The sequence below is a fragment of the Electrophorus electricus genome, chromosome 1, assembly GCF_013358815.1.
Source record: "Electrophorus electricus isolate fEleEle1 chromosome 1, fEleEle1.pri, whole genome shotgun sequence".
NCBI lineage: Eukaryota > Metazoa > Chordata > Actinopteri > Gymnotiformes > Gymnotidae > Electrophorus > Electrophorus electricus.
The window spans coordinates 26647166-26708113 of NC_049535.1; the positions used below are offsets into that span (position 1 = coordinate 26647166).

Here is a 60948-nt window from a genome sequence, read left to right on the forward strand (position 1 = left end):
ATGAAGACTAATTTTTTCATGTTTAATGTTGCATATTAAATATTAGAATTACATTTTCATCTGTAGTATCTGTAGTCGAGTTTTCTGATGGCAGATATTAATGAAATAAAGCTGTGAAGCAAAGACCCAGCTGCATGAAGCAGTTTAGAAAGAATTTTCATCTGGTGACTGCAAAAACAATTTCAAAGCTAGCCAACCTGATCCAAGTTTCTGCTTCTCAAATCAGTAAAGGACTCTGCTTTCTTGGCCTACTGCTTTTCTCAGACTGACTGCACTACATCTGGAGTGCCTCCTGTCTGAATGCTAGGACCTGTTGGCCTCCACACCAGGAGTGGGTGGGCTGGGGCGTACTGTGCTGAATTTGGGGAGACTTCACAAGCTGTGTTAATTTTTTTTTTTTTAATGCTGACACCCCCCCCCCTCCCCAATCATAAACACAGATTGTGCAGGGAAGCAGAAGAGACAGGCCTGAGTCACTGCAGCATAGCCAGGCCTCCAAAACAGACAGACAAACCGATAAACAACAATGTCAGCCTGGTCTAACATCATGGTCTAACATCATGTGGCCTGCACATTTTGCCATCTGGTAGACTCCCTCATCTATGCACCATCCTTACAGGTCTAGGGCTTTGTTTTTAAATGCAAAAGACTTTAAAAGGAGGTATATGTTCCCTCTCAGTACAGGGCAGGGTGAAGCTGCATGTGATGGAAGAACACAGGCTGGTGGCTAAACAGGTGCAGCTCACTGCTGCCAGGACCTGCTGACCAAGCCCACAAGTCAGTCAGACAAACCTCACTGGACACCACGCACTAACAACCAGCTATACTCTTCAGTGGGTGGGGGGTAGTATTAAATTAAGCTGAAGGAGACTGAGGGAGAGAAGGAGACAAAAAAAAGTGGGTAGTGTGTAGGGGGCTAAAAAAGTAGGACACAACACACCACAGCAATGAGTACAGCTGGGACACTTGAGTCGATGAGCAGGTTAAATATAGATGGAGAGCTGAGTCTGACCCTCAACCCCCCTCCCCCTCAACACAAGCACACGACCACCCACCAAGTGCACCCAACACATCCCCTAATGTCCCAAGCACCTTTTCAACAACTCCCATTGCATTGTGCATCTCCTTTCAGGGCTTCTTATTGGCTGACTAGCCACTGTCACTCTCTTACCCTGCCCCCCATCACTTCCATTTGTGTTAATTCCACAATGGTCGCCTCCCCTGACCAAGCATGGCCTGTAAACTGCTTATCCCAGCTGTGAATAACACTGGGGGGACAAGGGCACAAACAAGATTGCTCAGTAAATTTAAGTGCCAGCACAGTGTTAATATATTAACACAACAAGCTGGTGAGCATAATTTAAAGCTACATGGCAAAAAAATGCAGCCAGGCTACGCAGCACTAGGTACAGCAATTGTAGAAGGTCAAAACACTGCATCATGTCATGGCTGAATATGGTTGTGATGTGTGCCTTTGGCCTGCACAGTGCTTGCGGGGGCCTGTGGAAGCGTGCGGGAGAGGTGCGTTTGAAGGGCATCTTGTGGCGGGAGAAGCTATGTTAAGGCTCGGTGCATCGTGTGGAGCGTGATGTCACGTGCCCGTCACAATCACAAACACATCCACAATAGCAACACTTCCATCTTTAGACTGGAGCCTCCTGGGAGAAACATATCACAGAGGACTAGCACAGAGAGAGATCCACCAAAGGGAACAGGGGAACGCTCCCTCTCCCCTTCTCTCCCCCGCTCTATGTCCATGCCTGACGCACAACCAGGGTCAATGTTGACACTCTGTAACAGATGTCTTACCTAAAGATCAAGGTCCAACACCCACACACAGCCCTGACCCACACACACACTCATCAAAACACAAAACATGTGCACATGTACAAGCAAACAACACCCCTGAGAGAGAGAGCACGAGAGAGGGAACAAGAGAGAGAGAACATGAGAGAGAGAGCAGGAGACTATCAGGGCATGGCAACATCCGCTAGTTTACCTGAGCTGAGGGCACAGCCTTCACAAATAACACACATTACAAGGAGATGTTTATTAAACCCTAGCGTCTGACAGAGACTACATTCATGCTTAGCAGCAAAACCTGAAATTATGATTAGGACACCATCCAAAAAGGAGACAGAGAGACCATGGAGTAATGACTGTGGTTATAGGCCTGCATGAATGAATACACACACACATCCGAGCGCCTTAGTGACATAGAGCAGCTGGCTGGCTTACGTAAGCATGGTCTCCTAAGCCATGTAGGGCAGGCTGAGTGAGAGAACGAGTAGGACCCTCCCTCTCCCTGTCTCTCTGCCCCATGTGCGTGGGTGACCTGGGCTTCACTCGCATCTTTCTGTTTGAGAAATCCACCAGTTAATCCTGTCATCACACACACACACACTTGTGGAGAGTCATCACAGGAGCTGTTATAATGCATACTATTTGGTGAACAGTATAGTATATAATGTATGTAATGCGTGTGTGTGTGTGTATATATATATATATATTTGAGAGTGTATTTGAGAGTGTATTTATGAGAGTGTGGAATGCGCGAGTGTGACGTCAGTAGAGCAGATGCATTTGGACACTGCAGCTGCCTCATCAGCCAGTCACCTGGGGGGAGGGGGAGTTATCTCTGTGATGCAATTTCACGAAAGGTATTTCTACAGCCTCTGTAGGGTGTAAAAGTAATCTAGCACTGCCACCTTGTGACAAGTAAATGAACATATAACCAATCCAACTTATTTCAATATTTTCAGTGTCATTTTTCCTCACTGATGATAATATTACAGAGATGATATTCCACACTGCTGCTGAGAATGGCTCATTAAAAGGAGTCTGAAATTCATAAGAATCTGGCTTGCTTAATAATGTGCTGATGAGTTGATAGTTAAGAGGATGATGAGGTTCTGTTCCAAATGATTTTGCATTTCTTTGAAAGCTGTGGAGAACAGACACTGTTAAAGCTCCTTGTCACTGACATGGCTATATTATCAAAGAAGAACCATCACTACAAACACACACACACACACACACACACACACACACACACACACACACAGAATGTGAACTTACAAGGCTAACAAGACTTATCGTAACACAGTGAAACGCCGGTGGTGTTTAATAAGATCTGAAAATAAAATCTTTTAAATATCAAGTGCTAATATTGCTAATTTTTTTTTTCAGCTGTCACTCAACTTTATTACAAATACAAAAGCATTATAAGGTCTTGTAAGAAAGTACTAGCCACAAAGTAGTAAAAAAGTAGTTCAAAAGACCACCATAAGCTTTTAATTCCCCATGAAATTGAGTTTAATAGATTGTTAAAAATAAGGCTATGATGTTGTTATAGCAAACATCGAACAGGAAAAACCACAGTAAATGACAAACTGTGATAACCACAGCATATCCTGTGAGATTTAAGGGACCATAAAGCAACCACTCATATGAACACACACACATTCGTTTACAGCTAGTGGAGCTTCACACACACACCCACACACACACCCACCCACACCCACACCCACACCCACACACACACACCCACCCAAAAAGGTGGCATTAAACAGGGGTTTAAACAAATACACTGCAATTTTCTTTTAAAAAACATGCATAGCTTAGTACAATGGATGTGTTGATATCCAAATGATCCACACAGGTTATTCTGTAAACTCTACCCAGGATGTTACATGTAGCAACCAGCATTAATGCAATTCATTCACAATTTCTGCATGAACACTCCACATAAATTGGTTTTGAGTGTGTTTGACATTACACAAGTTATGTCAAACTAATATAATTTTCATGTACAAAGTTACATTCTGAACCACAAAGTTCATTATGAAAAATAAATACTGAAATGGCAATACCAACAATATGAATATTCCCTTTCTATATTGGAATATATATTTAAAAAAACACAACCTGCAAGCCCGTTATTATTTTGTTTTTGTTGTGTTTTTTTTTTTTCAAAATACAAAAAATAAGGAGAAACAATGGCCTCTTCCACATTCCTTTTATCAAACACTACCAACAGTGTCTTGGAGACAACAAAAAAAATGCACAGAAAGAAGAACATACTGACTGGTTTTCATATCCCCGACCATATATGTAAACACTCAGAGACAAAAACGGATGAACAGAGTCCCTTGCATTTACAAACAAATGTGTGGTGTGACACTCATTGATTTGGATAAAATCCCAGTTAAAAAAAAAAACAACATTGCTAGATTGAGGCCTGTTTTGATAACTGATTTTGTTAAGAGAATGTTGCAAAATGTGGCAAAAATGTGCCTTGATGAGATGCAAGTCAGTGTATCTAAGCTGTTAAGCATTTGTTGTTTGTTTTAGAGTTTGTCCTTTGGTAACAGGGTAGTCTCTTTTGGGAAACATGAATACAGTGTCACATGTCGGGTTTAGAATTGGCATGAATGAACCTTGGTTACTTTTTTTTAAAGTGCCAGCAAGCTCTAGCATAAAAGGCGCTAACACAGTAGGCAGAATCTAGAGCTAGGGCCTTAAAAAAAAAAACACACACTGCACTCCTTCATGCATCCTCTCGTACATGGACACACTTAATTTAACAAACACACACTCATACACACACACACCCACACACAATGCCTTTAAGGTGCTAGGACAACACATACAAGACCCATGCCACAGAGACAGCAAATACAGCTTTCTGACGCTCTAGAAACGCCTACAGCACGATGTAACGGTCACAGTGCGCATAACCTATAGCTCCACAAGGAGGCCTTCTCTGTCTTGCACACCAAAACCTAATAATAAAAACAACAAACAAAATCCCACCTGCAGTATAAATCCCTTATATACTATAATGCATGTTATTATACTTGGTAATGGTGTAAACTAAAAGCACTTGTATCCATCATGGATTCCTATATTTCAATACTCTAGAACTAGAGTAGGGTCTTCTGGACTTGCCTTCTGGAAAGCCCAAACATAATGACTGTAGGATGTTTAGTCTCAGATGGATTCCTCTTCCTTTAAATGTTCTTCTACTATCTCTCCTCTTTACAGATTCCTTTTTAACTTTTAAACTAATTCCAGATTCATAAAAAATAGTAAAAGTCAAAGAAAGCAGAAATATCAAAGTAACACTATGTGGTATTCTGTAAGTATTATGATAATATTGGTAAGTATAATAATACTAATTTGTGGGGAAAAAAATGAAATAAATTAAACTGTAACAGAGGCCCAAGTAGGGTTACTTGAGGGGTGGAGCTCACTGATTAACCTGAGGCAGTGATTGGACAGTCACTCATCACCGAAAGCAACCTGCCAGACGATGATGTGGCTGCGCTCGGTTTTGGCGGGAGTGCCCTGCAGCTTGACTGTGGGCTCCAGAGGCTCTTCTTCCTCACCTGCTCCTCCTGCCTCTTCATCACCTTAGACAAGACAGACCAGAAACCTCTGTTCTCAAAAGAGTGCACCACAGGCTACAAATGCAAACTAGTGTAGTTTGGGAGCATTTTTAAATACTGGTCATTTTATGAGATACATTTTGTCACTGCATCTCATTACTCTAAAAGCTGCCTGACTGAACTGGGGTCTGCAGAGATAACACGGACTACCACCTGTCTGCTAAGCTTTGCTTTGGGGAGGACTGTAGAGCTCGTACCCCTCCTGAAGTCGATGTAGCCCTCCCCTCCACTCATGACCAGCATGAACTTAGACTGCTGGTCCTGTGAGGGGCTGTCAGGAGGAAGAGAGTCTGAGTCTGGGCTCATGCTGTTGGGTCCTGTTGCTGGGGGAACAGCTTGACCTGATGATGGACACACACACACACACACACACACACACATGCAAACGCACATTCAGACCAGATTTTGTGAGATAATGATCTTAGTACCATGACGATGCTAAAAAAAGAAAATCTTAAAAAGAAAATCTGTCAAACTCTCAAGACTCACATCCTATGGATATGCTTTGTGGTAGTATTCGTAGGTTTGTTCAGGGTTTTGTGTATATAAATATATATGCTTATATATAGTGAATTGAATATATATATAAAGGATACCTGGTAGCGCAGCGAAGAACTTGACAGCGTCTCTGTGACCGTGGAAGCAGAGCTGGGCGTGAGCCATGGAGCAGAAGGGAACGTAAGAACCTGACGCCACACCATCCGTGCTCTCCTCCCCGTACACACGCACCGCACCACCGGGCCGGCTGGCTATCACCCCCACACTCCTATTGGCTGTGGCCCACAGGGAAGACAGAGCGCATCTTCACCTTGAGCTGTGTAGTGCAACAAGGGCGCAGGGAACATTCTGTGCTCTGTAGTCAGTCGCATTAGTACGATGGTGTGTCTTAGTGCAACCAGAGCGAGATGAGCAGACTGACTGCTTAGACTTGAAGGAAAACACCTGCCATTGAGATGGGGTGAATGTTAAAAAGTTAAAAGTACACAAAACCTAGCTACTGAGTGAACACTCACAACAGTAAGACAGAGGGAGGGATAAAAGAAGAAAGAAAGCAAAAATGAGAGTGAGAATCAGAGACAGAGAGAATAAGAAATAAAGAAGTGAAACGGAGGGACAGAGAAAATAACTAAAGTACTATCTAGGTGTCGAAGAAGGCAACCAAGATGCAGCAGTAAGCAAGCACTTGCGTAACGCAGCAGGGCGGAACGAAGAAGGCAGCTTAACGGGCATGTGGCACTATTCCCACTCACCCCTCAGCCTGAGGAGCCCATGCTGCAGACCCACAGCTATGGAGAAAGGAGCCCAGAGGCAAGTGAGAGAAGAGGTCAGGGGATGAGGGTGCTGGTGGGTTCTGAGGGCCTGTCTGGATTTACTCCTGTTTAACATGTGGACCAGAAACCCTGCTAACATGCAACCCTTCTTTTGTGCTAATGTATTAGCAGACTCACACTCTGATAGGGGGATGGAGATGATGACGCCGTTTCCTGTCCCCACCCACAAGCGGTTACAGGACACCATGAGAGCTGTGATCCTCACGAAGGAAAAGCCCAGTTTACCTGTGCCTGTCAATCAGACAGAAGAAACCTCAGTGACTTCAGAAAAAGCCTGACTAAGTATAATGCTAATACAGAAACTATTCTGAAGCTACAGAGCAAGTGATACTGTTCCATTGTGAACAGATCCAGCAGATCATGACATTGACATTGTCAACAGATGCAGCAGACAATATTGTGTGATTATGTGTGAGTATTTCAGGGCAACAAATTAAGCCATACACTACATCAACACTTTGAAAGTCATTAGGTGAGTTTCTTTCCTACAGGTTCTAGCATGAGGCATGCTGGAGGTAAAACCCCTCCTCACCTAGCATCTTGCTCACATATGGCTCAATGTCCACATCTTGGAGGTGCTGGAAAGTGTGGGCATGGAAGAGGCGGAGTGTGGAGTCCAGCCGGATGGAGACCCAGATCCCATCTCCCACCCAGGCCAGCTGACGTACCTGGCTCTCCTTCCGTGGGTGTGCATCAAATGATTTCTACACACATGCGCACACCACACACATAGATATCTTTCAGTCCGTTTTTACCAGTTACTAGCCATGACTAACATCAGTTCAACAGCACAGTTTATTGCATCTTTTAAGATGTCTGATTCAACTCAGTTAATTAATTAAGTGCTTATTTAAAGTACACTATAGTGGACAACAAGAAATGATCCCATGCTAATGACCAGCTGCATACTTCAGAAAGCCTGACAGTAGTGTCTTCTAATCTATTGCAGTACATCAAAAGTACAAGCAAGGAAGGGACATTTTTCTGGTTTAGTAGAGCTAACTATATGTTAAATTAGAGAAAGGACTATGAACCTCGATCGTCATAGCTTTGGGCTGGATGACGTAGATCTTGTTCCGGTAGCCACACCACACTTTGTCATGCACCACCGTCATGCAGCGGATTGAGTGGTGGGGACGACCCAAGTCCAGCAGGTGGTAGTTGGTTAAATCCCACTGGCTGTCTAAGAAGCAGGAAAGGGAAATGCTAATTTTGGGAAGAGCGGGTGGTAGGCGTGATGTCAGGGTTGTCGAAGAGGAGCGTCTTACCTAGGCCTCTGTGGAAGATGGCTAGGGTTCCGTCTGCCAAAGCCACCAGCACTCGCCCTTTCACGTGGCTATGGAAAGACACATAAAAGTTGGTTGTGATCTACATCTGCCTGAAAGTTGGTGGCTGAAAGTCAAAGCCTGTGTTCTTTCCCAGCACAGGATCAAATGTGAACACAGCATGCAGGGTAAAATTAAAAACAGCACAGAACAGATATGACACAATTGTTCTATATTCAGTTACAAATGACATGACATCCAAGGGAAATCTTTCAAATCTTCAGAGCTGGGAACTCTAACTGAGAACTCAGAACTGAGAGCTCAAGCTGAGAACTCGCCCTTGCCCTGACTCAGACAGTAAAAGGAGTCCTCCCATTGTTCTGCTTACACGATGTTCAGGATGGAATCCTTCAGCTTGACTGCATGCAGGCACTTCCTCCACCGGGCCATGGACGAGTGCACGTACAGACTGTGGGTGCGTGGAGAAAGAGACAGAGGCCTCATCAACAAGTCCTGGGACACGGGCTCCCATCAGAGCCAGAGTGCATGTTGCCACACCAAAACAGGTGTGTAATGATGGCAGGAGAAACCAGCTGAACATGTTGTTGGGACATTTCTGTAGAAATAACATCTCATATGCCAATCCTGCTGGTGGTAATGGCACCTGGGGACAGGATGGCATTTGTAAATGCATGTGGGTCTCACCAGCCATTCTGAGCTCCCAGCCACATTGTTGGCAGGGTGCTGCTCGTCCGCTGGCTTTCTTCCCTGGCTTGGTCCGGCTCACTGCTCAGAGGTGCCACCCCGTCTATCCCCTGCCCCGACTCCCTGGAAACACATCCCAGCAGGACATGCACCCCATCAGGACACACACCCAAACACATCCCAATCATCTTATGAAGGAATGCAACAAGTTAACAGTGACAAAGGATGAACATGAGGTTGAAATTAGCCTGACATTAGCCTTAGACAACTTGGAACCTTTAATTTGTTATTATTTAGTGTTATCAGTTATTCAGCAGGGTCTGAATGTGAGCCCTGAATCTAAGCAGCACACAATTTCATTGTTTTGTTTTCAGCGATATGTACAAAAGAGAGAGCTAGTGAAAATGACTTCAGGGCTACTCTTTCCTTCTCCTTCTGCTCACCTGGCACTGTGTGTGGGGCTGGAGGACTCAGTGGGCTGGGCTCCCAGTGGGTCTGTGAAGACGTGCTCCGTGTAAATGCCAGGCTGACTAGCATCTGTGCCCGGGCCCTCCTCCTCTTCCTCCGTAGCCTCAGTGGCCTCCTCCGCAGTGGGAATCCCATCCTCATTGGGGCTCGGTTCCCTAGACAACTCCACTACACACATCCAAGCTTTACTGTACCACCTGAGATGGGAAGCGCTTATATTCACATTAGTTTCATGCAATTCATTAGAGTTCTTAGCCAAGTGCAAATTCACCAGAGGAGTAAGAAGCCCATATTACAGTCTAATGGTGGCTAAGCACCAGTCAGGAGCACACATGCGCGCACCTGCACCTGCACCTGCACATGCACACGCGCACGCGCGCGCACGCACACGCACACGCACACGCGCGCGCGCGCACGCACGCACACACACACACACACACACACACACACACACACACACACACACACACACACACACACACACACACACACACACACACACACACAGACACTTATGAACTTGAGTGTCAATGTCTAATTCATCTTCCTATTCAGGCCACTTGGAAATAGCAAAGGCTAGCTTATTTAACATATAAAAAACAGGTTTTACCTCTACCCCTGACAGGACTAAGCTCTGCTAGAAGCTCATTTGTCCCTGTGCTACCATATCCCGCCCCTTCTGCTGTGCAGCCGACTGCTGAAATGCCGCTCAGAGCTCCCTCGCTGCCTTGTGAGCTGTTACTGGCTACACTGCCTGTCAAAGAGCCTTCGAGCCCTGTCTCTGAGTCTTGAGGGATCTCTTCTCCAGCAGGGTAGTCTGTCTCCAGGACACCTAAAAAATCCACATGAATATTAAATAGTTTTTGTTTTTAATCACCTTTCATTGATTTTATTTGACATCATCAGTGATTGCAAATTACCAGAGTCTGATAGTCCAAAAATTAAAACATAGACAGAGGTCATTCTTTTCAGTTCACTTCAAATCTAGAACCATACAGTGAAGCTGAAATATTCTAATTCCTTCTACTGTCATGGGGGTCTATGTTTGTGTTTCTGTGTGTGTGTGCGCCCGCGTGTGTGAGAGTGTTTGTGTGCATGTGTGTATAATATGTATGGGATATGTGTGCATGTGTATGCATGTGTGTGCACATGTCTGTGTGTGGCTGACCTGGTACGCTGGCAATGCAGAGTACATGCGAGTTGCAGACATAGAAGCTGTCCAGCAGCTCAGACGGCTGTGTCGCATCCAGGATCAGGACTTTGGTGGAGGAGTGGGAGCTGGTGCAAATCCAAACCCGGCTAGACATCTCCACCTGCACCACCTCTCTCTCCTGCTCCTCAAACACCACACCAAACACCACACATGCATAAGTACATGTTTATACAATCAAAAGAGTAAATTGTCACGCATGAGTAGTATAGTATATGCATTTGCTTTTTGGGTGATCTCTTGGGTCATTTTCAAAAATAGGCTCTCTTGAAGTGTCTGTTTTACACATGTTACACTATAGCCAAAAGCTGCTCCTCACCCTGTTCTCCTCAGGCCACAGGACCTAGCGGGTGTTCCAGACATTTTTAAGTGTTCAGGACAATTTTGCCCACCTCGCAGCCTGGCCCACAGGAGTTGCTCACCTTGGGCTCCTGCTCTTGCTGGTCTAGGCTGCTCTGAGATCCTTTGCCCTGTCGGGAGCTCTCACTCTCTGGCCCTGTGGCATCAACTCCGGTGGCCGAGCCCTCTTCCTGCAGCCTGCCGCCCGAAAGGTTCACTCCAGCCGCACACCACAGCTAGAAAGAGGACACGGCCGAACCACTTAGACTTCAGCTCTGCAGACATGCTAACAGGTCATTCATGATGACACAATGCTGATCACTTAGGTTAGGCAATTCCATGAGCTTGTACAAGACCAAAAGAAGTCAATGATTATATTATTATCTCATTATAGATTACATAAGTTTTATAATAACCATGTGTGTTCTTTTACAAAACTTGTCGTGAAACCCCTGGTAACTGAACCCAAGGAGCTGACCTTCATGGAAACATCTTTCTGCTCCAGGGGTCTCAGGTAGACAGGCACAGGCAGGTTCTTCATCTTACTCTCTGCTTGCCCTCCATTTACTATCTGTGTACAGTAATGGGACAAGGGCTTTAAGAGGAGTCTGATCAAGTCTGTATCATGTGGACATCGTAGATAACCTGGTCACCAGACCTTCATCACTAACACCAGAATTTTCACATCAGCCTCTGAAATGCAACCCTGGTTTCTCTCACTGAACATGCAGTGGGTTGATTACCACAGCAACCCAACAGTCTGTCTGATCTATCAGATCTATCAAATATTCTCTGTCTGACAGAAGCAGTTTGCCTGTGTCAGCAGCGTCTTGCCTTGTATTTGCTGGGCAGGCTCCAGCCGTGAGCTGTCATGCGCCCATCCTCCTTCTGCATGTGGGCCTTGACCTGCCTGTACTGAGCCTTCTTCTGCTCCATACGGGATGGGGAGCTGCATGGGTCTACACTGTAACACACACACACACACACACACACACACACACACACACACACACACACACACACACACACACACACACAATCACAGTCCAAAGGTGTTCTACAGCATACAGTAGTGTAAAGGATGCCTTCAGCCAAATGTAGCCTGAGCGTGAGCGGGAGCTCATAAGGCGGCTGCTGAGATGCCTACTCTTCTCGGAGGAAGTCGAAGGCCTTGGATCTCTCGGTAGGGAACTGGGAGAAAGTACTGCTCTTCCTCATGGTGCTGGGAGGGTTGTACTTCACGCCAGAGGGGGGGGCCTTCGCTGTATTTCCCGAAGAAGAGGAGCTGAACAGGCGGCTGAAGCTGTGTCAGAACACAGAGAGGAGTTATGAGGAAGGGGGGGGGGGGGGGGGGGTGCAGGACCCACCCACCCACCAACTACACACATATACATACACACAGACACATACACAGACCCCCAGCCACCAAATACAAATTTACACAAACACCACATTGAACTGAAATCAAATTAGGAAACCTCACTGCTTGGTGTACAGTGACAAACCTTGTAGAAGGCACAGAGGATGAGGGGGTAAAAAGTGCTATAATAAATAAAATATATTATGCATAGTAAGAGTTAGGTCCACTAGAGTACACCATGAGTACCAATGAACCCTGCAGAGTAAAGTACAGTAATGGGATAACCAGGGAAGTGTCACTGGCAGGGTCAACACAGGGTTCATGAACTGGGGGCAACTTTAACACTGAAGAAAGGTAAGAGAGTCAGAGAAACGTTCATATTATTTTTCTTAAGTTTGAACTTAGGATAAAAGCGGATCAGCTGACATACAGCCAAGTTACCTACATACTGAAGACCATAAACATGTCACAAAAGATGAAAAAATGAAGAATAATAATATAGATAATATGTTGACAAACAACCATCAGGTGATCATTAGGTGGCCACATGGATGGTCGCTGGTGTTCAAGTGCTGGTGCTTACAATTGCCAGATACTGGATTTCTTCTTCTCAGCAAGAGCAGGGTTTTCCCTCGAAGCTCTGTGGACAACAAGACAACAGGACAAGCCATCCTGACTAACCAGAGCAAAGGGAACACGAACAGCTCCTCTGTCTGCTCTGAGGCAGAAAGCCTTATTTCAGAGCCTGAGAGCAATCACTTGTCCTAGTTTGCTGGCCATTTTCTAGCACTGACATCAGAGAAGAGCTTCAGCAGATGACAATAAGATTCACTGCAAGGACACAAACAAAGTTTCTAATACAGCAAGAAGCTCAAATTGCCAAATAGCAGTTTTAATTTCGCTTCAGTTTAAAATCCAATAGTTGTGGGTATTTGTCTTTCATAGTCTTGGTTTTAGTAAGAAGAAATGTCAAGACAACTGAAGCGACACAGGCTAAAGATCCTACAATGTGGTAAATTATACTGTAACACTAAGAAATAGATGCTGTGGCAAAGGCCCATGCTGTATCACTAAAAAGTACATGGTTTGGTTCTTTGTAACAGAATGGCAAGCGTATTCTCAGTGATACAGTGAGGTGTTTACCTAAGCATTTCTGTCCACCGGACGGCCTCCTGCAGCTCCATTAGCCTCTCTTTATACTGGTTCCTCTCCATCAGCACACGCGCCATCTCCACCCGAGTGAACCGACGCCTCTGAGCCGTGGGCACGTCACTCTGCCGATGAGTCACATGCACTTTCATGGCATCTACACACACTAATCTTGAGCAGTCTCTAGGAACAAGCCAACCTACTGCACAGGGCTACGAATAGAGTCAGTCTAAACCACACAGTGTTTTGGAGCAATGGGCACTCACCTCATCTTCATCTTTGTTCTTCTGCTTGACCTCGTCCATTTCAACTCTAAGTCTATTCAACATAATGTGTTGGTAGCAGTCAGTCGATAGAGACAGAAGTAACTATGTTTCTGAGTATAATATTATAAATAATTTATAATATGAGAGTATATTATTGTAATAATTATGAGAAAAATGTAATCACAAAGAGTCAACTATTTCCAGTCAACTAAAAGCATTTACTTCAAACTCAAACATTAAAAAATAAGGAAACGTGTCTATTATGGCTCAGTAGTGAGTCATGCTTCCAGACATGCTGTTTGAACACATGTTGTAAGGCAGGGAGATGATTTGAATGAGTGCCTGAAAACTCATAGGCAGAAACAAATGAAGACACACTTCTTGAACTCCTCCTCCAGCTCCTTGTTCCTGTCCTCTAGTTTGGCTTTGGCCTGCAGGACTGCATGCAGCTCTCCCTGGAGGACCTCCTTCTCAGAGCTGAGCTCATCCACACGCACGATCAGGTCGTTCTTCACTACGTTCAATGCATTTCTATATGTGCACGCACACGCACACACACGCACACTCTGTCCATTTCAAGACAAACTGACAAAAGATATCTTCATCTGGTCTAAAAACATGAATCACTGTTTCAATCGTTGCCATAGTTTTTTTTCAATTAGCATGGCCACTGAACTGATTCAAAACTTTAGTGAAAAGTAAAAAGTAAGAGAAGTTTAATAATATGAATTTCTCTGCACAGTGTACTTACTTTGTTTCCAGCAACTGTGTATTTTCTAGAATGAGATTTTCCACTTCCCGGCCCATGCCTGCAGAAAATGACGCAGAGGTACATTTAGAAGTACAATAAACAAATGACTCCTGATGCTCTGCAAATAATACCAAGTCTGCTCCTTTATTTGGGAGGTGGTTAGAGCCTCATGAGACCCTCACTTTAGACTAAGATGGGGTAGGGCAGGGTGTGAAAATCACACTACTAAGCCAAATACACACACACACTCAGATATATCTATGAAGGTAGACAAATGACAAGTACGAAACCATTCACTTGAGCATGACAGAATAGGGAGAGTGACACAGGCAGTAAGACGCTGGATGGGAGAGCAGATGAGATGTCTTACCAAGCAAACTCATGTCTGCAAACGCATGCAGTCCATGTAAGGCAGAGAGAACAGGATGGAGGAGGGTAGTCTTTGAGTAAATGACACAGACACGTCAAACAGACTGGATTTCAACAAGCATAGAAAAGCAGTGTCCCTCCAACCCCCTGGACCCCACTATACTGCAGCATGGACATCATGTGACAGATCTATGAAATGCTATTCCAACCTTAAGAAATTGTTTGCAAAAAAGCTATTAAATATTTAGGAAGAAGGAAATCAATATGTGAAAAAGGAAGGAATGTCTAGATGTCATGAGGACTGCATTGTCAAGCAGATGAACATAGACAGACAGGAAGCTGGAGACAAACAGGAAAAGACAGCAGGAAGAGAACGATATATACACACCAGAGTATTCCACTGGGATAGAGGACAAAAGCCAGAGAGCAGGAGGATACAGCATGGAGAGAGAGTTCAGTTAGTTTTACAATGCTTCACCCACACACAGTGCAGGGAGTGCCCCCACTTTAACACATAAGGACTTTAAATGACTCAGCTGGACAAAGAAATCACAGAATGCCAACCCAGTCGCCATAAAAGCATCCCTTTTTCTACAATATTTCACTGTTCATTTGTGGAAAACACTTGAATAACTCATTGACCAGTCACTAAAAATGGTGCTGTAACTTCATAGCCATTATTTCTCACTCTCAGCTCATAGAAACAAGTGGAAAAACTTTCACTCAATATGATATTTTTATTATTGCAGTATGCTGATGATAACTGCAGCCTCAGTTGGTTAAAGCTGACTAAGAACTTTGACTATCTGGCTAGCATGTGGATCCTGTCTAGAGAAAGGGTTTGCTACCAATCCACCTCCCCCGTGACTCTCTTGACTGTAGTGAAACACTACTCCTTGATGACAGGAGCTTTTATCATGATATACACTGCAAGAGGGGAAATGTTGTCTTTTTTTACATGTGGTCAGGAGAGGAGAAGGGAGTGATTGTCTAGACTTTTGGTCATAAAGAACAGACTCCTACCCAGCAGATCGGCCCCTTCATCCACATCACCAATGAGGCCAGTGCCTGCAGAGGAGAGCTCCTCGAACAGTGAGTCCGTGTTCCGGTTAAATGCCATGTTCTCAATGCCTTTATTCGGTGTGCTGGAACCCATTACAAAAAGCATTTTACAGTGCAGTCCATGTGAAACAGTGTGCTCCCTAATATGACTGATTGTTTCTGGGTGTTCCTCCATAAAACACTGGTGAAGAAAGAGTTCATAAGCTCTCATTTGCAACACAAATTTATTTAATTCTAACTTGTTTATAATACCTGGAACCTTTATAGCCGCCTAGGTGCAGCTGGAGCTCTGGAGTAGACTCGATAATAGCTTGCACATCTGACTTCTCCTCATTGTCCAACAAACCTGCACCAAGCAGATTAGACACAGTATGCAACATTAACCTGCAGCAACAGTGCCAACCTCAGCTCCCAAAGCAAAATGGCAGTGCAGGGACTCACCCACAGAGACGGTGCAGGTGCCAGGTGTGGCCTGCACCTCAGTGCTCCTGCTGACACCATCTCCGTCCTCACACTGGGAGTCCAGGGCCAGGTCAGAGGCCGTGGTGGACATGGGTGTGGCAGATACAGAACCCGACAGCTCATCCTGCAGAAAGGACCAAGTACATGTGATCTCCGAAGGGTCAGAGAGGAGAGGTTAAGCAAACTTAAAAGGCACTATGCAAACTATGCAAGCTTAAAGGCACTGGCCCTGCCCTTCTGGCCATACAAACTGAGGTGGAAAAGATTCTATTTCATTATTACACATTGCTAAACCAGAATAGCCACTCACATCAAGAAGCAATAGAGCAACACATGACACACCACAGGAACACAGCTGCGACACAAATGCCAAAACTGAATGAATAATATAGCCCCAAACAACATAGCACATCAAAACAACACATCTGTATCTGCTAAAAACTTGCAAAATAAAATCACTTTGCTACTTTCACACATGGACCAGCCCACAAACAAAGCCAACTGGCTGCTATTGTGAATGGATGGCAAAATAACTTTAGCACACACACCTCTAAAAAATGCAGAAATAAATGTTAGAATTACACCAGCTGTGGTGAATTAGTATCAAAGTACTAAATATAACTACGGTACACATATATAAGATCATTATGATTGCTAATACTAGTAATACTGATCTATTTAAATGAGAGAAATGTTAATGAATAATGAAGGAAATCTAAGGCACTGTGCAACTGAAATGCCATGCAATGAAAGTCAGTAAAATACTATGAACAAGCTGTATGCAACCACATTCTTATTAATCTGCAATCGCCTGAGATTTTCAGTGGACAGGTGATTATTTTTATGGGTGATTATGTCTATTTGAAACCTGTCCCATGGGTCTGATCCCACCCACACACTTGTGAGTGGTTGCATGCAGCGGGGCGTGTAGGTGAGGTCACAGTGTGGGGATGGGAGTGGGTGTGGGCGTGGGCACGGCTGCGACGGTGACCTGGACCACACCCCTTCTGCCGTTCCAGAGCCAGCTACCTTGAAGTCATCCACCAGTGAGTTCTCCCAAGCCTCCTGCATGTGCTTACCGCCACTTTTCTGCAGCGGGTCAGCCGCCTCCAGCTGCTCGGGTGGGGAAGAGAGTTTGAAGTGAAGCAGGTGGTCTGTCTGCGCTTTGCCAGAGTGCCCTTCACTGGCGCAACCTTGATGCATGCAGCACCGCCTGTGGGTGCGTGGAATGAAGCGTGCTCCACAGAGTGGCCTCAATAGGTCATGAGGCCAATCAACATGCATATTAAAGCATTCTAAGCTCCTGGCAGGCGCCCATATAGAAGTACCCAGGCTAAAGCTTACAGCTCACATCCTCTTACAGCAATCCATGTGAAGAAAAAAATTAAAAACTTTTGAGGCATGATATTTTGGAAAACTGCTTTGCACAGGTCTTCTGTATGGAGGCATAAATGGATTTTTATTCAGGCATTAATACAGCTCAAACACATATAAAAGCCAGTGAGAGTGAGTGTTTCATGGTTTGAAATGCTTACATTTCAACTATTTCATTATGTTTCTTTCCTCACTTTACTCCTGTGAGTAAGCACATTCTCTGGGTGCATAATGCACTTATGGTAATACAACTCTAAATGTATTAAACTAGCAGCATCGAAATGTTCAATTTACATATTCTAATCAGTTTGTCAGAGAGCTAAATCTACTGTCAAAACTAGAGGTCTTTTTCCCAGTAAAACCCAGGCCTGTGTGTCATTATGGTTATATGGAAGAAAATTCGACGAACACTTAGATAGGCTGAAATCTGTCGGCTGTGATGAACCTTCACTGATATCAATGCTTCGGCCTCTCGGTCTGTCTGTCTCAGTACTGTCTTATGTTGCCATGGGAGCCCACACATTGGAGCAGGCCAATTGTCTCTCTCTCTCTCTCTCTCTCTCTCTCTCTCTAGCCAGGCCCGTCGCCCTCATTCAACAGAATGAAAACATTTTTTGGACATAAACTGTAACGACCATGACATACTTTAACCTCTCAGTAAATGCAGTGCCAATTCAAACAGTGGCCACACTTCAAGCATTTCTAAATATGCAAAGCATCAAGCCAATGAATATTCCATCTCTGATTCCCTATTCTGGATAAATGTATAGGACTGATTTGCGTCAGCTAGCTGTGCACATGCTGCTACAGCAGAAACGTGTGTAAGAGCAGGATTAGTTTGAAGGGGAAATCTAAAAGAGGGAGTAGTAATTCTGTCATTCTGACCAAGGCGCTGCTGGAACATCAGACACAAGGCCAGTCTCCACCTCCCCTGCTTCTTCTTCAAAGCCACACCACTACAAAGGCCAGGCGCTGAGCTCTGAGCAGAGCAGCCCCAGACATATGCCAGTGCAGCAGCATACGTGCGTTACCCATTTTGAATGTTGCTGTTCACATGTCATTTTTGTCATCTTCAATATAGCAGTCTGGACTCATGATGACTACCATTCAGGAACACATCATTTGTATTGCCTTTAAAATAACGGTCTGGACTCATGATCAATGCCATTCCAGAGTTCTTTCTTATTGGTTTATGGCTTGGTTCATTGCCCAGATAGACTTCTAACATACTGCTGACTGGTTATATACAATTATGAGCTGGTGTGTAATTGGCACACTGATCCAGCTTCGTGGTTCTGTGCAGGCTGAGTTACCTTGAGACTGGTGTTGGAGCGTGGCTGGCTAAGGTCATTAAATCTCCAGCCTTCTGTCCCGGGAGTCTCAGCTCGACCCAGGATATCTGGGGTGAGGGAGTTACTCCCACCACCGCCAGACATGGGGAATATTCCCAGAGATAGGGGCCGCTCTTTCCTGGGATAGAAATGTAGACAGACAGGTACAAAGGAAAGCAGGCACACAGACAGAGAAATCAACAGTCAGATAGACAGACACATAATAGCAGGCAACAAAATTGTGTGTGTGTGTGTGTGTGTGTGTGTGTGTATGTGTGTATATATATATATTTTAAAAAATGCTGAATCCAAATCTGTTTTTAGAAGTTTTAAGTACTTATTCATAAATATGGTTATTACAATTAAACTATGTGTACACTTTATGAGTATGTGTTTAATGTATGATTTTTCCTTATATTTGTTCTGTGTCCAGCAATACTCTGCCAACATAGAGGAGCTCCAATCTCCTTGGTATTACTTTTCCATACTACATATAACGACAGGCAAGTATAATGAAAGAAAAAAAAAAAAACTATAGGTGATAGAGAAATTATATCAACCAAAACAGATTTGGATTCAGTGTGAAATAAATAATAAACAGAAATTTTCTGCAGGAAACAAAATCACTTGATTTCTGTGCCTCCCAGTGAGCCGGTCTCTGCACATTTGCATTCATCTCCTTTAGTCTATGTTAATCTCTATTGGTACTAAATTGTTTCACCATACGTTAATTATCGGTTTGTCCTACCTGACTCTCCCCAGCGTTCCAGAATCTGGGGTCTCTCCTCCAGGTACCTGCTGCAGTTTAATGCGCTCTACATGTTCCATGTAGTTATGAATCATCTGGAGAGAACACAGAAAAACATGACTCCTGATGCTTATTAGCAATAGGCATCATTAGACAGACAATTCTGTAACAGCACGTTGAGCAATGCATATTGTATTCCAGCAGGTGGCGAGACTGAACAATTTTTCTCCTGTCATAGATGGAACCTTTTCAATAGACAGATGAATGATATGGCTGATGCTGGTGTTACCTCTGTATGTCGCTGATGGAGAGAGTTGTACTCTTTCTTGAGTTCTGTTTCTCGCTCTTCCAATCGGCTTACTAGGAGAGGGAGGGAGGGAGAGAGAGAACATGAGACACTAATTTTCCCCTAATTTACAGCATTGCTCACTAAACATAGACAAAAGTAGATAATGTCTTTTGCAAACTACTCAAATAATATAAATTCTGTGACAAATGGCACAAAAACTTAAGTTGCTATAATATTTCAAGCAAGAAGGAATTCTTAAACGTACTAAAAGTACTAAAAGACCTAACTTGTATATTTATTGTCAAATTACCTCCTATCACACACAGGATATTATATAAAGAGGCACAGATATGGAGCCAGCAACAAACATTGGTTTGCTTAATAATTGCAGAGGGCCTCCATTCTACCTTGTGTAGTACTACTGTTTAGCCACTGGGTGTCCATACAGTCTGTCACAAAGAAACTTTTGGGAGCGTGAAACAATGCCTCAGGTAAAAAGTAAAAGCAGCATATCAAAATAAGACTTAACAGGATTATATAATCATCAAGTAAAAAAAAATTACATAGGTATTACCTATAGAATTTCAGTGTAACTTCTGAATCCATCTGATTCAGAACATCCATTGGCACAGGAGCTCAAATTTGTTAGGCTCTATTCTATATTCTATTCTTTTCCTTGATACTGGGCTAAAACTAAATATTTTTTAAAATATATTAAAATTTGGATTCGAAAGTGAAAGGTCGGACATAAAAAAAATATTATAATTTGATTAAAATAATCCAGAAAAGGACAAATCCAACAAAACATTTAGCACCTGTAACTGAGGAAATGTTACCATGCACATCTGAAACTACTAAACATCCTAAAATCCTAAAACTGAAACTTCTACCCAGAGCAGCAGGGAGTGTGAGACAGTATTCCCAACAAACCACTTTAAAACAGGCAGGTAGGGAGGTGCAGGCAATCCTCCTATTAGCTAGCAGGATCTGACTTTGTCTGAGGAGGCTTGACTCAATGGAATGTGCTCACTTACATGCCACCAGCCTTACAAACTGAAGTCTGCTGCAGTAGGCAAGGCAAGGCAAGTTTATTTGTATAGCACTTTTCATACACAGTATGAAAGACAACAAAACCTTATCATTTCATTACACCTTTCATGTAATGATTGTATGTAATCATTTACAGCACTTGAAATAAACCTTTTGACCAGAAAGGTGTATTCATATACATTCGTAACAATTATTACTAATATTAGTGATTTTTGTTTGGTTTGAATTCATATTATTATTTATTTAATAATGAATAATTATTAAAACTATGGTTATTGGAAATTTGTGATATGCTCATTTGATACCAAGCACAAAAGCAACCCTTCCAAAACATCCCTTTACTGCCATTCCCCCATTTTCAAACCTTTCTCCATAACCCCTCCAAAGACATGTCTACTGAGAGCTTAGCCTACTCTTCTATGTTCTGTGTGTACACACTAAATAATTGACTGACAGAAAGAACTTCCTCCTGGTCGATAAGTGGTTAGCATTGATTAGGTAGTATATGCTCTATAATAAAATATAAAGTTGTAACATGGTTAGAGATGAGCCTCCATTATTTTGACCATAATGTGTTATATTTATTTTATCATGTTCAATTGTTCAATTTATCTAAGATCCACCCCTCTGCAACCATGACTGGTCTGGATACATACAGCACACAATAAAACATAAAACTGTATTTTGTTAGTGGGTTGTGTATTTAGCCTTTTGTGATATCAGTATTCAAAGGCCACAATTAAGGCTTGTGATCACAATTAATAGGCATTTATTTTGAAGCTCCACAAGTAACCCTCAGACTGGTGGAGGATGCTTGAGCGCCATAATGAAGTCATCAATTAACTGACTGAGCATAACTTGGTAAGTTCAATTGCTACTCTTTTACTGAGAAATAAAATAGTGGTCCTTGTTGTACCAAGTAGACCACACAATTAAACAGAAATCGAAATCTGAATCCACACTGTGTTTACTCTGCTGCCCGTTTGTGCTCCAGTTGTAAACGGGCCAGGAGGACTCCTCCTTCAGCCCTGCTGACCCACAGTCATGCAAAGAAGCCTGGAGAGATGCCAAGGTGATATGAATGGGTTGCACATTAATGCAACCATGACTGAACTACACACCCAAATCCACCATTTCACATGGAGAATTGCTTTGCAGACTTGTTCATTTATCTTTAATTACTTAGCTAATCATTTCAGATAAAATATTTTCATATTTGCTACAAAAAAGAGCCTTTTCTCAAAAAAGATTAGACAGGAAAGAGTGCTAATCCAGGATAATGCTTCCTTTTGACTCATAATAATGAGTCCAATCTTAGTACAATCTTAAACAAGACTGCCCCAGACCTCCTCCTTTTAGGTGCCATCTAAAAGAGCTGCACAGTAAACTATATTGTTACTTCAATTCTAGCCTTTGCGATGCTGATATTGCAGATGACTGTAACATGCAAGTTAGTCCTCTAATAAATCACAGCATTTCTTTATTGTGTTTTGTGAGCAGTCTGACCAACCTCAGCTGTTTCAGATGAGTGTCCTGTGGGTGTCAGGATGAATCACAACATTAACATGATCCAACAAACATACATAATTTCGAACATACATAAATAATGCCAAAATAATACAATCTTTAACTATGTCACATAAAGTGCTCATAAGTAAGCTTTAAAGGTGCCTTACACTGTATTACCTTGGCACAGTTGAATAAGTAGATTGGTACATGGAAATGACATACCATGAACCTCTAACATTGTTCTCTCTTCCTTCAAATGCAAATCCCACATAAGCAAAAGAGGTAAAATAGCCCATCTCCAAAACCTCAACTTGTTTCGTAACAGTCTTGACTCATTACATCCAGATACTACACACACCAGTCCATATTCTATCCCAGTCAATATCAATGTGAACCTCAACAGTTTTGTAGGTATTGTGAAGAACAAAACAATAACAACACTGCAACAGTGAAATGTACAGAAATTTACCGTTGCAGGCTGTGAAGGGGATGTAAGCACTTTTCTTATTCTTCCCAAGTAATCGAACTGACAACAGGCATGGAAATTTAACAGGATCACAGACTTTTTTAATTGAAAGTTGTTAGTTTGCTCTGCACAATTCACTCTGGAAACTTGGCTTTGCTCTCGTCCAAAACACACACCAAGCACCAGTCCAGGCCCCAGAACCATCACCAATCCAAGCCCATGACCAAGCACTGGACTGGTGCTTGATCTGGGGCCTGGACCAAACTCCAGCACCACTCCCAGTCCAGGTAAAACCTCCTTAATCTTACCAAAAATATTTAGAGAGAAACCAAAAAGCATCATGTATGCAATTTAGTTTTGCATAAAAAAACAGGAAAAAAAAAAAAAAAAAAACAGACTCTGAGAAAACATTCATGACTAAAACCAGATATTACTGCAGACTATCACCCCCACCAGCATGTGTATTGACAAGGAACATAATATCTTTGCTGAGGCAAAATCATTTGGACATGATATTAGTTTCATCCATGTTCAGAAACTTACATAGGGTGTGAAGAAGTCAACTGCCAAATTAATTATAATTTGGCCAAAGGAAGTGGATTAGCATCATTTCACTACTGCCAAAGTGCTTCTACAGAAAATCTGATTCTTGAAGAGAAATTTTTACAGAAATTCTTAAAAGCAAGTAGTCCAGTGGAGACAAAAACTAAGAACATTCCACTGAATCAAGCGTTAATAATAGCCAACAGCTCATCCAGGTTCTGCAGATATTGTGAAGAATAAAACACAACATGCAAAAACAATGAAAATGCCACACTATGTACAGAAATCTACCACTCCAGGCTGTGAAGGGGATGTCAGCTTTTTTCATTCTCTTCCCAAGGAACCAAACAAGCATGGCTAATGTTCATATATTAATGTTCATCCTGGACAACTTTAATTCAAAGTTGTTCGTTCGCTCTGCACATTTCACTCTGGAAACTTTCTCAAAGTTTGGACATAGATTACATGTAACAGATTACATCACAGTTTGGACATCATGGTTAAGTATAAGTTTGGTAAAACAGGGAAAAAAAACAACAACAAAAAAGCTGTAACGTTTCCATGTCCACAGCAGATATGAAGCAGACCTCCATGTAGTAGTACTCGCCTTCGGTCACGGCCCGTGAAAGCAGTCGATGCACCTGACCCACAGACTGTATGGCATAACTGTTTAGATTGCCAGCTCTGTTGGAGAAGGGTCTGGCTGCGTCTTGGAGGAAGAATGGCATGAGAATAAGCCAATGAATGGTAGAGAAGGAGCTAATAAGAATCTTCAGAGGGCGTTCCATTCCATATGACATATTATGCTCATAGTACATTTATGGCATTTAACTGACACTTTTATCCAAAGCAATTTACAATTATGACTCAGTACAACTTGACCAATTGAGGGCTAAGGGTCTTGCTCAGGGGCCCAACAGCGGCAACTTGGCAGTGGTGGGGCTTGAATCAGCAACCTTCCAATTACAAGTCAAGTACCTTAACAACTCAAGCACCTCAACACACTGAGCTAGACTTTGGCTGTTTGAAATAACCTACTACATACTGTATGCTGCATACTGCACTCAGTATATACTGTATATAGCATACTGGTCCACACTGTAGTATGCAGTATAGTATCTGGTATGTGACAAACTCAAATCAAAGTACAAGGTAATGTGAACGTATGAGGGTCCCGCCCACGCGTGAAATATTTTTCCGCCCCTATTGTAAGACGGAATACAGTACACCATGAAGATAGCTTTTGTCATGTACTCAAATATTTGGCCAGAGTAGAACAGCATCCAGATATCTTTCACGTACTGAAAAAAAAACAACAACATTTGATCACATACTGCATATGGCATACTGATTTGGGACCCAGTCAGTACACAAATACTACGTAGTAGGCTATGTCAAAGACAGCCCATATATACAGTCCCATGGACAGTAATGTACAGCTCCAGGACACAGCCAGACCATTTTCTCCGCAATTATATTACTTTGGCTGCGTGCCCTATAGCACGTCTACTATATCTACTTTATCTATGCAGTAGATATAGACTGTATATATTAGTATGGTTTGATCCAGGCTACCACTCAGTCTTTGTCACTCAGTGGGCATTACCACAGTGACTCCCACCAACTGTGACGTTACATGCATACCCTCTACAGCCCGATGTCAGGTAGCTAGCTAGCCATCTAAACAGTATGATGACTTATCTGCTATCTTATGATGCCATCTTATTTATACTGAGGTTCGTTTTATTTTCCTGCCTGTGTCCCATTCAGAGAAATAGCCTGTGTTGTCATATACATCTACAATATACAGATATAACTTTGTTAATCCCTTTGTCCTGTGCATTTTTAGTTTATATTTTAATCAACAAGACTTAATTCAGAATCTAACTCTATGACAACACTGACTGACAACAACATGTATGTTGTTTATTTGCACCTGGCTCTACCATTGAATGCTGTCAGCAAACTCCCGCTTTTCTCCAAGCAAAACTAGACTATGACTTCAGTGAGAAATATTTCTGGTTCGCATGTGGCACTTGTGAATCATTCATCATGTCCAAGGGTGGAGGGTGAGTTATAAGAGTAATCCAGTTAAAATCAGCCTAAACCTGTGAATCAAAATAGGTTCAACCATCTGTATTAGTTAAAGAAGATGGCAAATGGATGTGTTTCAAATACAGCAAGGGTGTTACACGCAACATTTTGCACATGAGTGCTATGTATGTGAGTTGTTCAAATGAGGTCATGACCTAGACAAGTGAGTGAGTGGAGAGAGAAAAAAAAAAAAAGAGAGAGAAAGCAACAAAGGGCAAGAGCAATATTGTAATTATTGTAATTACAAGTTATAAGCCATGTGAAAGATTTACTCCATTATTAGAACCGTAGGAAATTTCAAAATAATAATGCTGATTCATAGTGCTGACAGTTATGACCTGTACTGCTGAGTTGTGATCATCTCATTCTACAGCTCATAACTTGCCATCAAATTGCACACTTTATGGAATAGCTCCTTTCCTAATCGGCATGTACATTTAATTGTAGATGCCTTATGACACCCACCCTATGCAGTTGCATACCAGCAAGATGGGACAATGATGTTGATACAGAGAAAGGTAATTCGATTATAATGAACCCTCACTCACAAGACATGTCAACTAGAGAGATGCAAGTGGTGCAACCTGAGTGAAGGATACTGGGAGGGGAAGACAGAAAGGAGAGAGAGAGAGAATGAGAAACAGAAAAAGAGAGAAAGAGAGAGAGAGAAAGAGCACTTACTCTGGTCAGCATAGTTCTTTATCTTTAGCTCCAGCTGGCGTGAGTATGAGCCCATCCTCTCCACATTGCTCTGCAGATCCTTCTTCTCCTGCTCCTGCGAGTCTTCAAATTCGATGAACCTCTGCTCATGGAGAAGACAAAGGCTAGTGTTATGCATGCCTAAATATACAGCACAAACCTGGGCTCACATACATCAGCACTGGGCGCTGATCTGATGACCTGGGCAGAGGAACACCTAGCCCAACATATGATATTTATCATTTATGGCATTTAGCTGATGCTTTTATCCAAAGCAACTTCCAATTATGGTTGAGTAACTTGATCAATTGAGGGTTAATGGCCTTGCTCAGGGACCCAACAGTGGCATCTTTGCAATGGTGGGGCTTGAACCAGCAACCTTTCACATGGATGCAACTAATACCATGTCCAAATGATTTTGCCTCGGTAAAGATATTATGTTCCTTGTCAATACACATGCTTGAGGGGTGGTCTGCAGTAATATCCAGTTTTAGTCATGAATGTTTCCTCGGAGTCTGTTTGTTTCTGTTTTTATGCAAAACTAAATTGCAAACATAACGCGTTAAATATCTTTGGTAAGATTAAGGAGGTTTTGCCAGGACTGGGAGTGGCGCTGGAGTTTGGTTCAGGCCTCAGATCAAGCACCAGTCCAGTGCTTGGTCCTGGGCTTGGATTGGTGATGATTCTGGGGCCTGGACTGGTGCTTGGTGTGTGTTTTGGACTAGAGCAAGGCCAGGTTTCCAGAGTGAAATGTGCAGAGCAAACTAACAACTTTCAATTAAAGATGTCTGTGATCATGTTAAATTTCCACTGCCCTGTTGAGAAACACCCAGCTTCCACCCACGGTTGGTGAGCGATCAGAATATAGGATATCCTGCCCAGCTGCTGTGGTCTAATCTGCTTCTTGGCATTTCATCATTTCTCCCAGCAAAGCTAACCAGCAAATCTCCCAATTCACCTATTATGGATGACACCTGCTAATGTTTGTTCAATCCTGTTAGCCTGTATTCAGCATAGCAATCTTACTTGAATATTAAATAGCCCAAAGACTTAATTTAAAAGTATTTTATAGAACAACTTAACATTTAATATACTAGTTTTCCCTATAAGTATTCTGCATATTTGTTTTATTGTATTTCATATCCCAAAAATAATCAATAAATTGGAATATTTATTATATTATGCAATACCCCTGTAATGTGTCAGAGCACAAAGAATAAGCATGTGCTTCTTGCAGGAAGTTGACTAGAGGGAAGCCTTTTGGAGTAACACCAAAAGCAGGAAACCAGAGGGAGGAACACAGGAGTTTCCCAGCCCTGCCCATCACAAAGGTTCATATGACCTGGATGTTATAGCAGTCCCCTACTGGGTAACTCTCTCAGCGTCTGGCAGCCTTAGATGTATGACTCTGCTGGATAACTGGGCTCTCTATGAGGGGTGCTTGGTTTGTTTGTGTTTTCTGTATCATTTATGGTCCCTGCCAAAAAGCAAACAATAAAACTGAAGGAATCAGAAAGTTTTTGTCACTTTCCAATTGCACCAACTTTAAGTCAAATTTGAACACTACAGCCAGACAGTTAGGGGTGGTACACATACAGGCCTAACATCAACAATATTTGCTTCAATCAGAGAAAGCAAGGAGAGACCCAATAATAAGAATTTTAATAGTAACAGTTTACAAATGACAGCCTTACCATTATGCAAGCTGGGTGAAGCTTATGTTGCAGTCTTGCTAGAGACTGGGTCAAGGAGTTTTAAGATGAATTATTTTTAGGCCACTGATAACTGTTTGCATGAACTGACCTGTTTTGAGTTTGCTCATCCTCATCAGTGAGCTTCAACAGTTAACACTGCTCCTTCTCCTTTGCTTGAAATATGTGGCCATGATTTTGGGCATTTTCTTCCGAGTCACTTAATTTTCCAGTGTTTTTTTTAACTCCTGTAACTAGTACTCCTGTATTATTTATTTGTATGTATCTACCTTTTTAACAGCATTAAGGAATCTGAAATTAATCAATCAGAAATATGCACGGTATCTTTTTAGTTATTTCAAAATGTAATTCCTAATGTTACTCATTCAAACTAAGGCCTAGTATTTCTTGAAAACTAACAAGTTTTAATAATCTAAAACAAAAAAAAAACAAACAAAAAAAAACATAACCTTAGCTAACTCAATTTAAAATAGAACACAGTCTGCTGATCCACAGAGATGTGTGGAAAATATTAGGACCCATTCAGAAAGGAGTTGGGGACAGTGACACAGTAAAAACACTCAAAGTGCTGAGTCACACAAGCTACCCGCAGAGAAAGCAACCTGCTAACATTAAACTGACCTCCCCACTCAACGCTTGCCATAAAAATCTTCAGGCTAAGCTACCACCAGGCTTTAGCAAGTGCTCATTTTCCCACAACAGCCAGTCAAAATGGCTAAATGTTGCTGCAAGTCACACTACCACACATTACAGGCTCACTGTTGTGACCCTGCAGCTGGGGTGGGGGGACAATCTTAATTTACAGGAATCCATATTAAGCTCATCTCATTGGTAAATCACAAAATATCTGCACATTTCTTTATGATTTAGGAAGCAAGAACTTCTGCCAAGAAGCTGGTAGCCTAAGACTCAAAAGCAACTAAGCAAAATCCCTGGACTAACAGGAGGAAGTGACTGCTGTATTACACATAATCCCAGTTCAGCATCAGTAATGGATAAGGTGAATAAACAGTTTAAGGTTTTTTAAAACGTTTATGTTGTAAATAAATTTGGAGAGCTATGCAAATGCATGAATCTCCCTTTCCTAAACATATTCCTGTTAGGAATGTATATCTTTTTTTTGGCCCAAGCCTATGCCATTTACCAAGGTAGACTTCACATGGCTATTTCATATAGTGTGTTAACCAGTATATGCTGTGATTGCCATTCAGTCAGCATGTTTCTTTCAGCCTAGGAAACATGTTACTGTTGGTCCAGTCTTAGTAAAGCATTAAAAGATGTTATTGCTTAAGTCCAACCTATGATATCTTGATTTAGTGGCAATGTCTTTATGTAAACAAACAAATAAAAAGGTCTGCACCCCTAAAATGCCTTGGCACAGACTTGACTGCCACAGAGTACGATAGAGTATATAAATAAATAAATGATTCAAAAATTTACATTTTATCTTGGGAAAACAATGGGGGGTGACGTGGAGTGAAGCTGTCACTGCTTTGTGGACTTGCTGTGTAGGTTTAAACTGTGCAAGAGCTACTGTGCTCTGGCATCTCTCTATAGATGCAGACTGTGATGAAAGCATGAGAATGTTTTTTAACATTTGTCTATTAATACCATATTAGCGATATTTACAGTCTGGCATTAACACGCCATAATGACGAACATTAAAAAGGCCAACGGTAAAGCGAGCAAGGGATGTCGTAAACGTAAACAAACCAGTTAAATCCATCTTATTTTGTAAGGCCCGTGAACATCCCAGTATGAAACAGCATTACAGTCTCACTTAACAAAGCCACACACGTGCATGCTAACCTAAGTGGCCCAGGTTGCTGCAACAAAAACACCTCCGACCTCTTAACGCTAGCTAGCTCATGGAGATCTTGAACGGATTACGAAAGGATGCTCGGAAGCTTCTGACATTTGCCACACTTCATAGTTATAGTCCTCGCTGAAGCCGTTACTCACCTCCTCGGCATGTTTCCTCAGAGCTTTCTCCCGTTCGTACTGGGTGATGAGCTGCTCGTTGTCCTCTTTCAGTAGCTCCAGCTCCACTTCGTGTTCCTGGTTTTCTGCGAAAACAGAATCGAGATTCTCCAGCACTGCTACGACGAGAGGCATAAGTTCCTTTACGACGTCTTCGTCGTATTTCCCGATAAGTCTCTCGAATTCGCGGTATATTGAGCTGGCCAGGCCCGACACCCTTTCCGACATCATAGCCGATGTCCCCGGGTCGTCCTGGTACACAACTCCGTCCTCCAACTCCATTTTCTTCCCTTTCTCGCGCAGATGTGCCCTATATTTTATCTTCTCTCCCGGTTCAGTGTAGTTTTTATAAAATATCTGTCAATGTAAACATATATCTTGTAATATTTAACAATGGACAGTCTCCCTTCCTAGAGTCACAGTCCCTCCTTGGAAATGTCTGATGTACGATATTACGTGGAATATTTTCCCGTAGTCTCCACACCACAGCTGAGCTGTCGACGAGACAATCGCGCGGTGACGTCACACGCCCAAAGCGGGGAATGTGATTTCTCTAACGTGTCTTCTGGTGATTGTAATAAATGATGGTAGAATGGAAGTCATACAAAATAGCTGCAACATCCCACAGTGTATCGGATAAGGAAACGTGTATTTGCAATTTGAATTCTATTTTTGTTGACCACACATTGACCATGACATTTTTATCAGAATGGGTATTCAATCAGTTACTAAAAAAATATTTCTATTTAAAAGGAGATCATTAAAAATACACCCTCACTCATTATGAGAAGTAATGTCTGCCAAGCAGCCTAGGATTTATTCGAGTAAAGTTCATAACGATAGGCTCACAAAGTTTATAGAACTGTGGACTTTGACTTGTAAAATGAAAAAAAAAATACATTGAGTTTTGTTCTAAAGTCACGTGTTCACATGCCTCTCATACTTATTCGTATAAAACGTTTGATTTGTTTTAGCAAGTATATTTTCAGCTAAATCTCAATGTAATTTTGGATTTTATAGTGTTTATAGAATACCTTGACTGATAGCATGGGCAGTCATTATAATAATAAACATATAATACCTTTTAATAGAGTAATAGGCTGTTACATAGCCTACAAGACTTTTTTCTTGTGTGTGTTGGAGGAGGAGGGCCTAACAGCCTTCATTATGATACTACACATACATTCAGCTGTGCTATCTTGCCATTTCAAGTTCTGTGTGGAGTGCTGCTGGAGAGCATTTGATTAGAACACTCCCCTCCACATCTGCTTCATCTTATTGGGTAAACACTTTGTTGCATGTCACTTGAAATATCGCAGCTGGGGAACATTTATAAGTTCAGAATGTCTTCACTATCAGACCTATGTCAATGCCTCTCTGTTGTAGTGTTAGACAGGTTGCAGGGTGTGGTGACTGTGCATTGTAACTAAGATTGATTTTGTGTCCGACATGATTAAAAAAAAATGTATCTTACATGTGACGTAAATATGATCATTAATATTGATACCTGAATATGACAGTTATTTGTATAAACGTTTGAATCTAAATTTGTTTGTTGTTCACAAGTTTCCTTTCACAGTGTCTGTGTGTGTGTGTGTGTGTGTGTGTGTATATATAGAGAGAGAGAGAGAGAGAGAGAGAGCAGTAGGTGGCGCGGCTAGTCTATATAGCGCCCAGCTATGATCGTTGTCTGGAGAAAGACTAGCTCAGTTAGTTAGTCTAGAGTATTTCACACTAAACTGGTTTGTTTTGTAGCAAGCTAAAGTTAGCAGAGACTAAGTTTGCATGCTCATTGGATTTAGCTGGTTGATGTGGGATTTAATTTATCTGTATACCATTTAGCGATAAAGGTTATCTTGTAACAGTAAATTGTAGAGCAACCAGCTAAATCCGAACCGTTTATTTTAGACCTGCGACTGACTGTTCGAAAAGACTTTAAATTAACTCTACCGTAATTAACTAGTAGATTCGTGATCTTGAATCGGTACATATAATTGGAAATCTATTTGTCTTTTTGGTCTTTCACCCGTGGTGAGTAAAGGACAATCAAGTGTGGCAATGAGTCTGTGCTTCCAACAAGGACGCTGGCGCTCCAGAAAATTTTAGAACAATGATGGACGACATGAATTGTGAGCCTATGGTGAGAGAGCTTCTCCTCGTGGGTATAGAAAAGGGCACCTTTCCATCACCTAATTGTGTTTTTGTTCTCTATTCTTTAGATTGCAGAACTCTTGAATACTAAATTTGGAAAGTATCTCAGTGACCACCCCTTCTTTGCACTAGTGCTGCTTGTTTTTGGTGTGATCGCTTCAGTACCTATTGGACTTTTCCTGGTGTTTGCTGTTGTTACATTCGTTGCTGTTACAGTATTCTTCGTCTTTGTTGAAAGTAAGTTAGGAGTATAACTTACAACCAGTACATATTCATTATTACATGGAGGGCAAATACATTATTTGAATGAATGCCTTTCCATTGTTTCTGCTCACATTTTAGTTTACTATTTTTCCTGTAGTCTTCCTGCTGACTGCAGGAGGGGCCACCTTGCTGTGTGTTCTCTGCTGCATTGCTGTGGTTACCTTCTCGGTCTCCTGCATCCTGAGTGCCTTGTACATCATTACCTCACATGTACTCAACAACTGTTTCTTGCTTAGGTACAATAGTTCCCCTGGCTGATTTCACATAACCACTTAAATCTTTCATAGTACCATGTCATTATCAAATGTCCTGATTTTGTTTATTTCTCTAGAGTGTATGAGCAGACAGTGTCTACTGAGGACATGGAGACAAAAAAAGAGCAAAAACCTGTGTGGTAATACAGCTCATGCACAATTGTTCTGCACTCCATATAACTTGGAGTCCAGGGAGAAACTCGATTTCCATTCTGTGAAACCTCCAGGAGCTGAAATGTAAGGGTTGTTCTTGAGCCGAGCAATTGAACTGCACTTAAATGCAGGAGAATGTAAGATAATGAGTCAATATGTCCAACATGGGTTTTTCTTCAAATAGTTTTCATAATTCATATTTTTATTTCTTGAATGGGGATTGGCACATTTTTAAAATTAATTAGGACTGTGCTGCTTCCTACATAGTAAAGCCACATCAAATGCAGTATGGCATAAAACAGTGACAGTGAAATGCCAGTTAGTTGTGTTGGCTTCTGAAGACAGGAATGTGTAAGAAGAGATTTCAGTGTTGTCACTAAAAAAGTCTAGTACAAAGTGTAATATTCTAATGAATTACTTCATAAGATTACTGTGGAATATTATACAAGTCTTACTTCACAAAAACTATTCTATTTACCCATCACTATATTGCAGTTGGTTACTAGTAGTAGTGAGCATTATTGGACAGCAAAGTTGTATGATATGCCACTATATCATATTGTTTTGATAGCTGTTATGCTTGTTATATCTAAAATTACACTGTAATTAAAGGTGTTCACGCAATTTGGGTAAGTAATGTTCAGGTTTCAAAAACACATCGTAGATATTTTGGCAAGGTCTTTTTCCCCCTGGTATGCTGTAGCATCATTATAGAGTTGAATGTAGTATTATATAAATATGGTTTTTTATCCCTCTCAGATGATTTATAGTTGACAAATATAACTTGTTTTGGGTTTTTTTTCCTTTTGTATTTTATTTAAACAAAAATGCTGAAGATCTGTAAAGCTGTGTTTATTGCACATTCTTAGCCTGTTACGCATTAATGAAATCCATCACCTAAAATGTTACAGAAAAGAATAAATGTCTCAAAGATTTTTTTTTTCTGAACAGGTCATAAAATATCAGAGTGTAGTTTAAAGAGACTTTATAATGAAAATAATATAGTAAAAGCAAAAACAGGGGCCTGTAAAATTTTTATTGGAGGTGATAAGATGTAAAACTCAACAAAAAAAGTAACTACAGGAAAGACTCACATCTAGGATGCTCAATCTTGAAATCATAGGAGTTATGAGTTTTAAAAAGTAGCTGTCAAATTCACACACACGCTCCAGACTACTTTTTATATTTTGCAGACCATGTTAAATTCATGTTTGTTTTGCAATAAATTACTGCATGTGAACAAATATTTAGTTGCAGGATACTATTATCATGTTGTATATTACATCATGACTGTTGATGGATACCAACATCCCAGATACAAAATACACAGTAATTTGGAGCCAATACATAAAGAATACAAACTATCAGTGCTGACTGAATTGGCAGTACAAAACGCTCTCACATTCTCTTGTTTACACAAAGGTTGATATGTTTACAAGGGAACAGCTCTGCTTATATACTGTACATAATATAGCTGAAATTAATAAGGCATTTGTGTGAAAAAAAAAACATGTCACCACATAGATCTAATTTGATGACAGCATATTACAGTGTCCTTATTTTAGCATGGAAGGAAAGAAGTGATGTAATCTGATTTAAACCATTTATTTTGAATAGTTTTCAATATGTTAAGTGAGAAAGGAATATAAATGATTTGATTCAACAATCCTAAAAACATTGGGCTTATGAACTCAAGTGGGTTTCCAGAAACAGAAGTACAAGTTATAAGCAGAGTTTGTTGGGTACGATTATTTTTTTAATAAAGTCAACCCAACATTTGGAGCTAGATGCTGTAGAACACCTCACATGGAAAAAGATTGTTTAAGCCACCCCCCCCCCCCCCCATTTTTTTATTTCTTTTTTTTTTTTTAACCGCACTAAAGGTAATGCAAGATGCTGAAGAAAAAAAATGCTGCTAGATCCAAGAGAAGTCCTCACTGCAGTTTGTGGAGCCATTTCTCTCTTTTTTTTTTTTAATCCAGGTGACATGTCACAAAACCAGCAATGTTCTGCCTTCGGCCTCTTGCCGTGGCGTTACCGGCCTATGTCAACCCTGCACGAGTCTGAACGGTGACACAGGTCTATGATCTTTGGCACTTACGCTGGTAGGCTCAGCTTCTTTCCTTTCAGCACTGTGTGAACCAGAGACATAACATCAAAAGAGGTTATACAGCATAAACGCTCAGATTTTTCACTCAGGTACTGTTAAAATCAAATAGTGCTAATTATTCACTAAACCTAATAACAATCATTATTTTTACTCAGCATATTTACAATACTCTGGAACCTTTGAATGTTAAATAAAAACAATAATGGCAAAAAACACTAGGAATGGCAACTTTCTCCCCTCTTAACTTACTGACAGGTGTCATGAAGAAAATTAAGTGAAACTCACCTTTTGTGACATAAAGGTAGAAGAAGTCACAATAGAGGATGGTCTGGACCACCCCAGCCACAATAGCAATCATGTCAAAGAAGCCCTCAAAGTAGAACCTCCAGATCCAGTTGAAGAGGTAGAGGGCACGGTAGACACCCAGGCAGAACAGATAGTGGGTGGTGATGGTCTCAGCCTCTCCTGTCTTACTGATCAGGAAGAGCTGAGGAAGAATAGCCACTGACTCAAGGTAGATGGAGAAGGTCCACAGGATCTGTTGTCAGAATGTAAAAAGACACTTGTTAAATCAAAATGTGAGCAGTTTTATGAGCTCTGATATGACAAAAAAAAACACAACACATTATGTGAACTCAGGTAAAGCAATACAGGCCTAAATACTTTTTCCTACAATAACAAACAATGTAAATTTGCTAACACTTGGATGCAACGCACCTCCAGTGGTGAGAAGTCATGGTTGACTAGAAAAGAAAGACCTCCAACTGGAACTATAAGGAACTCTATTCTGAAAGTGTCATGGTTCCCATCATACGTTGCCTTGAATTTCATGTAGATCAGGTGGACAGTGGCATAAGCGCAGCCAATGTAGATGATCTGTTGTAAGATATAGGAAACAGACGCTTGATGAATGCAAGCAGTTTGGCAATTCTTATACTGTCAAACTGTTCCTGCCTCAAACTTCTCTTTGAACAAAAAGAAGTTTGTTTTAATTTATTCTACTGTTTAAAATGCAGCATGTTGCTTACCTTCATGCATGTGTTGTAGAGGGAGATGAACGATGTGAGGAGATCCAGATAACGTGTTGTGAAAACCAAGGCAAAGAGTATCTGGCTTTTCCCAGAAATGCCTGCGGAGCAGAAATATTGTTTAGTTTTTGGGCCCCAACTCAAAGATCTAGAAACTTTTATCCCAATGACTAATAGGATTGCTGTTCTATGAGAGTAGTCGTAAAGATGTGTGCTTATAAATTACACCCGGTTTAGGTTACTACAGTTTTACCATGCAAATATACTATGGCATAGTATTGCCACGTCAAAAGAACTCAGTAATTTTGTAATGCATGCTGGAAAACGCAGTTTCATGATTTTGATAAGACCATTTGTCTTGATCTCTTTTTAATAAAGTATATGCATACGAAATGTGTTTCAGTATTTCTTAATCAACTTTATCGACTGTCAATTGTTTGAGCATGATGGCTTCTAGTTTGTATGTGGCATATAACCATCATCATGAATCGTCATGGGCTGTTGAGCAGAAACAACATTGAAGCCCATTTCTCTTCTAATTCAAGACATCGGGGAAAGCAGTGACAAAAGTTTTCTATATAACTAGGTTTGCTAACCTGCACAGCTAACTAGCTAGATAGCAAGCTAAGGATCAAAAGTAGATGAAGTTACGCTATAAAAACAAAATATATTTTGCAAGCATTATTTGGGTCGTTAGAAACGACTTAATTGTTTATGGTAGTAGCTAGTAACCCAAAATAATAATCAATAAAGGGCCCGTGATATTAGGTTATTATTTAGTTAGCTAGTTTGCTACACAAAAGATAAGAAATGTTAGCTAACTCAGCTAGCTAACCTAGCTAGCTAGCTCGCTCGCTGTATGATGAATCAGGTTAGCAAAAAAACGTTAGCATAGCTATCTAGCTGGCCCTCTAGGCAGGCAATTCAATAATATTTGTGCAAAATATACAAGAGTGTACTTTACAATGAAATCACGATAAATCTCTCATTAGCATTAAATAACCAATGCATATCTAATTCAACAAAATATGCTGGGTCTAATTAAGGTAAGAAGCGAAGCTCATTTCCATCAGTAGCAAACGCCAGCCAGCTAACACTGCATTAGCTGTCAGTGACAGGACAGAGCAAATATATTGCAGAAATATTGCCATTTGGAAGTAGCAGCGAAGACAAATGCATATATATAAGCGAAATAATGTATTAACATTTAAAATCAAATGTATTTTCCATACAAATAGCTAGAAAACTTACCTGCGCAAGACCTGGTTTTCCATATTTTGAGCAGCAGAATAATGATTGCTGCTAAGTGAGACAGATCTCCTGCCAATCTAAAGATATTCATTGTCGTTTTTGAAGTTTGTACTTCAAACAGCCGAAAACAAACTTTTGTCCGCTGCTATTCCAAATGAAAAATATCTGAAATTTGCTTTAACCGGATCTCCACACTTTTCCAGCGCATTCCTCCAAGAAATATGGCGAACAGGGGGCGACGTGGCCGGTGGACGTGGCCAAGAGTTGAATTACAATGCAAGCCGGGAAAAGTAGTAACTTAGCAATCCGAAACGTTTTGTGTCTGGCACGCCCCCAAGAATCTTGTAGGGTGATTATCCTACAATTAGGTTATTCTGTGGCTGGACTCGAGTAAGTTGTACTCTACCTAAAGATCCATGATAGATGAAAAATAAATAAGTAAGTAAATAGATATATCGTAAATAGTATTATATGATGATAATCTCCACTATCAATATTGTTTTCAATCAGCAGAAAGTAACATAGGCTGATTTTGCTAATCTTTATCACAAAAGAGACTACCACAACTTAAAGACGTTTTTGATTCCATTTATTTTTGTTCCATATACATTAGGTATTATCAAATTCAGATGGCATATTTTTTGAACTTGTAACAAATTGGTGCTGAATGACCTTCAATGTTGAACACACCTTAGTCCTTGTGTCATATAACGCAGCTGGTTTGCCATAGACCAAAAGTAACAGTGAATTCTACAGCTGGGCTGATTTTTTTCCTTCTTTTTTACTGCCCCAAAACCAAAATGCTTTGTTTGTTATTCTGATGAAGTAATCACCAAATATGACTCATGGGCTGTTGCACAGGAAGGCAGACTCAAGAAGTCGAGGCTAGATCACTTCTCTCTTTTATCATATACCATTTCTATCTCTCAGGGACTTAAAGACTTTTCTTTGTCTAGAATACAAAGGAGGACACAAGGTGATACTTTCAACCAAACTGGTTATCAGCATGGTTCTTTGCCCATTTCTTCCAATAATATGTACTCTTGTCATTGCACAAGGTAAGGAGCTGAAAGATATGGTATTTAAGTACATTTTGGAATTGTATAGGATGAATATGTAATGTATGTGGCAAAGCTTTCAGTATCCAGGTGATGTGATACCTTTCGTACCCCTGGTTTCAGTGCTCACTACTGAGGAGTGTCAGGTAGCAGTGATCCAGTCAGAAGAACTGCTCTTTGGCAGTGTGAACCAGTCTCTCTCCATTCCCTGCCATGTCACTGTGTCTGCCTGCAACGGTTTGATCAACAGTTCGCCCATGATGGTTTGGTATATGTTCAAGAAAGACTCCCATTCCCAGCTGGATCTGAAAAGCCAGCCCCTCAAGTACAGGCTGGAGACCCAACATCTGAGCATTCATTCCCTCTCAGCTGATGACAATGGTGTGTATTACTGTGCCGCCATTCTTAAGACTGTTTCAGCTAATAAAGAAAAACAAGCTTTTGGAAGTGGTACCACAGTAACGGTGAAAGGTAAGACCCAGCTGCAGTGTCAATGATTTCAAATTGATGTTGATACCTAGGTTTGTTGTTAACCATTGTTAAAATGTGTGCTGTGTTCAGAGAACAGCTTCACCACTGGCCACATGCTGCTTGTAATGTTGCTGGTCTTACTGATGCTCTATAGTCTCACCATCCTGAGTTTCATTGTATGTATAAAGGTGAGCTTGAACTGTTAAGCTGTAATGAAAATGAAATACTTGCTGCAAAATCACCGAATGACAAAAATAAAGAAAAGGTTACCATGTTATTTGCTTGTATTGTATTCAAACTGAACTAAATTCACCTAACTAGACAAGAGGAAGCACACTGTTCTTACAAGGAAGACTGAGGACAAGTCAAATTAAGGTATTGCTGAATTACTTCAGAAAAGTTTATTTATCATTTTGTACTACTGTAACTGAATTTATTAGACCACATCTGTCCTGTTGAAATTATTAACTTATTATCTTTACAGTTGCCAGTGTTTATTAATTAGCTTTAGGTAAATTCATGTTCTCTCTCACTATCTGCTACAAACTAATAGTACTATAGCCAGTTATACTGCATATCACCATATACATGTCATGCTTTTATAAGAGACTCAATAAAGTAACAAGGTACTCAACAAGTACTGGTGTGACATTTGGTCTAAATGTAAGTGATCTCGATATGTTCAAATTGTATATCGTCTGCACAAGGTAAGAATATTAATTATATAATTTTTGAATATTCCAATGACTTCTGATCATCTCTCTATATAGGTTTTTTGGTTTCATTAACGATGGAAATATACTGAAGTTTCCTGTTACTGTTTTCAGAGTACCTCGACCAGAAGAGTCCAGTTTGGCGCTGTGGTGCAAGAATTGTACACCAAGAGGAACTTGCGCAGTAGCAATAAAACCTCTCCCAGTGAAGCTTCCCCAGAAAACAAGGTTCACTTTCATTTATATACCTTATTGGTTTAAATAAGAGAACAGTGGATAAAATAAATCTGGACTAAGGTAACTGATTATTTTATAGTTTCGTGCTGACAGACAAAGCATCTACCAAAACATGTACAAGACTGAATGAATCAGTGCTCTTATTGACTATCAACAGTGTGAAACACACAGGAAGAAGGAAGAGAGAGTGACTGAGGACACAACATTCAAGTGAGCAGCTTTTGCTCGGGATAAACATTGCCCATTCCAAAGTCCTCATCTAAATCAGTATGAGCCATGAGTATGAGATCCTTCTGAAAAGTGAACATTCAGCTAGAGCCATAAATGTCATAGTGACAGCCTGGTAATGAAGCATGCTATTTTCTGCTACAAATATCCATATTTGTTGCCAATTTCAGATGCACGACATGTTTACTGAAGCCTGTTTTTTTTTTCCTTATTCTTCATCACTTCTTTGAACTGTAATACAATAATCTGGAATTTATAAATGACAGTCTATCAGCAAATGCATTGGCGCTGCTTTGCCAAACTTTGAAATCTGAAGCAAAAGTTTAATTAAACATCTTTAATTGATAGCAATTTGTTTAATATAGGAGGAGTCTACTTGTACTTTATAATAGTAATTTCCTATTATGGCTTTCCATTGTAGTGGAAATCTTCCTGGACTGGTTAGAGAAAAAAAAAAAAAGATTGCAGTAATTGCTGTGCTATGAATTGACTCAGAGGCAAGGGTAAAAAAAGAAAGATAATGATTATTCAAAGACAGCCTGAGGGCGTCTGAGTTACACACACAAGCATCTGTAAGGGACAGGCACTTGGCATGTGTAAGAGAGAGGGCAACTTTGTTACAGTCGTTGTTACAGTGTATTGTTTGGTGCATATCCTTCACTGCTGACAGCTGTGAGATTTGGTAGTCTGTACTGTGAACACAACACTGTTGCTTCTTATGAAACTGCTTGGTTAAAAGATGGTAATTTATTTAGTTTTAATGTTTCTTAGTCTACTTGTTGTACATAATTTTCCAAGTTATAGTGAACTATATCAGGATTATTATGTGTTTTAATTATATAAAAGCTTCCTCAAAACCACTAGTCATTTTTTCCATAGTTGTTCATTACTGTATTTTTAAAACTGATGTCTTATAAAAACAATAGTAACAAAAAATAATTTGGGCTGTGGGTATTATTTTGTTTTGAAGTGCTTTCTGGAATTTTTATTTTCTGCATACCATATTCCACTGTGTACCCTAGTCCTGTGTTTTGTATTTGTTTGTTACAGCTTTACATTGTTAAGGTGCTCTCGCAAGGTCAATGTTTCTATGTTCCAGAACACCGTGCAATACATTGTTACAGTGTTATAATGTTAAAGTGCTCTCACATGTTTCAGGTTTTCAAGTTTCAAAGTTTTATTTGTCACATACATAGTCATACATGGTATAACTCGCAGTGAAATGCTTTTGTAACTGCTCCGTCCGAGCTGAGGAGAGATACACAAACTACAGTATATGTATAATATGTATATATACACAATGTACAATGTACAAATTCCTAGTTTTTTACAATTTACAGTTATTACAGTGTTTTTATGATGACATTGTTGACATCATACACAGAGTGGTCCCCACAATTCATCAGTTGCCCTGATTCAGGGCCCGAATGGCCTGCAGGAAGAAGCTCCTCTTCAGTCTCTCTGTGTTGGTCTTCAGGGAGCAAAAGCACTTCCCTGACCTCAACAGAGAGAAGAGCCTATTGAAGAACCTTCACAATCCTCCTGGCTTTGGTCTGGCACCGCTTGTAATATATGGTCTTCAGGTCAGGAAGTTCCGTATGAGTGATGCGCTCTGCTGAATGCATTACTCTCTGGAGTGCTTGTCTGTCCTGCTTGGTGCTGTTCCCAAACCAGGCTGTGATGTTCCCTGTGCTCTCAATAGTGCAGGTGTAGCAGTTCTGCAGCACCTTGGAGGGCAGTCTGAAGTCTCTTACGTGTCTTAGGTGTCTCTTAGGCCCTTCACGACGTTATTGTCAGCGAATATGGTCTATGTTTCTATGTTCTGCGCATTTATATATATAAAATCAAGGAGTTCTCTGTTACCAAGTATAAGCCACCTGCCAACAGATCTGCATTATGAAGTGGCTAAAGAGGTCACCATAACCCTATATGGCTTCTGAATGTGCAGTAGAAGAGTGGTATATAACCTTGTGTTTGTTGGACAATATTGGGGAAGCTGGGTGTTCTTTTTCTCTACAGACAGGAAACTTGACCTTGCTGCATAAAGCCTGTCAACCAGAGCCTTATATATGTCAGGGTCAAGCTCAGTAAAACCATTGCTCATCTTAAGATCATGGATGTTATTAACCCTTGCTGTGTTGGGAATAAGTTCTGTACAAAATATTTTGTATTGATTCACTGTTTAAAAAATAAAAATGAAATATTTCATAAAACGTCGAATATATAAAAATGTTAGAAGTATTAAATATATCCCTTTTATTTATTAAAGTGTGTTGTTTTATTCAGAATTCCTTCACATGTGCACTGCCTTAAAAATATATTAATTGAAAAATATAGTTTTGGCTAGTTTTTATCTGTAGCCCCCATACCTCAGTTCAATAAAATTCTATTTTCAAACCGACCACTAGAAGGCCTCGAAAGGACATATCGCGAGAATCTGTTGCGCTGAAATAAATAGCGTCGGAACTCTCATCAAGCCTTCTTCTTCCTAAATACACATCACGTAAGTGACTGCTGGGTTTTGCTAGAACGAATATCCAGTCGTATCGGTGCGATCATTTGAAATTGAACTAAGTGTTAGCGATAGAATCAGTCAATGATGTATATATGTTCTGTTAATGTTAAAATTGAACAGATGGGTTGAACGAAGGTAGTTTTCTATTAGTGATTTTATTTGATGGTTTCAAAAATGGCGACCAGCTAGCTAACGACATCTTGCAGGAAATTGGGAATTTATCTTTTTGGCGCGCACATTATAAGATGTCTTTTCGATTAGCGTAGTTCGCACCCACCTATAATAACTCTAAAATAAGGTAACAATCGCTTAGCTAGCTGACGGTAAAGCGGCAAGCACGATTCATTTTACTGCGTGGCACCGCAGACGGCCGATTTTAGCTGGTGTAGGGTTAGCTAACGCTAGCTAGTTAGCTTTTAACACGTAGGTTATATATAAATATTTTAGCCACTGTCTCATTGTAGCAAATGGCGGACGACGCCGGTGGTAGAGGAGGTTTTCGCGGAGGTTTCGGAGCTGGCGGCCGGGGCCGTGGTCGTGGACGGGGCAGGGGCCGTGGTCGTGGTCGTGGAGCCCGTGGCGGCAAATCCGAGGACAAGGAAGTAAGTGGTAAAATGTCTTTTAATATAGGTTATGTTAAAGTGTAAAAGTGTTTGGCTCTAATTTGTCATGCCTTGTCGGAATTTTTCATTTAGTGGGTGCCAGTGACCAAGCTCGGTCGTCTGGTAAAAGACATGAAGATAAAATCTCTGGAGGAAATCTACTTATATTCTCTGCCAATCAAGGTGTGCAAGACTTTTGATTTGTTTTATATTGACAATATTTGTATATTTTGTGGCTAAATGTGTTGTCTGATTATAGGAGTCTGAGATCATTGATTTCTTCTTGGGGTCAGCCCTGAAGGATGAGGTGCTGAAGATTATGCCTGTCCAGAAACAGACAAGGGCTGGTCAGCGCACCAGGTTCAAGGTGATTTGATCTCCATCCTCAACGCCGCTTGTAAAAAGTAGCTAAGATTGCGGTGTTTTGTGACTTCACATGCTGGCTGTGCTTTAGGCCTTTGTTGCCATCGGTGACTACAATGGCCACGTCGGTCTGGGAGTGAAGTGCTCTAAGGAGGTGGCCACTGCCATCCGTGGAGCAATCATCCTGGCCAAGCTGTCGATCATTCCTGTCCGCCGAGGCTACTGGGGTAACAAGATTGGCAAACCCCACACCGTACCCTGCAAGGTGAGATGAAATCACTGAGTTGATTATTATTCAGGGTTCCTAGGGATCATTTCTGTAATATGGAATTTTATAAATTGTATTTGACATGGAATGTCATGCCTTTTTTTTTTTTTTTTTTTTTTTTTTTTTTTTTTTTGAGTTCCCATTAATCAACTTTTTCATTCAGCTTCTTAGTCAGGGAATTTGACATTTGACTTAGATTGGTAACCTGTATTATTGTTTCTATGGAGTCAGCTATTTATAGACTTGCGTACCTACAGGCTGTCTGCTTTTTCCACAGGTTACTGGCCGCTGTGGTTCAGTCTTGGTGCGTCTAATCCCTGCACCCCGTGGTACTGGTATTGTGTCTGCTCCTGTCCCCAAGAAGCTGCTCATGATGGCTGGTATCGATGACTGCTACACTTCAGCCAGAGGCTGCACTGCCACCCTGGGCAACTTTGGTAAGGAGTCTTTCGTAAGGATGCTTGCAGCACATGTTCTCCCCGCTCTAGTCTGCTGTACCTTTTGTGGAAACAAATGTATATTCTTCTTGTGCATCAACACCCTTGCGGTATTTGTTCCTTTATGCTCCACAGCTTATTGTGGGGACTGTCTGAATTGCCTGTGATGCTTACTGTGATCATGGGCATTTTACTTCCTCTTTTCAGCCAAGGCTACTTTTGATGCCATCTCCAAGACGTATAGCTACCTGACTCCTGATCTGTGGAAGGAAACGGTGTTCACAAAGTCTCCTTACCAGGTAAATTACCTGCTACTGTCACGTAAATTGTTTACTTTATCTGTGAACTCCTTATATATTTCCTTCTTCCCCTTTAGGAATTCACTGATCATCTGGCCAAAACTCACACCAGGGTCTCTGTACAGAGGAGCCAGGCCGCTCTTCAGGCAGCCTCCTAAATTTTGTATGACGGGTTTGAAATAAACTCATGGAAACAAGCTTTATTTGGTCTAACATTTTCTTATTATTGTAACTTGAAGCTCCCCCCCCTCTACTGGTGGTTTTTTTTTTTTTTTGGTAGGAACACTACACTTTACATTTTAGTCAAGTCTGATGCTGTTGTTCATCTCTTTCAGTAGCAACATCACTGATGCATTAAGTACTAGTCATTTCTTCAGGTATTCAAGATCACTGGTCATTGAGAGTTGTCTTGAGTGGCATGGGGAAGTTTAGCTCTTTCCTAGGTGGTACCTGGGCCATTTCCCTAAACTAACAAGTCTGGTCCATGTGAATTTAAAATGGGTATATGACAAATTTCAATTAAATGTATGACTATCACTGCCATTTACATAAATCAGTTTAATAAACTTTATTGTACACATTTATACATCACAGAAAGGAAACTGACAGGAGCAAGGGTTTATGCTTTCTGTGCCTCAGACATCATGCGCTCTTTTTGCTTCATTAAGCAGTTCCGGGCACCGGCATATGCTCCAAGATCCCCATCTGAAACAGGTTTCCCATCATAATTCATTGTAATGATACTAGTATACCACAATGCTGGTCACAGCATTCTAACATGCAGGGTAAAATGAGAAAGGTTACAAGACAGAACCGAATAAAACTGAATTTAGTGGTGATGGCATTGGATATGTAAAGATTAATAGAACAATACAACAATGCACCGTCAGTTGCTTTTGGTATGTTCTTTTGTCTTTCAACTGCTTCACAATCAGATTAAAAATTTAAGGAAAGATGTTGGTTTTAGTACAAGAAATAATTTTACATGCTGCAGCAGTAATTTGTCAATAAATCCTTATCAAATTCTAGTGTCTAAAGTAGTGAAAGCAAGTGGATGAATGAATGGATTGCTAAGTTATTGGTGTATCTACACTTACAGCGTGACTGGTATGCCCTGGTGACCTGCTTAAATTGCTCGAGCTCCTTTGCGCAGTTCTGTATGTAGCTGGGGCCCTCGCGTTGTTGGCAAGCGCGGGCCCGTTCCTGAATAATTTTCACGATCTCCTGGTCCACTTTACTACAGAGTAATCAAAGAAATGCTGAGCCCTTACAAAGCAAGTTCAGACAAAATAATGGAGAACATTGCGTAGTCGATACTTACTGATCTCTCCTCCACTGCATCTCTGCTTCATAATAGCACATATAGTCACCCTCTTGACACTCTGTCAGCTCCGGCACACGGCGAAATTTCTGGTGATAGTAGTAGTACTTGTTCTTGCCCCGGATGCTGTCGATAGCGTCTAGAGAGGAAAAAAGTAATATAGAGTTAAGTTCGCATCCTATGCTTTTTGTAAGAAGCTGCAACTGGAAGTGACCTTGCATTAACATTAGCTGCTATGAAGCTATTTAAGTCATACGTAGCGTTAGCTGTTATAAACAAGACCGAGGCCTGCCGATCTATTAAGATACCTAGATCAGCTAGTTAGCCAACTATCTAGCTACACCTTTCACACAAAATATGTATGAACGATTTCTGTATGCTAAATTCCAGCTAACTATCTTAGAAAGGACAACGTAGGCTTAAGCAAGACAGCTAGGTTAGCTAAGTTACCTCTGAATGTAGTCACAGGCAGATCCACAGAATAATAGAAGATCTTTGATATAATTAAGACTGGATTAGGGACAACAGTCTGCTTATCCACAACAGGAGTCTGGCTCGGGGGCTCGGGGTAAGCATCTTTATCATAATCCTGTGGCATTTTAAATCCCGAAATCGAAGGGAAATTTTTTAAAATCCCTTCTGTTCGACCTCCAGTATGCTAGCCTTTCTCGACAGTGCGCATGCGCGCTAGTAACATGGAGGAAAGGTCAAATGTGGAATAAATCGACATTTCAAATTTTGAAGTATCTCTTAATTTGAAGTTCATTGCTGAGTATACATTCTGCAAAACAACCACACCTGCATTTCAGAAAAATCATCCCTTTTTTACATAAGTCATAAGGAGGTCATAGGTTAAAAAGAGTCCTTGTTCTTATCAATTTTGTAGAGCATCGGCAAAGTTCATCAGATTTTTCAACTGGCAGATTTTAGGCAAACAAGTATATAAGATAAACATTTAGCTGATACGATGTGATTAGTTTTAAGTGAATTTCGTTCATTTAAAAATGCAAGCAGCATCGTTTTATTAAAATAACTAACATTCTTTTAATTCTTGTCTTAATTCAAGTAATTCATTTAATCTGAAGCTGAGATATATATATATATATATATATATATATATATATATATATATATATACACACACACAATTTATATATACAATTAACAATGAAAGAAAATATATATATATATATATATATATATATATAAAATGTTTTTCTTTCATTGTTAATTGTATTTTGTAGCCTGATATCTCTAGGTTTGTTCACAATACGCCTACTCGTACTACTTCTACCACCTTGTGGAATTGAATGCAGCCTCCAGCCAGCTGGTGATGGCTGTACCACAACAGGCAAAGAGCACCTCACAATATATTTTCAAATGATGGAAAGAAAAAAAACACAATTTGGTTCAGTTGGGCTGCATCTCTCTGTGGATTCCAATGGGTTCCGCTATTACCAACTCATAGTTTCCAGGTCACCTAATGTGTCACAACTTGGAATCAACAAGCTTATATGAAAGCAATACTACTTCCTAACTGGGCCAACAACCAATTTAGAGTCCTTAAACTCTGTGTCATCCTAAGTATGAGTCTTAGATCAGTGCTTGTCCCTGTCTCTTTCTGCCTTGCTCCAGGACTGCAAAGAGAGCCATGGTCAGTGACTTCCCGTATTTCTGAAACCTAAAGTTGAAGATTGTCAGAGCTGTGTTTTTTGTAAGGCTTACAGTGGTGTGAGTGAGATTACCTCTGACTTTAACCTGGTATGTTGTTATCATGTAAGATGTATTAAAAAGAAGGTTTTGAGGTTTTTCCTCTAGGTTCCATTCCTAGAGGTGATGAGGGGTTAGTACCTTTTGCATGTAGCCTGTATCTCAAAAGAAATTGGAACATTATTATGACTCATTTGTTGACTCTAAATGATAGATACCTTGTCACAGTCCCTAAAATAATTTTAATGCATTTGCATTTTTACAAATGTATTAAAATCCATATTAAAAAGTATCTTAAAATGCATGTTATTTTTTATTTTCATTGGATGCTAAAAGATTATAATTTGTCTTACTTTACTTAACTTTAAAGAATTTACAAGAACAGGAACAAAAAAATTAATCAGTCAGTTCTTCTTCAGAGATGGTGTTGTGGGGAACAGGTCATTTTATTCAGACAATAGTAGCTCTGTCATTTCTTGACATATGTCTCTGGGTGGTGAGTGAACATGTGGACCATAAACCCTTAATAGATCCTTAACTCTGTGACTTACAAATGCTGAGAAATGCACAATGATGGTTCACAGTTTGTTGTCTAAAATCAGAACTTTCCTCCCATTTGGAGTACAAAAATTAAAATTTTAATTGGCTTCATAGAAAATCACAATACACTCACAAAAAATTGATTTTGCCATACATTACCATTCAATCAAATTGAATCATTGTAAATGGAATTTGTTTCCTCTATAGACAAGAATGAATAATTTGCTTAAAAGTAACACCTTTAATTTACTAAATGTCAAAATAACCTTTTTGCTTTTTTCTTAATATGGATGAACAGTTTCATAACAAGCAAATTAACTCTGCAGCCACTGTAAAGTTGTTTGTTTAACACTTTTATATTTTTCAATGTAAAGGGGCTGTCTGTGGGTGTGTGTCGTCCTCATAGTCTCACCGTAAATTCCACGCCCCACGCCATGGGCACATGGGCTTTCTGGCCCACAAGCGGAGCAAGAGGCATCGTGGGAAGGTGCGCTGCTGGCCCAGGGATGATCCCAAACTGCCTGTCCACCTCACAGCATTCCTGGGTTACAAGGCTGGCATGACCCACACCCTCCGGGAGGTACTCCGTAGTGGCATGAGTGAGTCCATCCTTTAAAACAGATTCATTCAGCTTAGGTGACTGTATTGCCATAATCATGTGTATATTTTGAAGGCATATTAAATCTTGCTGAGCCAATTTTGTGCTTCATTCCAACTGAGGGCTGCAGTTGACTACATTTTGAAGTGCCCTATAGAAGAGTAAGTATGTGTCAGGTTTAAGGTTAAGTAGTCATTGCAACATGACCCTTTTCTCTTTTCTCTCTCACAGAGGTATCCAAACGAGAGGAGGTGGAGGCTGTTACTATTATTGAGACTCCTCCTGTGATCGTGGTCGGAATGGTAGGATACATCAACACCGTGAAGGGTCTGCGCTCTTTCAAGACCGTCTTTGCTGAGCACATTAGTGATGAGTGCAAGCGCCGATTCTACAAAAACTGGTGTGTTTGTGTGTGTGTGTGTGTGTGTGCGCATCTGTATGTGTGTGTGTTTGCTATTATGTTTGCTATTATATTTCAAGATAAGCTCTAAACTAGACAAAGTTTGACCTCTATCCTTTCTCTTCAGATAGTGAATTCGTAGTTGTAATATGTAAGCTTATTTAATTAAATGTGCACAGAGAGAACAATTCACGTTGATTTTGATTCCCAAAATGACTAATTTTAGGCATAAATGCAAGAAGAAGGCCTTCTCCAAATACAGCAAGAAATGGCAGGATGAAACAGGCAAAAAGCAGCTGGAGAAGGACTTTACAATGATGAAGAAATACTGTTCTGTGATTAGAGTTATTGTCCATTCTCAGGTAATTACTTAATATATCACTGCATTTCCACAGAGGGAACCAAAACAAATCTTGATTTTAATCTTACAATACAAATGAACATTTGAATATAATAGAGTTTGTAGCCATTTCTGAATAATCAAAAGCACTGCAGGAAGAGGATGGGAAAATGTCCACTTCAGAGAAGGCATAGGCTGAGATTAGAACGCCAAAACTAGCAGTCAGAGGCAAATTTTATAATAGCATTATTAAAGTCAGAGTCAAATGGACCATTTATGACTCACTGTAGTTGTACTTGGAATCTGAGACATCTAGAAGAAATGATCTTTCATTTGTTTTAGACATTTGGTTTAGATATTTGATGTAAACAAATATCTTAAAAACCTTGATTGGGACTTTCTAAAGGAACCTTTCATTCTGCCTTCTGTTACAAGCCTGTTCCTGAATCATCTCCTATATCTCCCCACCTCATACCCCAAATTCTGTATGAAAGTAAAACAATCCCAATTCCAGACCAGACAGGGCCATGTGGCTGCTCTGCTCTTATAGTGCTGACACTAGGGGGAGCGCTTCACACTCTCTCTTGTCCCTTTACATATGGCACACAAGTAATCTATTACACCTCATAATAGCTATGTCCCTCATATGTGTGTAAGCATGAGACTGCAGTTTCAAATGTCAGTTTAAAAATAAGCCACCCACCAGTGGGCAGCGCTTAAACAGATAGTGTAGAGGAGTATAACATGCTTTTCCCACACAGACCACTATTATGGCAGTAATTTTTTATGTTAGCAATTTCTCCAGGGGTGGAGATCATGTAAACAGCTAGTTTATATGATTATAAGTTCTAAACTATAAAAAACAGGTCTTGCAGTGAAGTAATTTGAATTTTAATGCTCCCTGGAGTATTAGTATTGACTTATGCTACATTTAATAACATTTTTCAGATGGGACACAATTATTGACTACATTATCTTTTTAAAAAACAAAAACTTAAAATGTTTAGTTATAGTAATTAAAGCAGACTGGCTTCTTTAAGAAGGCCCCAGTAAGAAGTAAGAAGGCCCTAGTGTTACTGACTGGTTCCTGCAGGGCCCTGTGTCTCCCTCCCACCTACCTCCCTCCACGCAGCTCTCTGTCTCTCCATGCAGATGCACTTGCTGCCTCTGAGGCAGAAGAAGGCCCATGTCATGGAGGTGCAGTTGAATGGTGGCACTGTGGCTGAGAAGGTTGACTGGGCGCGAGAGCGTTTGGAGAAGCCTGTGCCTGTGTCCTCCGTCTTCTGCAAGGATGAGATGATTGACGTGATCGGGGTGACTAAGGGCCACGGTATGAAGGGTAAGACAGATTATAAGGGATGTCTCTTCGCCCTCACTGAGTAGATGGAGCACTGATGTAGGGCCATGGAACTCCCCTGGGAAGGATGACTTGCCTTCCACCTTCAGCCTCAGCATGTGTACTGGAGAGTTACAGGCTGGTTTGCCAAATCATGATTAGTCCTTTACTTAGAGTAAAGCGGACTTTCAATGGTAAATCACCACTGACACATTACAATTTAGTGCCAAACTAGGCTTAATCCATGTCCTAGAAAGTGCCTCTGCATCAGTAACAGATGGTTAGAGAAGCCACAAAAGTTTACTCTATTGTTGAACCCATTTTTTAAAACTGTAGCTATGCTTGAAGGCACAGCTCAGACAGAGCTCACTCCTGCTCAAAGATGGTTTGCTTCTGTGCCCTGCAGGGGTGACTTCCCGCTGGCACACCAAGAAGCTTCCCAGGAAAACTCACAAGGGCCTGAGGAAGGTGGCCTGTATTGGAGCCTGGCACCCAGCCCGCGTGGGCTACACCATCGCCCGTGCTGGGCAGAAGGGCTACCATCATCGCACAGAGCTCAACAAAAAGGTTTGCCATCTGTATTGGTTTTCTATAAACACACACACACACACACATTGTAGTGCATTAAAGTCAGTTCTCTCAAGTGACTAACTGACATATTGTTGTCATTAGATTTACCAAATTGGGAAGGGGATTCATGTCCAGGAAGGCAACGTGGTTCGCAACAATGCCTCCACTAACTATGACACAACCCAGAAGACCATCAGTCCAATGGTACTAAATCTCATGAGATCCAAAGTCACGATTTATTCATTTGATATTTTTCTGGTTATATGAATCAATTTAACTTGATTTCTCATTTACTCAGAATGTCCTGACTTGTACTGGTTGATTGCTGCTAATGAAAAAAAACACACACAGACCATTAACCTGATTTCCTTCAATAGGGGGGCTTCCCTCATTATGGCGAAGTAAACAATGACTTTGTGATGGTGAAAGGCTGCGTTGTTGGGACAAAGAAACGAGTGCTTACTCTCAGAAAAGTATGCTCTCCTTACAGTTATACAAAAAAGACATGTTAGAACTATAATACAATGTAATGTATATAGCTTCTAGAAAAATAACAAATTATGCAATATATTCCTTTTTTTTTTGAGAAAACAAAGCTTCCTCTCTCTGAATTCTAAATGTTACCTGTGTACCTCACTATATTATGGACACTATATCTATCTTTGTGTGTCATTCATATGGTAACTCAACCCACATGTGCCTGTGTTGTAGTCTCTCCTTATTCAAGTTTCACGCAAGGCCAGGGAGGCCATTGAGCTTAAATTCATCGACACTACCTCCAAATTCGGCCATGGTCGCTTCCAGACTGCTCAGGAGAAGTTTGCCTTCATGGTAAGTAAAAAGACCAGACTATAACACCTAAAATGTGCCAGGGTATGATAATTTCAATCCAGATCATAATGGCCCATCCCTATGTAATTGCTAAAGTGTTTATCAATCCATATCTGTTTATTACTGAAGTTGTTTATTAGAATTGTTGAAAAAAATTATTGACAGAACCCTGTGATCATCCTCTTCTCTGTATGTCTCTGTGTCTCTCTCCTCTTTAGGGCCCTCTGAAAAAACACCTGCTGAAAAAAGCATCAGATGCCCCAGAACAGCCTCAGTGAGGTCCTTTCACTAATCAGCACATATTCAAAATAAAAGACCTTTCAGAAACTGATTTATTTATTTCATTTACCTGACACTTTTATGCAAAGAGACTTACAATTATGACTGAGTACAACTTGAGCAATTGAGGGTTAAGGGCCTTGGTCAGGGGCCCAACAATGGCAACTTGGCAGTGGTGGGGCTTGTTAAAAATCTCTCCTCCATCTCTGTCATTGTAAAGCGACCTTGTGTCTGTGAAAGGTGCTATATAAATTGAAATTATTATTATTATTATTATTATTATTATTATTATTATACAAAACACATTTATTTGGAATCCTGATTATGCATAAAGCCCTCTGTGTTATAGAAAAATTGTCAGTACCATATACGGTCAGTAGGTGGTGGAATGTTGATAGCCAGAGTTCCAGAGCATTCCAAAACTTCTACGGTGAGTAGTGGTGGAGTGTTGGAGAGCTCTGCAATCTTCTTCTTGATGTACTCATTCCCTGTGGCTTTATGGAAATACTTTGACTTGGTAATCTTGTCCACAAAGCACAGGATTTTCCTACTTATGCTCCCACCACCATGGCTAGAGAGTTAATATTCAAACATAGACTCAGCTTTCTGGTTATGACTCTGAATTGGGCAGTTATACACATGTGCTGATTCATGATCAGTATTGAAATGGTACAAAGGAGAGGAGAGGAGTATTACCCATCAGCCCCAGGGGGCATGTTCCTATCCCCGAAAGTGCCCTGGGACGCAGAGTGGATTGGCTCCTCTTCATCAGTGGAGCCCGCACTTATTATGCTGTCTGAAAATGCAAGAAAACTTAGTGTAGTCCTGTACAACCAGTTATTATTCTTTCCCCATATTAATAACATGCATGCAGATTATAATAATACAGAAGGATTTTGCCATTTCTTTACAATGATGCCACTCATTTGCTTGTCCCATCCCTTATCATATCAAGATTGTACTACTGCAGCTCCTTCTTGGCAGTCCTTGAACACACCACTAGATTCACTTGCATTTAATGCAGTATACAGCAGCATGGCTCATTCAATCTTCCTAAGCTCACAAATATCACTCCTCTGCTGCATCCCCGTCACTGGCTTCCTGTAACTGACTACAACAGATTTAAAACCCTGATGCTTGCTTACAAAGCTAAAAATGGACCTACCCCTCCCACTTGTCTCACATCGTACCATAGTTTGCACCCTTTGTGTCTCTAGTACAGTATGACTCAAAGCACCGGACCTCAAGAGACAGGGCAGACATGCCTCAAGACTCAAGACTATACTAGCATTCAGATGGCAGAATAATGTCCCACTACCTGTCCGAAAAATCAGAGTCTCTTGCTGTCTTAAAATTTGGTCTCTTCAAGAAACACAAGAAGCACTTCAATGATCCATAGCTATTTCAAGGCATGTGAGCAATCACCAATCCGCCACTAACTTCTCTACATAAAAAAATTTGTTTATACATTCCTTGTTTGTGTCGTCCCCCCCCCCCACACACACATACATTCGGATGAAGAAAGCCTATTCTTACCCCATCAGTCTGCTGGTCTCTGTGTTGCTGTCTGTCTCAGACATGTTTTCTTTGCACAGCTTAAACAGATTCATCTTGGTCTCCAGGGTCATCTGTAGAGAGCCAGTATAGACTACTTCCAACTCCAGCCACAGGCCTACACATATGCACACACACAAATGCATATTAAAACATGTGTAAGCACACATGCAGAAATACACATCAAAACACTAGTACACATACATGTACAAATGCAAATTGACATGGGTGCACATGCCCCAATATGCATCAAACATATGTGCACACATGCACAAATACACATCAAAACGTGTGTACAAACATGCACAAATAAACATCAAAAACACACATGTGCAACCCCTGCCCCCCCCCAACAAATGCACATCTAAACACACTAAATATTAAAAGAATATTAAATATTAAAAAATCATTAAATATTAAAAGAAGCAGTTAAACTCAGTCTCTCCTTTTTAGAAGCCCAATATTAAATGTAGAATCTATGGACATTTTAGCTTTGTTTTATTTAGACTCAGTTTAGACTGTTTTACCTTGACTATGATGTACATACTATAAAATACTGTAATAATCACAACACTGTAAAAAATATTACTCGTACCCATCTTCAGTGCCTCTATCCCTATAAAATTCAACAGCATCAAAAAATATTAAAGTGTGGGGTCTATGTACAAAAAACTTAGTCATCCCAGCCATATATATCCATATATACTAAAAATCCTAGACAAGATATTGTTTTCAATTTTTCAAAACGATAGGCTTCTGCATGTTGATGGGAACCTTAATGGTAGTCTGTTTGGGGTGTGTGTGTGTGTGTGTGTGTGTGTGTGTGTGTGTGTGTGTGTGTGTGGTTACTACAGGCATGGAGTGTTAGAGGGTATACACATGCATGTTTTGATTTTTCTGTATATTTGTTACATGTGTCTCACCTCTGCGATCCAATTAAGGTTTGGAGGTACTCAACACTTACAGCATGCATGTTCCCATATCCAACTCAGCTAGTGTCAGCTCATTCATGAAGTAACTGCCACAGGACAAAAAAGATAGAGTAAGTCTCAGTGACATAGAAATGAAAATAAGTTCATAGTGGTCCTAAATATGTCTGGCAAGAAATGTCATGTAGAACAAACAACATTGATACTTAAAATAGGCTCAATAAAACAAGTAATGACAAATTATTTCATGTGGAAAATAAAACTTATTAATGCAAACAACACTTAATGAAGAAAGCACTTGGACATGCATGCATGGTCTGGCAAGCATCTTTTTCTCACACAAATTCTCATTATGTCATTAGTAAGCTGAGTCATCACTAGACTAGAGAGAGATACTTTAACAAGCTGGATAGGTCTTCAGCAGCTACTGGCAAGCTCATGGCAGTGATCCTGGACCACCTGCACATTAACTGCCCAACATTCACCCACTTAACAACACAAGATAGGTGGAATTCTGCTATATTCAACAGCTCTCCTATCACGGTACAGGAGTGCAAATACATAGTCTGTGTGTTCTGCATGCATTCATAACTACAGTGCTTAAAGCAAACCCATGTGGAGAAAGACACTACACAAGTGGACCCTTGTAGAACCACTCTCCATGTTCATGCTCTGTCTAGCCTAATGAGCTTGGCTTCAGCTGATGCAAGCTAGCCCTTGCCTCCACATCCTGCAGAGACCTACTGTGCTCAGCCTTGCCTTGCCTCTCACTGCCTCCAGCATTCCCTTCTCACCCTGATCCTTCTCAGTTTCTTCTGGATCTTGTGGGCCACCTGTTCAGCCAAGTATTGCTACCGAAGGAAGTCCCAGAAGACCCTCCCGACCAGAGCGTTGAGCCAGGCTGGCCAGCCCCCCCCGGCCTTGCGGCCCCCGGTTCACTGGATGACTGCAGCTGCAAGAGCAGGAGGAGGAACATAATTACTGGGAAACAGCTCAATGTACTTACTTTTTTTAATGAAAAGCTGGAAATAAGTGTATGAATTAGATTTTGAGTAGATTGCAGTCAGGGGAGTTGCTTGTATGTTAATGCTTACTGGTCATAAGAAATTTGTACAAATGCTAATTCATAGAAAATTTGTATAAATGCTAATAACTAATTTACATCAAATGCAGTTTCCAAGAGGAAGAGGTAGCTATGAGCAGATACAATAGAAAAAATGACTTATGATCCAAACATTCACCTGAATGTTCAACTATTAGCATAGATGAACACAATCTTGTGTTCTGCTGAGTTAGGCTTTGCTTTGCTGTTTTGCCAATCATTGTTTTGCCTATTCAACTCATCAACATAGACTCTGGACTCTTGTCCATGCTGTCATATGCAAGTTCGTAGGCATCACCGTCAGTGTGTTGGTGGGGCTGGCTGGCTGGCTGGGCCCGGGACTGGGTGTGAGGTTGCTACTCTCTACTGCAACAAAGTGGGCCATGTAGGAGCTGTAGTCCAGCAGGATCCTCTCTCTCACTGAGCCAGCCAGCTCCCTCAGACCTAGCATGGGGGCCAGGTCATCAGTACTGCCCTGACACAAGCCTTCAGCACTGCACTCCTCTAGAGAGAGAGAGAGAGAGAGAGAGAGTTCTGTGAAACTTTAATGTTGCAGGGCATTAAGGGATATAAAATTGCTGACAAAAAAAAATTCAGTTTCAAAACTTCATTCAGTTGACTGCATGATACTATAGACCACTTTATGTGTTGAGTTTCAGCTCATCACCTAAATTGGATACTCATTACTTACTCCTTTATTTCTGCCTGTCTATGCAGCACTCAGCTCTGTGCTGGAGTGCATGCATGGAGTGGAGTGCACTGTCTATGCAGTGCTCAGCTGTGCTTGAGTCAGCAGTCTAGGGGCACCAGTCCCGCACCTGTCCTCGCCTCGCCTTGCCTCAGCCCACCATGGGGCTCCTCCCTCGCTGCCAGCAGCAGGTGCTGGTACCACTCCTCTTTCTCTCTGCCCGTACACCCAAACAAGTACAGCGTGGTGGTCCATGGCCCTTCCTGCTCCGGCCACTGGGGCTTATCCCCTCGCTCGCCATATTCCTTCGCCACCTCACTGCTTGGGATGTCCTCTCCGCACATCTGTTCCTGAGCCTGCGTGATGCAGATGGGATACTTCTTATTCCACATGCGCTTCTTGGAAAAGACTGCTGGCAACAGAAACACCTATAGAATGGAGAACAATTTAGCTTTTTGTATCTGTATTTGTAAAACACCTGCTGCAGAATGTTGGTTTAATTAATGTTTGCTATTTTATTTCCAGCAACATCAAGAGGGCCCACAGTTAACACATAGGAGCATAATTAAGGCTACTGGCACTCATTATACAACAGATTATACAACAGGAAGCCGAGTGCTCGGACAGAATTCTCTTGTTATAATGAAGAGTAAGGCAGAAGTTCAAAAGGCACAGAACATTGCGAAAAAACAACAGGCAAGAGTCATAACCATTAAAGCAAAACATCAGGCAAATTCACAAAAGGGTTATGGAACCAGGGAAAACAGGTGGAAAAATGTTGAAACAAAGTAAATAGTTCAGTACACTGTATTCAGTACAGTAACCGGACACAAAAGAACTGCTTACTAATGCTGAGCAAAAGGGCAACAAGATTTCACAAATGCGAACAGGACCTATATACACACATGCAAAATACAAGCATATCCAATCAGTATAGGGGATAGCTGTATCTATGCATAGTTGTGGTGGGTTTGCTTGGTGAGTAGCCCTGAGGGATATCCGCTAGTGAGGGAGTGACTGCCACACTGTCACTGAACTCTTAGCTCTGTGTCAAGGAAACATACTAGGGTGTGGCATTCAATGCTATAAAATCTGTGTAGAACTGCATGTGTAAGATAAATGAATAAAATGAAAAAAACAAAAACAAAAACAGATGAGGTCGGAAAAGTGCCATTTCATTTCAAAGTAACATTTATGTATGTGAGCAGCAAACTAGCACACAGTCACCTGACGCTACCTGACGCTTAAAATGAATAAGAAATATCTTGGGGACAATTTACAGATACTGAACAGATGTACACTGCAAGGTCCCGGAATCTCTGTGAGTGGTATATTACTAAACCTTAACTACTAATTTTTATGTATTTATTTGTGTGTGTGTACAGCTAAATGCTGTAAATGTGTGTGCGTGTGAGGGAGAGAGAGAGAGGGAGAGAGAGAGAAGAGAAAAAGAGAAAGGGAGATGGAGCATAAGCATAACTCCCGGTCAATGTGTGAATAATATTATGTCAAAATGTTTCAGCGCAAAATGTTTTAAGATGAAATAAGTTAGTGTATACCTGCACCAGACAGTTACTGCCTCCTTCTAATAGCATCTGACTTGCATGTTACAGTATGAGAGTGTCAGAGTGATCTGCCTATTATGTTATGAGATAGAGAGTGCACCAGACTGACCTGCAGCACCCCGCTCTGCTCTCTGCTGATGCAGTCTGTAGGCAGGCTGTCATCAGGGGAGGGGGCTGGCTTCCGGGTTGCTGCCAGTCGCCGTGGTGCTAGCATCAGTACCACACTCAGAGTAACCATGAACCCACAGGCCAGGCCCAAAGACAGCCCCGTTAGGTGGGATGACAACGGAAGCACGTAGAACCTGTAGGCCAGCAAATCAACGCACACCAGCCACCTGCTCGGCTCCAAAGACGTGCTGCATGCTGCAGGTGCTGCCGTGACCCTGTTCTGCTGTGGCTTTCTGGGCTCTGAGTTTGTGTGCTCTTTAACCTCCACTACCTGCATGACATCGCCGCAAGTGCAGAACTTGTAGCGGCTGCCCTCATCACCCAACCTGCAGCAGAGGTCAGGTGAGACTCCTGCCGGCAGCCCTCTCCTGGACTTCCATGGCGCAGTCTCACAGACAGCTTCCTCTGGGCATTGGCTCACCTCTTGAGCCTCTCCATGAGCAGGTGTCCTTCCCTCCATGCAACCCTGGGAGGAAGGCAAGTTTTCAGGTAGCACCCTCCTCTGGGCTCTGGGGCTGGTGCTCTCCTCGCCCATGATCTTGCTAAGCATGCTGAGCGTCTCTTGCATGGCCTCAGACAGCTTACGTCGTGTGTTCTCCAGCTCGGCCATAAGTGAGCCCCCTCGAGCCTGCCAGGCTTGGCTGGTGTTCCCCCAGTGATGAGGGTGCTGTCAAGACTGAGGGCTCCTCGGCCACATCCCCAACCAGTGGCTTAGATGCCTGAGCTGGCTTCTTCCATGGCTGCAGGTGGAGCTTGGAGTCAGACCAGTAGAGACAGACTTCAGGCTCTCACTGTGAGATCTCGGTGGAGAGCGATTTGACCAGACTGAGCAATGGCTTGGGCCTCAGCGAGGCAGCCGAGGTGGAATCTGTGTCAGAGGAAGAAGAGGAGGACTTGATGATGCTGTTTGATGCTGCTTGTGAGAGGTTGACTGTGATGGTGCCAGGAGCTGAGGCTGACAGCTCACCCAGAGAACCGGGGGTGGAGGGCGAGAGCGAAAAGTGGAAGGCAGAGGCACAGAAAGCTGGCCGGCCCTCTCGCCTCTCTCCCCTGCCACGCGTTCTCTCTCTGGGATTGATCTCTGAACCCTCCTCATCGTGCTCCAGGGGGAAGACAAGCTCACTGTCTTCCATGGATGCTGGTGGGAACCTGGGTCAGGACCACTGTGCCAGACCGTGTCTGCACCTGATGGGCTGATGGCGGGCGGGCAATGTGAGCGATGTGGTTGGTCAGAGCGCTGGGTCTGTTACCTGTAGACAAGGTCATCCTCTCCTCTCCACCCATGGCAGGAGCACAGCAAAAGGACAGAGCAGAGAACAGGAAGGCATCACTCGCTTCTGTAAGTACATGGACAGAGAGGATGATATGTCAGATCTCAGAGTGAGCCAGCCTGTTTTTCTCTCATCTAGTTATGTTGTCCTACACCCACACTCCTGTGCAGACTATGTGAGAAACAAAAATCAACGGCTTTAGCCTCATGGCAGTGAAAGATTACAGGGGAGCCAGGGAGGGGGGTAAGAGAGAGAGATTGAGAAAGAGGAAGAGAGAGAGGATGAGGAGAAGAGAGGAAGAGAAGTATCTCCTAGGTTTACTCTGCTAGAGAAGTCTAGTGCAAGCGGATGTTTTCTCACTGTGATACTGGACAGAAATAGCACTCAGCATCTGGTTCTTGCAGTAATCCCTGTTAAAAGGCTCTGACTCCAGTTCAGCAATCGTAGAGCGAGCTCAGTGGCCATGCTGGATATGCAGTGACACACTCAGTGATAGCCCTTCAGGGCTATATTTGGATTATGATCTTGTGGAGGTTAAGAATTGCATGTAATTCACTTATTGCCTCTTTAGTGCATAGATTAGACTTGAACTTTTAAAAATTACTATTGTAACTGTTAATGCTATTGTTACTGTAAGAAGCCCAACATACTTTACTGAGAAAAAGAAGAAGATGAGCTTGCTTTAGAAGTGTAGTCTTCTATCGCATAATGATGAATTTCTCACTCAAAGCAGTTTTTAGAGTGTGAAGTTTTATTCTGTGAAGTGTGAATCTCTTAATAAAATGATCTTTGTGGTAGCCTATTCAGTCAGTAAAAGAACATGAATCATATGCGTAGGAGAGGGATACAGAACAAATCATTTAGCTTTTCTCTTATTGCCTTTTCTCATGTGAAACCCCATTAGCATCAATTCAAACATCATGTAACATCATGTCTGTCACGGTACGGCCCCTCCCCCCTCAAATGTGTGTGTGTGTGTGTGTGTGTGTGTGTGTGTGTGTGTGTGTGCCATGCCCTCTCGTGTCGTTTATCTGATCCTTGTGTGTAATTGTCATGCGTGTACATAAGTCTTGTGTCATGTTGTCGAAGATGTTGGTGTTTAACCCAGTGTGTATCATGCATCTTATGTAAACACACAAGAAGCTTAATGTATACGGTCGTTGTGTTGTTAATGTTTGGTGAGTCTGATGTTATTCTTCGTGTTTGTTACTTTAAATCAAGACCAGTTTAATTGAGGAGAATTGTCTTGGCATCCCACTCTCATGACATGATAGTTACAATGTCACTGCTTCTTTCATCTCTGTTTACATACGGTTTTCAAATACAATATTGGCCAGATTTTTCAAGCTCTTTCATAATGCT

General features: G+C 41.3%; 7 protein-coding genes and 1 pseudogene across 12 annotated transcripts; 4 read left to right on the forward strand and 4 right to left on the reverse strand.

Annotated features, from left to right (window-relative positions):
* Positions 1–3960: 3960 nt before the first annotated feature.
* On the reverse strand, positions 3961–30470 carry spag9a (sperm associated antigen 9a). 4 transcript variants are annotated; one of them, XM_035525815.1, is made up of 32 exons: positions 29965–30470; positions 26273–26393; positions 19930–20000; positions 19641–19735; positions 18875–19031; positions 17217–17300; positions 16167–16311; positions 15978–16071; positions 15687–15808; positions 15052–15063; positions 14295–14352; positions 13922–14074; positions 13544–13595; positions 13272–13402; positions 12712–12768; positions 11916–12071; positions 11603–11732; positions 11247–11339; positions 10852–11004; positions 10388–10550; positions 9830–10051; positions 9195–9387; positions 8752–8874; positions 8435–8515; positions 8050–8117; positions 7816–7964; positions 7314–7485; positions 6899–7012; positions 6701–6736; positions 6047–6223; positions 5648–5791; positions 3961–5414 (listed from the first exon to the last, which is right to left on the reverse strand). In XM_035525815.1, exons 1-32 carry the CDS (start codon positions 30262–30264, stop codon positions 5284–5286), a joined length of 3957 nt encoding a protein of 1318 aa, XP_035381708.1. In that variant the 5' UTR covers positions 30265–30470; the 3' UTR covers positions 3961–5283. The 4 variants fall into 4 exon arrangements, with proteins under 4 accessions (XP_035381708.1, XP_035381714.1, XP_035381710.1 ...); XM_035525821.1 differs by lacking the exon at positions 17217–17300; XM_035525817.1 differs by lacking the exon at positions 15052–15063.
* Positions 30471–32070: 1600 nt separating this feature from the next.
* On the forward strand, positions 32071–33151 carry LOC113573216 (lipid droplet assembly factor 1-A). The gene is made up of 4 exons (XM_027003343.2): positions 32071–32122; positions 32202–32370; positions 32495–32633; positions 32729–33151. The coding sequence occupies exons 1-4, from the start codon at positions 32093–32095 to the stop codon at positions 32793–32795; spliced, it is 405 nt and encodes a 134-aa protein (XP_026859144.1). The 5' UTR covers positions 32071–32092; the 3' UTR covers positions 32796–33151.
* A 490-nt stretch (positions 33152–33641) lies between these two features.
* On the reverse strand, positions 33642–37442 carry kdelr2a (KDEL endoplasmic reticulum protein retention receptor 2a). The gene is made up of 5 exons (XM_027003344.2): positions 37194–37442; positions 35943–36043; positions 35632–35790; positions 35200–35452; positions 33642–34936 (listed from the first exon to the last, which is right to left on the reverse strand). Exons 1-5 carry the CDS (start codon positions 37282–37284, stop codon positions 34902–34904), a joined length of 639 nt encoding a protein of 212 aa, XP_026859145.1. The 5' UTR covers positions 37285–37442; the 3' UTR covers positions 33642–34901.
* A 673-nt stretch (positions 37443–38115) lies between these two features.
* Positions 38116–40404, forward strand: si:ch211-139g16.8. Of its 2 annotated transcripts, none has more exons than XM_027003366.2 (6): positions 38116–38251; positions 38375–38722; positions 38813–38910; positions 39044–39097; positions 39550–39663; positions 39830–40404. In XM_027003366.2, the coding sequence occupies exons 1-6, from the start codon at positions 38200–38202 to the stop codon at positions 39884–39886; spliced, it is 723 nt and encodes a 240-aa protein (XP_026859167.1). In that variant the 5' UTR covers positions 38116–38199; the 3' UTR covers positions 39887–40404. The 2 variants fall into 2 exon arrangements, with proteins under 2 accessions (XP_026859167.1, XP_026859168.1); XM_027003367.2 differs by lacking the exon at positions 39830–40404 and adding an exon at positions 39752–39824.
* A 1980-nt stretch (positions 40405–42384) lies between these two features.
* rps2 (ribosomal protein S2) lies at positions 42385–44587 on the forward strand. The gene is made up of 8 exons (XM_027003361.2): positions 42385–42403; positions 42880–43017; positions 43111–43200; positions 43277–43384; positions 43472–43645; positions 43926–44085; positions 44293–44384; positions 44462–44587. The coding sequence occupies exons 2-8, from the start codon at positions 42883–42885 to the stop codon at positions 44540–44542; spliced, it is 840 nt and encodes a 279-aa protein (XP_026859162.1). The 5' UTR covers positions 42385–42403; positions 42880–42882; the 3' UTR covers positions 44543–44587.
* Positions 44588–44924: 337 nt separating this feature from the next.
* Positions 44925–46394, reverse strand: ndufb10 (NADH:ubiquinone oxidoreductase subunit B10). Its single transcript, XM_027003362.2, has 4 exons — positions 46156–46394; positions 45706–45844; positions 45482–45621; positions 44925–45089 (listed from the first exon to the last, which is right to left on the reverse strand). The coding sequence occupies exons 1-4, from the start codon at positions 46301–46303 to the stop codon at positions 45004–45006; spliced, it is 513 nt and encodes a 170-aa protein (XP_026859163.2). The 5' UTR covers positions 46304–46394; the 3' UTR covers positions 44925–45003.
* Positions 46395–47285: 891 nt separating this feature from the next.
* Positions 47286–52361, forward strand: LOC113573275 (60S ribosomal protein L3-like). Of its 2 annotated transcripts, none has more exons than XM_027003422.2 (10): positions 47286–47359; positions 48362–48554; positions 48785–48953; positions 49180–49315; positions 50446–50632; positions 51036–51196; positions 51302–51403; positions 51577–51672; positions 51911–52030; positions 52249–52361. In XM_027003422.2, the coding sequence occupies exons 1-10, from the start codon at positions 47357–47359 to the stop codon at positions 52306–52308; spliced, it is 1227 nt and encodes a 408-aa protein (XP_026859223.2). In that variant the 5' UTR covers positions 47286–47356; the 3' UTR covers positions 52309–52361. The 2 variants fall into 2 exon arrangements, with proteins under 2 accessions (XP_026859223.2, XP_026859224.2); XM_027003423.2 differs by having other exon boundaries at positions 47298–47359; positions 48330–48554.
* A 305-nt stretch (positions 52362–52666) lies between these two features.
* LOC113573224 lies at positions 52667–59465 on the reverse strand (annotated as a pseudogene).
* Positions 59466–60948: the final 1483 nt, after the last annotated feature.

What these genes read in the sequence shown, in the direction of transcription:
- spag9a (XM_035525815.1), bottom strand. Translation starts at nt 30,264, where the DNA reads ATGGAGTTGGAGGACGGAGTTGTGTACCAGGACGACCCGGGGACATCG. An exon ending in CTGCATTGCCAGCGTACCAG is followed by an intron (nt 10,052 to 10,387) that starts GTCAGCCACACA and finishes TGGATTTTTTAG; the next exon opens with GTGTCCTGGAGACAGACTAC. An exon ending in TAGTCCTGTCAGGGGTAGAG is followed by an intron (nt 9,388 to 9,829) that starts GTAAAACCTGTT and finishes GGATGTGTGTAG; the next exon opens with TGGAGTTGTCTAGGGAACCG.
- kdelr2a (XM_027003344.2), bottom strand. Translation starts at nt 37,284, where the DNA reads ATGAATATCTTTAGATTGGCAGGAGATCTGTCTCACTTAGCAGCAATC. An exon ending in ATGACTTCTCACCACTGGAG is followed by an intron (nt 35,453 to 35,631) that starts GTGCGTTGCATC and finishes TTCTGACAACAG; the next exon opens with ATCCTGTGGACCTTCTCCAT. An exon ending in CTACCTTTATGTCACAAAAG is followed by an intron (nt 34,937 to 35,199) that starts GTGAGTTTCACT and finishes TGGTTCACACAG; the next exon opens with TGCTGAAAGGAAAGAAGCTG.
- ndufb10 (XM_027003362.2), bottom strand. Translation starts at nt 46,303, where the DNA reads ATGCCACAGGATTATGATAAAGATGCTTACCCCGAGCCCCCGAGCCAG. An exon ending in ATGCAGTGGAGGAGAGATCA is followed by an intron (nt 45,622 to 45,705) that starts GTAAGTATCGAC and finishes ATTACTCTGTAG; the next exon opens with TAAAGTGGACCAGGAGATCG. An exon ending in CAGGGCATACCAGTCACGCT is followed by an intron (nt 45,090 to 45,481) that starts GTAAGTGTAGAT and finishes AACCTGTTTCAG; the next exon opens with ATGGGGATCTTGGAGCATAT.
- LOC113573275 (XM_027003422.2), top strand. An exon ending in TAAGGGCCACGGTATGAAGG is followed by an intron (nt 50,633 to 51,035) that starts GTAAGACAGATT and finishes TGTGCCCTGCAG; the next exon opens with GGGTGACTTCCCGCTGGCAC. An exon ending in AGAAGACCATCAGTCCAATG is followed by an intron (nt 51,404 to 51,576) that starts GTACTAAATCTC and finishes TTCCTTCAATAG; the next exon opens with GGGGGCTTCCCTCATTATGG.
- rps2 (XM_027003361.2), top strand. Translation starts at nt 42,883, where the DNA reads ATGGCGGACGACGCCGGTGGTAGAGGAGGTTTTCGCGGAGGTTTCGGA. An exon ending in CCCACACCGTACCCTGCAAG is followed by an intron (nt 43,646 to 43,925) that starts GTGAGATGAAAT and finishes CTTTTTCCACAG; the next exon opens with GTTACTGGCCGCTGTGGTTC. An exon ending in TGCCACCCTGGGCAACTTTG is followed by an intron (nt 44,086 to 44,292) that starts GTAAGGAGTCTT and finishes TCCTCTTTTCAG; the next exon opens with CCAAGGCTACTTTTGATGCC.
- LOC113573216 (XM_027003343.2), top strand. Translation starts at nt 32,093, where the DNA reads ATGATGGACGACATGAATTGTGAGCCTATG. An exon ending in ACATGAATTGTGAGCCTATG is followed by an intron (nt 32,123 to 32,201) that starts GTGAGAGAGCTT and finishes TCTATTCTTTAG; the next exon opens with ATTGCAGAACTCTTGAATAC. An exon ending in AACAACTGTTTCTTGCTTAG is followed by an intron (nt 32,634 to 32,728) that starts GTACAATAGTTC and finishes TTATTTCTCTAG; the next exon opens with AGTGTATGAGCAGACAGTGT.
- si:ch211-139g16.8 (XM_027003366.2), top strand. Translation starts at nt 38,200, where the DNA reads ATGGTTCTTTGCCCATTTCTTCCAATAATATGTACTCTTGTCATTGCA. An exon ending in TACTCTTGTCATTGCACAAG is followed by an intron (nt 38,252 to 38,374) that starts GTAAGGAGCTGA and finishes CCCTGGTTTCAG; the next exon opens with TGCTCACTACTGAGGAGTGT. An exon ending in TACCACAGTAACGGTGAAAG is followed by an intron (nt 38,723 to 38,812) that starts GTAAGACCCAGC and finishes TGCTGTGTTCAG; the next exon opens with AGAACAGCTTCACCACTGGC.